Below are 72,089 nucleotides of genomic sequence, written 5' to 3' on the forward strand. Positions count from 1 at the left end.
TCTATTATTACTAGATCTGGTATGTCATAAATGTCTAGATGTACACTTTATGAACATTGTTACTGAGACTAAAGTTAAGTTTACTCTATTATTACTAGATCTGGTATGTCTAGATGTAACATTACTGTCTATGTACAAGTTTACTCTATTATTACATGTCATACATGTCTAGATGTAACATTACTGTCTATGTACCTATGTAAACGAGACGAAAGTGAAGGTTGAAAATGGGGGAAGGTAAGTTGAAAATGGGGGATCTATGTAAACGAGACGAAAGTGAAGTTGAAAATGGTGCGCAGTAGTGCAAATACTTGTCCAGACCACTAATACTTGTCCAGACCGCCTCCAACCCGCGTCTATACAAATAGTAGCTCTAGTTCTGCAGACGCCTCTCTGATTGGTTGAGCTCCATTTCTGCAGCCCCCTCTCTGATTGGTTGAGCTCCATTTCTGCAGCCCCCTCTCTGATTGGTTGAGCGAAGCCCCGCGCGCGTAAGGTTATCAAGGTGCTTTGAGGTGCTTATCGCGGGTGCTCTCGCCAAGAAAAGAATATAACATTTAGATTAACACACAATATAACATTTAGATTAATTAACCCAGGCTGGTGGTCAAGTCAAGTCAAGTCAAGAGTTTTATTAATATGGCAGCTAATCTCATAAGACGCGTCAGCAATGATGAGCGTTTTACCTGTACTCCGCCATGTGAATCTAATGTGGATGCGTACCCTGAACTTGTGGTAGGCCTCGACTTTCGTCTTGTTTACATCAGGGTCCCCCATTTTCAATTCATGATAACATTACATATATGACATAACATATATGACATACAGGTAGACAGATAGACAGTACTGCTACATCTAGACATTTATGACATACCAGATTTACAATTACAGTACTGTTTGTGATACGAAAAGAGCCCAACCAATCAGAGAGGCGTCTGCAGAACTAGAGCTACTATTTGTATAGACGCCTCCAACCCGTCCAGCCTGGCTCTGCGGCTCTGCAGATACCCCCTATTGCTACACTCTGCATCTTCTGGACTGGCCGCCTCACACCTACTCCTATCCGAGCTCCGGGAGGGTCATCAAAGAGAAGTCGCCTATCTCGGTCCTTACCCCACAATGGTGGAATGTTAACTATACCCACCCCAGTTAGGACAGCCGAAACCCGTCCAATCTTTCGACTAAAGACGCACTTCTTCAACCATTATCTGAAATTTAAATCGAAAGTACATCGGCAGTTTTGATAACGCGTTGTTGTTGCAACAGTTGACACACACAGCCTTTTCACCGCCTGGTTCAGTTGGTTGAGACATTGGTAAGAAACTTCCAACAGACTGCAGTTAATTTTTTATTTATATTTTTTTAAGTGTTTTACTCTCTCTACAGCCGAGCCCAATTCCATATATTTTTTTGGCTCAATTGACTTTTGGCTCAATCCAATATCCAATAAATCGAGATGGCGCACTCGATTGTCTTCTTCGATTTGGAGACCACTGGATTAGGTAAGGTCTGTTTCCTCTTTTCTAATCAATCATCTTATTGTAGAAAATAAACTAACGTGTGATATTATTTGTTTTTTTGACCGTTTTTTGTTTGTTTTGTTTTTTGTGTGTATGTGTGTGTGTGTGAGGGAGAGAGCGTTGAACTACATCTGTGTCTATCTGTATGTCATGTCATATATCTCCCGATTAATTGAAAATGGGGGACCCTGATGTAAACAAGACGAAATAAGTCACTCTCTGGTCAATTGTGTGTATTGAGCTGTAGGGCGTACTGTATTGTTATCCGTTAATAAAGTTTTCAATCAATCAATCAATCAATCAATCAATGGGAGAGAAAGGGAAAGCCCCTGCTGGCCTGAATGAATGAAAACTTTATTTAACAGATTGCAGAATGGGTACTGTTATGGGAGATTAATAATATAATAATGAGCAATAACTTGTTCTGAGTCCAAAGTTGAAATAAGGAAATAGAAAATAGATTTAATTCCTCACATAGATCAATTGATAAGGAATGCACAGTTGAAGATCAGACCATGTAAACAAATGTCCGATCACCAAGTGAGGACGATCTCTCGTTCGGCAAGACAGTTAATACAAAATTAATATATACATATGACGTGGAAGGAGCTGGAACATCACCCTGAGGATTGGCTGAAATGACTATTATGGCTGCCTTACAAGGAAAACAGAGCGGATCCCATAATAATGTCACTTATGGCCTTATAGCAAGGATCAACATAGATCATAACCATATTGTTTTGACTGGCTAATGTGTGCTTCTCTTAAAGAGAAACGCACACACTACGTTGATATCTGATGACAGCGCCCTCTCATACAATACCACAATGGTATGATAATATATTTCCACGACAGTACAATACAGTACGGCTCAATACATACAATTGTTAAGGGGATGCAGACCTGAAAAAGACGTTTGTCTTGTTTCCATCAGGGTCCCCCATTTTCAATTCATATAGACATTTATGACATACACAACATACATGACATTTATGGCATAGGGACATATAGGTATTTAGTACTGATACATTTGTAATTGTGACATAAACGGTATTCAAATATACAGTACTGTTACCCCTAGATCCTGACAGAGTATGATGGGGAGGGGACTGTACAATAGGAGGGGGTGGGTGGGTGGGAGAGAAATATCCATACGGCGGGGAGGAAATATGTACATGCGGTGGGGAGGAGACTGTCTATTAGGAGGTGGTGGGGGTTTTGGGCATCTACGGTGGCCAGTTTCGAATTGCAGCCTCCCGTAGGTGCTCTTTAAGAGCTGTTTTGAATGTGGGTAGGGATTCACATTCCTTTACAGCTTTGGGTAGGGCGTTCCACATTGATGTGGCATAATTGCGAAACGTGTTTAGTCCCTTGTTTGAGCCGAATCTGGGTTTAACATGATTTGTTGAGCTTCCTCTGGTGTAGTGGTTGTGGTATTCACTGACCTTTGGGAAGTATTTTGACATGTACATGGGTACCTTAGTCGTATAGTGTATCTTGTAGACCAGGCCCATTGCAAGTTGCTGTACTCTGTCGTCTACTCTAAGCCATCCTATGTTGTCAAAGTGGGCATGGGTGAGGTGGGTTCTGGGGGTAAGGTCAAGTAGTAGTCTGACCAGTTTGTTTTGTGATGTTTGTAATTTTGTTTTAAGCGCCTTTGAGGTGCTTTGGTACCATGAGGTGCACGCATAGTCGTAGTACCCTTGAATGAGTGCTCCTGCCAGAGTCTTCAGGGTATTCTTGTTTACCAGAGAGGAGATCCGGTACAAGAATCTAGTTCGTTGGTTGACTTTTTTTATTACATTGGATGCCATTTTGTCACAGGAAAGATTTGCCTCTAGGATGGAACCCAGGTAGGTAATTTCTGGGATCAGATTCCACCAGAACCTTCTATGACTCCCATACTCAGTTTATGAAGTAACATTTCATTCATATGGCCAATCAATTTAAGAGTAATAGCTAGATAAATAATATTGATTATGTGTATTTGAGATGTCCGGGGGGCTGAAGGCTATAGGGGCCCTTGGTTTTTGTGTAACCTGATTAACTAACATTTATTATAAAAAGTGAATGAGCAAAGCAGTTACAAAACGAAAATAGAACAGAGTTTTCCAACCGACCAGTTTCACAACCGCAAAACAGTCTTGCGACATGAAAAGTGAAAATCAAAATAGCAGCGCGAGTCAGAGTCCCCACGTCCGGAGTCAATGTACCTTAAGTTCTATGGCATTTTGTCACTTGTGTGTGTGAGTGAAATAAAGAGAGAGGGAGAGAAAGAGACAGAGTGGGGGGGGGGGGGGGGGGGGGGCTGTGTCGTTGATAACGATCTGGATCCTGTGATTGTGATGGTGTTACCGTTTGTGACGGGTCTTTGATCTACGGCCCGGCGACGCCAAGTGTCTCATTGTGTTTGTGTGTAGTGTAAATGTGTCTGCGTGCGCTGCGTGGAGGCACTGTAGTGAGGGTGTCAGAGAGGGGCTGAGAGGGGGGGGCGGTGTAAACGTGTGTGTGTAGGGTGTAGGTGAGTGTGTGTTGGTGAGTGAGAGATAAGAGTGAGTGTGTGTCGAGAATTTGCCAGCTGTGGGTCAAGTGGTCAATGTGTCGTGTAAGGGGGATGGGATGTGGGTGATTGTCGAGAGAGAGGATAAGGTCGCTATTGTCTGTGCTTATCTAAGAATGTCTTTCTGGCAGTTGTTTTATGAGCTGTGTATTTAGTATTGTAGTCATTATTATTTTGTCACAGATCCCATGGTGGTCCATAGGTTGGTAAAGCTATGCCTCCTAAAGTGTGAAAACGGAAGTACAGGAAGTACCGGCTACAGGCTTTCCGGTTTCGACAAAACAATTATAGAAACGTGTGAAGTGCACAATATTTCCTCGTTTAAGCCACTGCAACGGCTTTGCCTGAAGAATTTACTACATGACCGGGACGTTCTAGCTTGTTTGCCGACAGGATTCGGGAAAAGTTTGGTCCGTTCGGAGTACATACACCGGATATTCACACTTTCGGCCGTAGTGCTTTACCAGTCTTTATCTCACAGAGGAGATACAACTGGGAACGAGGTTAGGTGGTCGAGCAGAAGGGAAGGGACTTTGCTTTTCTATAAGGTGCTTTGTAAACATAACATTAGTAAAATGGCTCCCACATAAAAAAAAAAAAAAATGTCAACGCCCAAAACGGATTTGTACATCTATCAATCTTTCTTTTATGATTACAATACAAGTCACCATTTACGGTACATCTGCAAAAATACACAAGTTGCTCTGAACTCGGCAGAATCTGCACCTGGCTCGCTGATAACAAACTATCATTACACCTGCGGGCAAGACAGAGTCCATTCTCTTCGGATCAAATAACAAACTCAGCAAGACCAACGGCTTCTCAGTTACAGTGGGTGACAATCAGAGGTGCGTTGCTCATGGGACGGGGTTGCAACCAAGCTTTTGTGAGCAGAAGCGCGTGTAACGGTTGTCATATCGTCACCTCAAACTTCGCTGCCCCGAGGGAGTTTTGAACCCGGATCTCCCACGCCGCGGGCAACAGCACAGACCGCCATACCAAGAAGTTAATTCACTTCTTTGTACCGTGTCTATGCGTCTTTTGAGGATGTGAGAGTGAGTTTAACCCATAGCACCGCTACTCACCCCAGCCCTTCTTGACTGCGCTTCACGATACCATCCGTTACACACGCATGGACTCAACGACTCGTCGCGTGTACCTGGCTGCGTGAATATTATTTTCACTTAATTCTTCATTCAAAGTCAATGGATACAGTGAGTAAGCTACAGCCGTATTATAAAAATGTGTTAAAAAATTAAGTAGTCTAATAACTATGAATGAATGAATGACCTTTATTTATATAGCACCCTTCACAGCACGAATGCACAGGGTGATTTACACTACAGATAACATATATAAAAAAAATTAAATAAAAAAATTAATAATAGAATACAAATAATTTAAATAAAATCATCAGTCAATAACTAAAAACTGTCTATAGGAACAGTGAGGACAAAGGGTGCCTATATATGACCAAAAGCCTGTCTGAACATAATGTGTTTTTAGATGTTTTTTTAAAGAGTTTTCTGAGGGGGCATTCCAGAGCCTTGGTGCCGTCACCTCGAAGGCTCGATCACCCCTTGTTTTGAGCCTGGACCTGGGGGCCTATTGCTTAATAACAGCGCAGCAGTGCTGCTTTTGCTTCCGCGTTTTCCCTGATTGGCTGCGCCATGCCCCGCGGCAGGCGCGGCAACCGCAGAGCGGAGCGGCGGAGCGGCAGAGCGAGCGGAGCGGCAGAGCTTGCGGAATTATGTAACCGCCCTAGTTTAGAGAGAGAGATTTTCATTCGGCGCTTCAGCTCACCTGGCAGAGCAGCGGTCCTGCGGTCCGTTGTTGACGAGTTCGAATCCCATCAAATTTTTTTTTTAACGTGATTTTTTTTTTAACGTGTATTCTTTCGCCGGTTAAGGTTAGGCATGGTTAAGGTTAAGGTTAAGGTTAGGCATTGTTTCGGAGTTGGTTAAGGTTAGAACGGTTAAGTTTAGGCGCTGTTAAGGAGCTGGTTAAGGTTAGAGTTTGTCTTAGAGACAGCCTATTTCCGCACTGCCGCTCTCCCGCGTTGCCGCGGTCACATGGTCAAATTGTCACATTCTTGCACTGCTGCGCTGTTAAAAAGCAACACGCGACCTGGGGACCACCAGGAGGTGCTGATCGGCAGATCTGAGTGAGCGGGTGTTGGTGTAGTTGGATGAGTTCAGTGATGTAAATAGGGGCCTGACCATGGAGTGCTCTGAAAGTAAAAGTGAGGACTTTGAAGTGAATTCTATAGTGTACCGGGAGCCAGTGCAGGGATGCCAGAATGGGAGTGATGCGACATGATTTTTTTGACCTTGTGAGTAGCCTGGCTGCAGCATTTTGGACCATTTGCAGTTTGTCTGTGGATGATTTAGTGAGACCGGTGAAAAGTGAGTTGCAGTAGTCAAGCCTAAAGGAAATAAAAGCATGCACGGACAGTTCTAATTCAGAGTGAGATATGATGGAGCGGAGTTTTGCAATATTTCGAAGGTGAAAAAAGCAGGTGCGTGTGAGTGTTTTGGCATGTTTGTCTAGGTTCATGGCCTGGTCGAAAACAACACCCAGGTTTCTCAGATGGGGGCGTATGTTGTCTTTGAGGGACCCCAAGTGGGTGGCCACTCTAGCTGCAGTCTTCTCAGCTTCTCAACTAGGCTACTTAATCGTATAGGATAAGCCTAATGTAATGGTAGCTGATGAAATAACCTTTACTTTGAAAATTTAGAGTGCGGCAAAGCAAAAAAAAAAGATTCTTGCAAATCTATACACAATGTTAAGAAGTCATAACCAGTCATTTGTAAAATACAAACACTTGCAAAACTTAGGTGAAAATTCCATTTAAATGCAGGTTTTGAATTTGCATTTCATTGTTTACTTTGCTAGAAATATACATACTTCCATAATGTTTCTTGCACATCATCGTCTCTCTTTGACCCCACAACCTGTCCACCCCACCCCAGATACCTCGGCATGTGACATCATCCAGTTGGCTGCCTTCGATGGAGAGAAGGACTTTAACGTCTACATCCTCCCCCGCTGCCCCATCAGCATCGGGGCTGCCAGGATCACGGGCTTCACCGTTGCCAGCATTCACGGCGGCGACCGCCTGCTGCTCCACGGCCGGACCGTGGACACCGTGGCCCTCCGCCGCGCTCTCGACGACTTCATCTCCTTCCTGCACCTCTTCAACCGCCCCACGCTGGCGGCGCACAACGCCAAGTGCTTCGATGCCCCCGTGCTGGCCAGGGTGCTGCAGGAGTGCGGCCTCACGCGGGCCTTCCAAGAGGCAACGTCCGGATTCCTGGACACTTTCCTGCTCAGCAAGCAGCTCAACTTCCACCTGCCTCGCCACTCCCAGAAGTATCTGGTCGACCACTTCCTCGGCAGATCCTACGACGCCCACAATGCCCTGGAGGATGCCAAGGCCCTGGCGGAGCTGTACGGGACGTGGAGGCCCAGCAGCCCGCAGGTGCAGAAGTGCACATTCCCGTTGCCCATTGTCTTTCAGCCTCACACGCGCAGGCAGGGTTGGGGAGAGAGGTATGATTGTTGGGATTGTTGCAGGCAGGGTTGGGAAGGATAGACTGTGGTACCTCCGTTACACTTCATCTGAATGAATGACCTTTTAAGCATCATATTCTTCATGTCCCCCCACTATTTGGTTAAATTCGACACCTGTGACTTAAGTTATACTTAGTGTTAAAAGTTGTACTTAATTAACATGTACTTAAATATAAGTGCATTGAGAGTATACTCAGAAAAGTATGGATAGATATATACATCAGTGAGTGTAGTACTGACAAACAATATTTATGCGAGTTCAGAACTTCTATCAATGCTAAAATATAAACCTGATTTGTGTGTAAGAGGTCACACAAACTATGGCCTCATAAAGTCCCATTCATTTCCCCTTTAATCTAAACACTGGTTACACTAGCAAGGTCAAGATCATTTGGGCAAATCTTCTTTAGTATTCCACTCAAATGTCAAACTTTAGTGCCAATTTGTTAATATTTTGAATAATTTCACAAATATTTTTTAATATTTGTTTTTATTAATATAATTGTGTGTGCAGTGTGCTTTTAGGTGTTTGACTGGTTTACTATTATGCATGTATTTTTTATATTTTATTACTTGTGTGTGACTGTGTGGTTTTCAATCAATGAAATGAATCAATAGAATGTTGAGACTTGAGACCAAGATCATTTGGTCAAATTTTATTTCTGTATTCCATTCAAAGGTCAAGCTTTAATGCACATTTATTTGGGGTAATTTGCAAGCAGTGGGAGGTTGGTAGTCATTCCACTCGTCACAGGAAGTGGCCCAGCACCCATGATTGGTGGCGATTGGGGCGACAGTGGCTCAGGAGGTAGAGCGGTCATCTGGTAATCGGAAGGTTCCCGGTTCAATTCCCACTCCTGGGCAGTGTGTCGAAGTGTCCTTGAGCAAGACACTTAACCCCTAACTGCTCCCGATGAGCAGGTTGGCACCTTGTATGGTTGCCTCCGCCGTCTGTGTGTGAATGTGTGAGAGGAACAAAAATTGTAAAGTGCTTTGAATAAACCAATCAACCATTTACCATTTATTGGTTGATTAAAAAAGGAGGTGCTCACCAATCAGAACAAACCCAGCCTCTTCATTACGGCCAAAGAGAGTAAATGGAGGAGATGTCACTGCCACCATTTAGCATCATATCCTCCACCAGTGCGTTCTGAGCATGTGCTCTACTCTCATCTCCCATTGGGTGGCTTACTGGTGACTTGGCCTCTTCCAAACTGTTAGAGTCCTTGTTAGGACCACAGATTCATGAGCATTGTCTCTACAGTAACTATAATCTGTTGTAAATGATTGTTATTATACTTATTCGTTGTTTAATTTGGTAAGCAAACTAAATAATGAAGAATTATTCTATTGCACAATGTTTTGTAGTACATTGGGCTAAATCATGCTAAAGTACATCAAAATGAAATACATCATGATTGACGTGCTAATGGTTATGTCAATAATAATAATAATAATAATAATAATAATAATTGATTAACATTAAGTGTCATTAAAACACTTTTCAGTAAATGTGGACTAGTGTCAAACCTTCATTGAATTGTGTATGTGAATTGTATTCTGTGTAAACAAGGTTTATATTTCAACAATTGTGGTGGGAAGCCTGAGGCCATATCAGGCCTGTCTACTGTATAATATCAGATAGATGGTCGTCACAGACCAGAGGCCATATCAGACCTGTCTACTGTATAATATCAGATAGATGGTCGTCACAGACCAGAGGCCATATCAGGCCGGTCTACTGTATAATATCAGATAGATGGTCGTCACAGACCAGAGGCCATATCAGGCCTGTCTACTGTCTATACATCAGATGGAGGGTCACAGACCAGAGCTCCAGCTGCTAACACCACTAGGAGGTGTAAAGTACTGATAAACACTTTAACATGCTGAAGGGTCGCAACAGCACAAGAGTTTCTTCTTCTTTTGTACTGTAACTGAGCTGCAAGGAACCTTTTGAAGAAATAGCACACAGGGTGATTGATTCCAGAAGTATCCTCTTCCAGCAACACTGCCCCAGCACTGCCCCCCCCCCCCCCCCCCAGCACTGCCTCTGCCCCCCAGCACTGCCACCCCAGCACTGCCACTTCCCCCCCAGCACTGCCACCCCAGCACTGCCACTTCCCCCCCCAGCACTGCCCCAGCTCCCCCAGCACTGCCACAGCCCCCCCAGCACTGCCACCCCAGCACTGCCACTTCCCCCCCAGCACTGCCACTGCCCCCCCAGCACTGCCACAGCTCCCACAGCACCTGCGTCAACCAAGTTGTATCAATTTAAGTGGTAGAGCAAAGTTGGGTGCTGATAATACTGGTGCATTGCAAAGTATGTATTTGGCTGACTGAAATGCACGTTCACACGACAGTCTGAAGTCCATGTTCAACTTTTGGAGGGGCTAAGGTAGGTCAGTCAAAGGTGACACCACGGTAGCAATGTTGCGATAGAACCCACAATAGTAACCAAAGAAACAGTGTAACTCTCGCTTAGTAGTCGGGACAGGAACTTCAACAAATTCGACCTTCGCACTTGCAGGACTCACCCGACCTTGACCAACCTGCTTGCCCAGATATGTGACTGGTGCCTTTCCAAACTCACATTTTACAAGATTAACAGTCAGAGAGGTGTCACATAAACGACCTAACACAGTGGCCAGAGTCTAAAAGTACATACCCAAGTAAATGGAGGATTGCTCCACTTCTACAAGGTCCATTAGCATGTTCTTGGTATCTAAGGACATCTATGAACCTCAGGGAATGTATTCCCAGTGTCATAAATGTTGTGTCTGTTACTATGCTTGATGGTGAATAACACTATGCTAACATTAACCAGACGTGGAAAATCACTCATTCAGCACCTTGAGATTAGGTGTACTAAAAATCGAAGCAAATAAATAAAGGGCAGATGATTTACATGGGTTTTCTGTAGATACAGTACTGAATATTGCCATCCGGACACATGCCATTTTAAATATGAATATACAATATCATAAATGACCTTATTATGGCCAGGTCATAGATCTATGGATCGGGCCAAATCTCCTCTTCCCAATGACAGAGTTAAATCTGGATGTAGTACCACCAGGCGCCCCTTACAGGGCAGCAAAGACCATGAATGAAATCTACTGTAAGTACAGTTACTTTTTTGTAATGAAAAATGCTCCACCATTTTTCATCAGATTGAGACGTTCACAGAAAGGTAAAGAAACACTACATTCTAATTTATGGCAATAACGTTCAGGTTTGTTTGACCCCTGAGACATAATCATGAAAAATAACGTTGAAAAATAATTTCACACCAGAGAGCTCCAACTTTGACGGGCTGGCGTGATCTGGGTAGTGTAGTTTTATGAAATTCGAAAACCCTGGGTCTCTTCTTTTATAGGACTACACACGTATGACAGCTTCCTTTATTTCCATCTAATTCATCCGGTTTCTGCTGGGATGCACAGAGATATTTTTTTTTTATCCACTTTTTCTCCCATTTTTCTATATTTTCTCCCATCCCAATTTCGTATCATCCAATTCAACGCTCCCCTGTCACGGACGCTGTTTCTTGCCTCCCACAAGCTGGCTGCAATGTGGACTAAGTCATACATGGCACGAGTCCCCTCCGGTACTTGAGGTAACAGCAGTCGCATCTTTTCACCTGCGCAGCTCGATCTCTCAGTGGCGAGGAGTAACGCGTGGGAGGCTCACGCTGCCCCCGACACTTCCTGATTCTACTGCGCAGGCGCACCAACCGACCTGTAGGAGTCGCTGTCCACAACGCCCGATCCCCACCCATCAGTTTCCCACCCCCTAATACGGCCAATGTGTATTAGTACGGACGACCAGCTAAACTGAAAGCAATGTGGAGAGCTGGGCTCGAACAGGCGAACCCAGCGTCTCCGCATTCGTGGCGAGCGCCACGTAGCCGCCCTGGATGCACCGAGATATTTATGAACTCATATTTCGCTAATAACACTCAAAATCATTGGTAAACAAACGTAGTGCTGAAAATATACACTTTGACTGCTGTTTTGATAGGGTTAGGGTCTTTACTCTTGGCTACATTTGGGGGAAAAACACTACATTAATTAATACGGTCTGTATTAATCTATTTATGACGTGAAATAAATCTCGGCCCGGTACAGGGCCCGTCGAGCTTAAGTTAAGTGATAATGCTAGTCAGACGAATAGCCAACGATATCCAAATAGGTCTCACAATTTGACACACCGAACAAGACCTTCTGCATAAGGCATTGGAATGTGGCGGGTACATTCCACATCCCAAAAGCCATGATGGTATACTGCAAAAAACAGAACCCCACCGTCATAGATAACTATTGCCCTGTCTCCCTTTTCTCTCTAAATCACGTGTATGCACCAAATACAACCAGCTCACTGATCGGTATCTATTACAGAACAACCTCCTGGACTCAAATCAGGCTTCCACTGAGACACCCCTCATAGCTATTTAGCAAGAGTGAAAGGCTTCTCCTCTGTCCTGATTCTCCTGGACCAGCAGCCTTCGACACAGTCAACCACAGGAATGGGAGTTCTGTGCTGGCATGGCTGTCATCCTACCTTGATGACCACTCCTATCAAGTATCATGGAGAGGCACCCCATCGCCCCCCCCATCCTCTACAGACGGGTGTCCCCCAGGGCTCCATCCTTGGACCCCTCCTCTTCCCTCTCTACAGCAAACCTCTGGGTAACATTATCACTTCCCATACCACTGCTATGCTAATGCCACTCAACTCTTCCTCTCCTTTCCTCCTTCAGATACCAAAGTCTCTGAAGGGATCTGTTTGACATTTCCGCCTGGATGACAACCAACCACCTCAAAGTAACCTGAGCAAAATGGAGCTACTCACTTGCCAGCTGAATGCTCCCCACTGACCGACCTTTCAATCACAGTGGAGAACGTAGCCGTGGCTCTGTCCCCGACCACCAAGAATCTAGGTTAGGTCCTTAATAACTGACTGGACTTCTTCTTTGCCAGTTCTTGACCTGGCATTCCATGCAACAACCTCAAGATCCCCGCACTCTGCATCTTCAGGCTGTCAGAGACCCAATCCTCTTCAGAACCCACCTCACCCCTGCCCACTTTGACAACCTAGGATGGCTTAGAGTAGACGACAGAGTACAGCAACTTGCAATGGGCCTGGTCTACAAGATACACTACGCGACCAAGGTACCCATGTACATGTCAAAATACTTCCCAAAGGTCAGTGAATACCACAATCATAACACCAGAGGGAGCTCCACAAATCATGTTAAACCCAGATTCGGCTCAAACAAGGGACTAAACACGTTTTGCAATTATGCCCTACCCAAAGCTGTAAAGGAATGTGAATCACTACCCACTTTCAAAAACACTCTCAAAGAACACCTACGGGGAGACTGCAATTCGAAACTGGCCCCTACAAATGTCCTAACCCAGTTGTACAGTAAATGACCAAGTATGGCTTTGTCAGTATTCCAATGTACAGTGTACAGTGTCCCCCCCCCCCACACCTCCAATGTACAGCCCCCACCCACCCAACTCCACCCCACCCACCCAACTTCCTCCAATGTACAGTTTCTACGTCAAATGTATATACACTCTTTTTCTGGACACTTTTTGTATCACAAACTACTGTATTTGCAAATCTGATACGTCATAAATGTATAGATGTAGCAGTACTGTCTATCTGTATGTCATGTATGTCATATATGTTATGATGAATTGAAGATGGGGGACCCTGATGTAAACAAGACGAAAGTCTTTCTCTGGTCTGCATCCCCTTAACAATTGTATGTATTGAGCTGTACTGTACTGTACCCATTCTGCAATGTTAAAGGGGAACTATCTTATAAATGGCCTTTTTCAGTGTTTAGAATTGTTTCCTAGCTATGTGGACTTATATTAATATGATCTATGTCTCTAATTCTCATATTGGCACATTCTTCCAATTCTCCTCTCACAATATTCACCCTCACTGAACTGAGTCATCTGAAAATGTGATGATTTGTGATGTCAGAGAGACACAGCTGCATGATAATGTTCAGGCGGTGGTTCAGGTTTACCATTGTGGTTGGAGCCCAGGCTCAAAACGGCTTAAGATCTTCAGGTAGAAAAATGCTGTTTTTGAGGACTTGATTAGAAATACAAAACAATGAATTAAAAAAAATAAAAAATTGTTCCATAAACTCACAGGAATTGTGTAAAAGTGCCCAAATAGTGAAAGAAATAGTAAAATAGTTCCCCTTTAATACACTTTTCAATCAATCAATCAAACTCCTGGGTGGACATTGAAACAAAGCAGGCTATTCTGTGGTGGAATGAATTTCTCACCAGTCAGGACAGCTGAAACCGGCCATGTCAGCATCAGTCACCATGGAAAATGTCTATTATGTCTCGCTACCATGATGTGGTCGAATGGCATAAGACTAAAATTGGGTCAATAGCCTACAATAAGAGTAGCTACTACCTGGAAAGAATAGTGAAAAATACCAGTACAATGGCGTGCCATGAGTGGTCTGTTGGCAAAGTTGTAAACCAGGGTTCTCAGTGTTGATGACTGAGGGCCAATTTAGGGATCCAACATTAGATTGAGGGCCACCCACAACGAAAACTTTAACTAAGGTCAAACTTTCGATCATGCAAAAATGGCAATCACTGAAATCGCTTCAATGATGATCCGTCTCGTGAGTAGGCATCTTGTGAGTCATATACAACTCACAAGATTCCTAGTTGCCATGCAACCAATAGCCTAGCAAGCTTTCAACAAGCTGTCAAACTACTGTGTGATGTTGTCCGTTGGTTTAAAACCGGATCAAATATAGCGCATGCATTTACACCTTAACTACTCATCGCGGGCCACCAGAAACTTTTCAGAGGGCCTCACATTGACAATGCCTGTTGTAAACCAAGGATAGCTGTATATGTGGTCAAATACAGTATGTGTCAATAAGGCTGTACTAGTTCTGGCATTTCTCTTTTTTTTTTTTTTTTTTTTTTAAACTTTTGGCATCTGGTATATCAGTGCGATATCACCGGCAAATTTCATGTCTCATGTAACCTACTATGTAGTGGAAAACAACTGATGGCAGCTAAAATAAACCGCTACTGTTGAATTGCAAAATAGGTAGGCTACAGGTTTGAAGTTAATATTAGTAGCTGGGACTGTCGAGTTCTTTGTGCATTATTACGAGAGGCCTGTTTTAATTGGTAACATTACCTTCCTGTATTGGGGAGAGCTATTTAAGAGATGTAATAGATCGCAATCTAAATTAACACACATTAGATCAGTGGTTTTCAAACTTGGGTCCTCGGCACTTGGCAATGTGGGTCGAGGGATGAGAGCAAAAAAGTTAAATTTAGCTCAATCTTATATAGCAAAATAATATAGCATTATTTGTACAGTATATTGTTATCCCCTACTGGGTACCAGTCAACCAGCACCTGCTAACGGGTCTGACCCTTTAGCTCAGCTGGTTAGTGCAGTCACCTGTGGATCCTATGGTCCCAGGTTCATATCCACTCAGTTGGACTATGAACTTAACATAGAAATGTAACATAGAAACACGAGAATGAGCTTTTGAAGGAATTGTCCAAGTGTGAACAGTGCAAGTTTTATTAATTTCATTTCAGATGTCAAACAAACACCACAGTGAACATACCGACACTGCTTTGTACGTTGACGGGTGTCGATGGCAACACTACGCTCTTACAGCAGGCCACACTTAAAACCACTTTTCATCTAGCAATATTTTGGCCACAGCTCAGTTGAAAAAAAAAGAGGAAGAAGTGTTTATTTAATTTCAAAAATTGTAGAAAAACATGGTTTGTGCAAAACAAATAAAACAAAAAAAAACATCTGTACGTTTATAAATGCCTTTAACAACCACAAACGGTGCAGTGTCACATTTGGCTCCACTGGCTGAAATTTTAACAATGTGCAAAAAGATTAAAGCTGTAGAATTATTCAAAACCAATCAAAATGGCAGCCCTGTCACAGGAAATGGTGACATGAGGTTTTATACACGTTACATGTACTAAGACAGCTTTACAAGTTTTTTTCCGTTACAGATTAGGGAAGAGTGATTGATTGAATAAAAACGGCAGCGGATCAGTACTGAAATTAGCATCGTTGTCACTCTTGAGCGAGTCGGGTCCAAACATGGTTATCGGGTCAATGGAGCCACTGCACTGCCAGCACCACCCTGCTGTAAAACACCTCCGTTTACATTACAATGCAAAATACCATTCCCATTTAAAAAAAAAGGCACAGACTTGTATGTGTGGTTACATTTGCACAATGATAGAAATAATCGCCCCTAAACACATAACACCCACGAGCTTGACCTATGACGCAACGCCCCCCCCCACAAACGCACATGTATAGACGTCACCGCATAATGCCCCCCCCCACACCCATTCCCTCGGCATCTACAGTATTTTCAGTCTCAAAAAAAGAAAAGGATGGCTAAGTCATAAAGTAATATCTCAAATTGGATGACGTGCTAATGGTATTGCTTACTTCCACTCTTTATATAATATCCCTTTGTGACAACAAGAAGAGGCAACAGTATGAGATGCCGCTTCCTTTTTCTCACGCCTCGTTTCCACTAGCCAGGGTTCAGCCGTGGCACACAGAGAGCATCTCCATGGTCTTTAGAACCGGGCCAGACCTGGCTGGACCCCGGCGGAGACCGCCACCTTTCACAACTGTTGCATCATTATGGTTTAGTTTGTGTACTACAGTTGGTGGTGTGGATTTTGAAAGGTTGCCTAGCAACCGGAGAGTTTACAAGCATGGAGACACAAACCCAATCATACCATGCTAGACCATGGCTATAACCCCAGCCGGGCTGAACATAGCTAATGGAGGCATATAGGTCCCCAGACATATCCACAGATGCACCTGGCGTCGTGTCAAACCTCCCGTTGTAAACAATGAACAAGTTACGCTGATGTGAGAACATCCTGAGAACATGTAGTTTCTTCTTCTTAAATCTTCCCTTGTGAAAATGAATGGAATCATTCGCTCACTACACTTTTGACTTAAATCATGTTCATATGATTTTTTTTGTGTCCTTTTTTGTATATGTCATTTTTTATTTTCATCCATTAAGAAAATATTTGTGTAAGGTTAAATGAAAATATACAATTATTAATACAATAGAATACAGAGCTATAGGTTAAAGGTGATTAAAAACTGGGTTGATTGTATTTCTTCTCCCTTTAAGATGCACACGTTTTCCTTGGTTTAAAAGGCAAGAGGTAAAGTGTATAAGAAAAAGGCAGCCTCTCCCATCTTTCAAAAGGGCTGGTGCACAAGATTAGGCGATTGCTTTTGCCTCTGGTAAGAATGCCTCCCAGTACTTCGTCAGCTAGAAAAAAGAAAAAGAAAGAATGGACGGTCAGTGTCACAAAATCTAAGATGAACATGAATGATTTTCATCTGCTTCAAAAAGTACAATACACATACCATACCACTGATTCAGACATAAAATGTTCAAAGTACAATACACATACCACTGATTCAGACATTTAAAAAAGGTATGCAACAACTCGCTTTTGTTTATATTCACATTTTCTCCCAACACAGACTTTTATTGCTGTCCTATAATCTACAAACTGAATACATTTCCTTCCCAAGTAAATGTATGCCATTTCTCTGCTCTTGCAATATTTACATCCCATTCAGGTTCACTTTTTCTTTTTAACCCTTTCACTGCCACACGACAGAATGTTAACCCTTTACCATCACACAACCGACGGCGATGCTCCATCATTAGCATCATTAGCTCCGCATCCGTGTGATAGTAAAGGGCTAACCTTCTGTATTGTCACAGTGAAAGGGTTAACCGGCTGTCGTGTGGCAGTGAAAGGGTTAACCCAGGCCCAATTTACTGAGCACTGTGCTGCTTCCTCTCAACACGCTCACTATTCAATAAGTGTTTTCACTTTAAAAAGCAATGATCCATGCTCCACGTCATTTTCCAAAATAGGAATAACTTGTGTAATCAGATGTGTCTTCATATGTTCTGCTGAGGAAGTGGTTCCAAACCGTCCAACCGGCTGACTGTTCAGAACGGTAACCACTCCTGGACATGCCATGCGAGGGAAAGATACACAGCACACTCAAGCCTACAACAAATTGACTGGATCTTGCTTTTATTTCCCAAAAGGTCATGAATCTGTAAAGACACCAAAACAAACACGCAACTTTCACTCAGAATTGTCTGTTTTATTGAAATCTTCACAGCAGTTATTTTAGTTTATACTTCAAAAGTGTAATATTTAGACTAGGTCCCCAAAAATGAATGGAAGTTAATGAGGAGCCCGACCTCTGGGAGGAGCGGTGGTGTCGACAGCAAACACACAGAGACAGCAGTGGCCGCTAGCGCACTTGTGGGGCTGTCCCCGACTAAGGATTTGGATGGTCGACTATGATTGGCCAAAATTTGCCGTTAGTCGACTATTGGTCAAAAAAATAAATAAAATAAAAAAAGTATAATATTTTTTTTTTTTGTTTAAAAAAAAAAAATGTATCATTCCATTTGGGCTGTGGGGGGTGCTTAATGTCTGAAGGAGTCGACTGAAGGCTTCTTGTCCTCTGCAAAAGCATGCAATTGGTCCACTGATGGATACATCTTGATATTAATTTAGTCTAGTCTAGTGTGTTCATTAGATGGGTGAAATCCTCTTTCAGTGCCTCTGTGCCTGTTTCCGTAGGCAGTTAGCCTCTGGTATGTGTGCCATTAGTGTTAGCCACGCTTCTAGGCCTCTTTTCTTTTGGAAAGAATGATAAAAAAAATTATAATAATAATATTTATATATATATATTTTATATTCGACTAAGAGGTTGGCCAGTCGACTACGGCTCCTTTCGACCGATTAGTCGACTAATCGACTAATAGCGGTCAGCCCTACTTACTTGTGGATGGTAAAACTGCTGACTGCTAAGTTCCACTAAAGTGAAATATCCCTTTAAGTGTACGTGGATTTGTGAAATGTTCCAACATGTGCATCACCACCACAACAGAAAGACACTCACCTGCTGCTGAGACTGCAGCAGCGACTCCAAGTACTTGATAATCTGTCTTTTGAAATCCCTGGCCTTCTCTTTCTGTTAAGAGCAAAGACAATGATTACAGACTTGAACATTCCACCAACTTGCACACAGTAGTACACTCGTACTGTAATTGATGCTGCTCTTATTTGTTATTGATATGCTGGTATTGGAAATTGTTTACACTGTTCTTATTGCTTCTGTACTACATGTGTTGATGCTTCTGCAAGACTGAGGAGCCAAGAAACAACCATTTCAAGGATCATCACAGAGAACACTTAAAAACTGAAACAATGTTTTCCCAATCAGTGATCAGTCATTTTCAACCATCCATAAATGTATACAGGGTTTCTTTCTACACATTGTCTATTTCATTTTGTGTGAACTGCCCCTTTAACTAGGGTGTCACGATGAATTGACCCAATTGAATAATTAGAAAAAATTACAATATTCAATTAAGAATTACTGCAGCGATGCTCCAAACATTTCATTGGTGCCAGTTACATGTTCCAAAGCATCTAGTCTGATGGAAATACAAAAGAAAAATCATAGTTGTTGTCAAGTTGGTGAAGTTATTAGCTTCACCAAGATTGCTAATAAATGCCCTCAAAAAGAAAGTGCATGCTTTAGCTCCATTCCAGTGTGTGTTCATGGGAAAATGTTTATTCAATAAAACGTAAATGTAATGCATTTATTTTTTTTTAATGAAAATTTGTCGTTCAGGGCGGCTGAATACAGAAAAGAGAAAAAGTTGATAAAAAAAAAAAAAAAAAAATTGTCGTTCAGATGCACCACATAAACGGATTAAATAATCACTGGATGAATTGAGTAATGGGCAGAATAAGTTCTGGCAGGACACCGTTAACACACGCATGTGTTGCGACAGCTTTAAGCTAACGCTCCATCATCCCACCTATACTGATCTGGTGGTCTATTGATAGACTTATAGACCCGTCACACACACTCTGTATGCGGAGGATGTTTGACTGCTGCTGCCTACAAGTCAGACCCACCACCCCCTGCTCTGGTTCTACTCCACATGTACTGTATGCATCTACCTCAGAGCAATGGTTCTCATGCTTTTTCGTGTCACGGACCGCCAAATAGACCCCCATTTGATAAGATTTAGCTAAAGGGACCTCCATGGCCCCATCTGAGAAAATATGTGTTGTTAGATACGAATTATTCTAGAATTCCATAACTGTCTATACTGTCGTTGGGGAGCTAACTTAGGAAAGAGTGAAACCTATGATCAGAATAATCACTCATCAATAATCCTTCTTATGCATTCTCTCATTAGACTAACTTATTGTGAATAACATTTTAATTCAATTAAACTAATCCCCATTTTGAGAAGCACTGCCTTAGGGTATTAGATCTGTAAGTTATGTTCCCCGTGGGGGATTTGTTTGCATTGTCCCCTGCTATAAATCTTTTGCATGCTGTTGTGCTTTATATTTTATGTAAGCGGTTATGCTTTAGCCTCTTGCAGCAGGGAGCACCCTCAAGAGTAGCCATTGCCATTTATTCCGCTTTACACATGAGTGATTCCCGACAGTGACGAAACTTAAATAATCATGAGTAGTAGCAGCTCCAATGCATAGGAGGAACCCTGTTAATATGAGAAAGTAGCTAACAAAATATATGAATACCTCAAACCGTAACACTTCCTTGCGTACAGTAGCCGACACCCTGTCGAAGTCTCTCTCACTCTGGGTCATCTTCGCCTCCCACTGCGAAAGAGAGGAGAGGAATTTTGCTCAATGAACTGTGCACAATAGTGGCCTTGCACGGAATGTTCCTGTACTGTAGGTCTCTTTCTTCCAACATGGCTACCTGTAACCATTGGTAACCACTTAGAAAATAAAAATGCCTAATTTCTGTGCAGTCGTAGAGTAGGTAAAACACTGAATAGCCCGATAGTACGGTTCTACTGTGACTCAATAATAATAACACCAAATTACTACATTTCTGTTGATATATTCATCATATATGAACACATAGTAACCATTGTTTCTTCCAACATGGCAAACAGGCATTCTAAACATTCCTCGAAAGGCCTCTATTGACCACAGATTTGCCTCCTGTTGATTGTGGACAGTCCAGTACCTCAGAGATATCTACTGTTGACAGGACAGTCCAGTACCTCAGAGATATCTACTGTTGACAGGACAGTCCAGTACCTCAGAGATATCTACTGTAACTGAGGGGTTACAAAACCCTGACTGTATTAAAGATTGTGATAGATTAAACCACTGCTAGGTATGTACTTTAATTACTGGCCAGACAGTACATCGAATAGATATGGTGGACACTCATAATAACACGGCATTGACAAAGAAATAGTATTTGAGGGTATTTTATTATTATGCAACATTAGGTTACAGAATGAGAATTAGGGTCGCGCTTGTATGGCGAAGAATATGCATAAAGTCAGTCAGTAGCATGAGTCACTGGGAATAGCAGGATTCCTACTATGGGTACTAGTCTGACGCCACCTGGCGTACTATAATAGCAATTATAGAAGGCAACGCTGGTACTGCCTGGAGACACTGGGTTCCTCTCAGAGTTGTAAGGTCTAGAGGATAGAGGAATGTTCGGATACTCAGTCTGATTCAATGAAGAATAAGGGGGTTCACGTACAGAAGCCAGTCCTTGTAAATCCAACGATCAGCAACAAAAGCAATAACTGTAATCCAATGCTCGATAGCAAACGATGATAGCTAGCCAGCCTCTGTCCATGAGGCAAGCCCGAATGTAAATCCTCACGAGGTTAAATCCCAAACGACAGTGGGAGTCAACGATACTCTTCTCCGGGTAACACGTTCCACAATCAATATAATCCAACCAGTAATGGTTCTGCAATCGCCGCCGCTGGTTCTCCTGTGCACATGTCCAACAGGTTCTCCGACTAGGCCTCCTCGGGTACTGGCACCAATGTATTTAGTCCACGCACCCTGGCTAAGGTCCACTAGCTAACACGAACGAACCGCTGGGTAATGCTACACACGAACGAACTGTGGTTGGCACGATATACAATAAATGAACGACTATTTACTTCACATTAGATTAGGTCGAACTTGACGTTACTGCATTAAACTCTGACACTTTACTATTCAATTCGCACGTGGTTCTCAACGCTCCGTTAGACGCACTGCTGCTCACTTCACTGTTACCGAACACGAACAGCTACTTAGACGAACTGCTGCTGTGCGCACCTGCGCCGTATATATACTTAAGTGATTATCTAGTCCCAAACCTCAGTTCTTGTCTGGAATCAATACGCTGTCTCCGGGCATGTTACGACATGCCCAGACTTGTCCTTGAACCTGGCTGAGGACGAGACTGCCTGGCGCCACCGTCAGGGGGCATTATCCATAAGGAAAGTGAATATTACTATGATTCGAACGCAGGCTTAAAGGGATATACCGTGTATATATAAATAATATACAATGTATATAAAACAATAAATGTAGATTCTCAGCTTTAATCTGGCCCTTCACAACATCTACTGTTGACTGGACAGTACCTCAGAGATATCTACTGTTGACTGGACAGTACCTCAGAGATATCTACTGTTGACTGGACAGTACCTCAGAGATATCTACTGTTGACTGGACAGTACCTCAGAGATATCTACTGTTGACTGGACAGTACCTCAGAGATATCTACTGTTGACTGGACAGTACAGTACCTCAGAGATATCTACTGTTGACTGGACAGTACCTCAGAGATATCTACTGTTGACTGGACAGTACCTCAGAGATATCTACTGTTGACTGCGGACAGTACCTCAGAGATATCTACTGTTGACTGGACAGTACCTCAGAGATATCTACTGTTGATTGGACAGTACCTCGGAGATATCTACTGTTGACTGGACAGTACCTCAGAGATATCTACTGTTGATTGGACAGTACCTCAGAGATATCTACTGTTGACTGGACAGTACCTCAGAGATATCTACTGTTGACTGGACAGTACCTCGGAGATATCTACTGTTGACTGGACAGTACAGTACCTCAGAGATATCTACTGTTGACTGGACAGTACCTCAGATATATCTACTGTTGACTGGACAGTACCTCAAGAGATATCTACTGTTGACTGGACAGTACCTCAGAGATATCTACTGTTGACTGGACAGTACCTCGGAGATATCTACTGTTGACTGGACAGTACCTCAGAGATATCTACTGTTGATTGGACAGTACCTCGGAGATATCTACTGTTGACTGGACAGTACCTCGGAGATATCTACTGTTGACTGGACAGTACAGTACCTCAGAGATATCTACTGTTGACTGGACAGTACCTCAGATATATCTACTGTTGACTGGACAGTACAGTACCTCAGAGATATCTACTGTTGACTGGACAGTACCTCGGAGATATCTACTGTTGACTGGACAGTACCTCGGAGATATCTTCCTTGGCCTGCTGGAGCTTCTCAGGCTTGTTTGCCCAAAGGAGCTTGGCCTCCGTCTCCCGTTTCTTCTGCAGCATGTTCTGTGCGTCCTGCCAGCGCTGCCACGCCTTCATCCGGTGATCGAAGGACCCCTGAGGAAACCGACACACCAGGGATCATTTCATCACTGTGGATTTGGGATTCTGACCAAAGCAGCATCGTCTTTAGCTTTGGAACATATGGTGACTAGGAGAGGTGAGGGAGAGGTTCAGAAAGGCCGCACGAGTAGCAAAAGTATCGTAAATTTCATTGGCCATCTCTGAAACCATGAGAGCAAAGTTGCAAATTAGTACGTATTTCAATTCGCTACAAATTAGCACAGTGAGAAGATGTGAAAGAATTCTAAATCAATCAAAATCGCTGAGTGATTAATTAATGTTGATAGTACTTAGTAAGGAATATTAGAATGTAAAGTTAAAAGTGAAAAGCAAATTTGCCAATTAGCAGCAAGTCCTCACCTCAGAAGGCTTTGTGAATGGAACCTAGAGCCATATGAAATCCGCGTTCACAGAATCACGGACGGAATCGCGGAATTGAGCAATAAAAATGGAATCAACTGTAAAAAAATAAAAATTATAATTTTATTTTTATTTTTTTTATGTTGTGGGACTTGTACAGCACTTTGTTCAACTTTGTCAGTGCTGTAAAGTTTAAACCTTTTTAAATCTTAGACAAACACTTTGCTTTCATGAAATATTATAAGCCGTCATTTGAGGCTTTATAAAAGCAGCACAATGAACACAAATCTGTCAGTGCCGAGTCCGACCTCATCTTAAATAACAAACAGCATTGCTTGTTGTAATTAACAAAGAGAGGCAGAGTTGATTTGGCAACAACAACAAAAAATATATATATATATATATATCATTTTCTTTTTTTTTATCGAATTTTATTTTCGAATCCGCCCATCAAACGAAGCTTCGAAGTATTTAAGACAGCCCTATTAAATACTGTTATATCTTATTAAATTGTGGACATTTATTCATTCCCATTTATTAGACACTATTTCTGATGGTACAAAGCAAAATACAGAATTCTGAAATATTAAAACGGAATTTGGGAAAAAAAATTATGGAATTTGGAAAAAAATAAAACGGATTTCATATGGCTCTAATGAAACCCATGGTCGGTGTGCATCAGTTGGGTTGATTTTGTTACTAGTATTATTCTTCCCCTGCTACCAGCATGTTGCCGGTTCAGGAAAACCTCCCTCAACAACACCCACCGTTGAAGTGCCCTTGAGCAAGGCACTCAACCCGCCTCTGCCCCAGTGGAGCTGCCGATTTGGTTGTGGTTGTACTTGGCAGCTCCCAAGTGTGAATGTATGTAACTGTGTGAAGTGGGGTGTTGCTGAAAAAGAGCATCCTACCCTTTAAAAAAAAGTAAATAAAATACATTTCAACACCCTGACATTTCAGAGCAGTTGATATTGATTGGAGTGATTCGAGAGCAATGTATTGTAGGCCTGTCCCCGACTAAGGATTTGAATAGTCGACTTTGATTGGCCAACATTTGCTGATAGTCAACCCCCCCCCCCCCCCCCCCGAATGCAAAAATATAAAATTATTACTACAATACAGTACAGCTCAATACACACAATTGTTAAGGGGATGCAGACCAGAGAAAGACTTTAGTCTTGTTTACATCAGGGTCCCCCATTTTCAATTCATCATAACATATATGACATACATGACATACAGATAGACAGTACTGCTTACATCTATAAATTTTTTTTCAAAATAATTTTTTAGCATTTTTACAGCTTTATTGGTCACGCAGGACCGACAGAGGAGAGGGCGAACGGGAGGAGAGGTGGGGAGGACATGCGACAAATAACGACGGGAGCTGGGATCGAACCCAGGTCAGCCGCGTAGGTGCGCGAGGCACTATGGTATGCGCCACGAGGGTGCCCCTTACATCTATACATTTATGACATACCAGATTTATTTATCCGTTCATTAGACGGGTGAAATCCTCTTTCAGTGCCTCTGTGCCTGTTTTCTTAGGCAGTTAGCCTCTCTGGTATGCGAGCCATTAGCGTTAGCCACGCTTCTAGGCCTCTTTGCTTTTGGAAAGAATGATCCCAATTAAAAAAAATTTTAACACTTTGAGTGCCAGCCACGAGAAATCTCGTTAGTTCATGCCATGCGTTGAGTGCCAGGAACGAGAAATCTCGTTATTTGACCATTATTTTTTTTATTATCGATTTCCATACGTTTTTCATCAATCTAGCCTCACGTTACCATTGGGGATCTGTCTGAACTCGAACAGGGAAAATACCGCCCCCTATCGTCTCTCCGGATGGTATTGCACCCATTGGATTGGACTGAATGAAATGGATGGGGAAAAAAAGAGTCCGGATTCCACATTTTACTTGTCAGGCATGTAACCGGAGATGATCCCATTAATTGCAGAGCCGCAGAACAGCGTGGAATATGTGTTCCCAGTATCCAGCGTTGGATCAATAAACGCGATCGATATTTGGAATGGCGATCAGGAATTGGAATCATCTTTTTGGAGAACATCTGATGTGAGGTAAGGAATCTATTTTACCAGTCTTGGGATAATCAGAGCTCTTTTCACAGATATATCAACGTGTCCCGTATGTGTGTATGTGTGTGTGTGTGTGTGTGTGTGTGCTGATCAGGAAATTAGATTATCGATTTTTCAGTACATAAGTACACATATACTATCGATAATCTAGCGTTTATTTGAAAACTATTCATAAATAGGCCGAAAGATGACAACGTGTTTTGTGTATTCCACTAAAGAGCGATTCCTGCAGAATCAAATTTTTTTCAAAATGGTATAAAACGGAAATGTACCGATTAAAAAACAATCCGTTTCGACAATGTTGACTGCAAACAAGTCATTGATAAGCGACGGGCGTATTAGACACATAGCCATCATTTAAGATATAGTTTATGCGTTCGCAAATGTGCTCGCCCTCCCATTGACTACAGCGCCGGCACTCAATCGCTATTTCTGGCGCCCCCTGCTGGCACTCTGTTAATTAATACAAATATTATATATTTTCTTTTACATTCGACTAAGAGGTTGGCAGTAGACTACGGCTCCTTTCGATGGATTAGTCGACTATTCGACTAGTCTAGGTCAGCCCTAATGTATTGTATGCATCACGGTGGTGTACATTAGTGTTAATTATCTTCTCTCTACCCTAACGGAGCCCAGGAGGCGGATGTAGTCGGCGAGGAGCTCTGCGAAGTTGAAGGAGTCGTTGGAGGCCTGCTCCTGGTGTAACTGCTCCATCTTGTCCTCCACCTCGGCCAGCTGAGAGAGGGCCCGGGACAGGGCGGTGTTGTCCTCAGAGCTGCCCAGCATCGCTACGCTCTTGGCGAAGCTCGCCGTGTTCAACGACAGCTCTGGAGGAGAGAGGGGGGGGGGGTGACAAAAGACGTACAAAATGGTGAGCTTGGAATTATAAGGTTCCATCTACGTTCAGAGCAGTTTTGAGATATTATTGAGCTTATTATATTGACCGAGCAGGCTGTTCTTCCTGAGGAGACTCAACGTTGTGGCCACTTATGGGTATTGCAACATTAGTGTCTTTTCAGCTTTTCTCTTATTATTGTCGTTTTTCTTAAAGCAATATCAAATAGCGCCCAAGCCTAATATGACCTACCGTACTTTTCGGACTATAAGCCGCGGATTTTTCCCCCATTTTTTTTACCCTGCGGCTTATATAACGGTGCGGCTTATATGTGACTCGATGTGACCAAACCCGAAAATGTAAAAATCAAAATATTGCTTTTTTGACTGCATTGAAATGTTATTTATCTGTTCCCTTATTTGCTAAACTTAATACAACTTGTAAATGAGTTAATTCTTGTTATTTGTCCGACAGTATTGTGTCCCAATGCTAATTACATATGGTAATTAAACATTAAAACACCTGCGGCTTATAGTCCAGTGCGGCTTATATATGTACACATCATTCAATTTAGCTGCTGCGGCTTATAGTCAGGTGCGGCTTATAGTGCGAAAAGTACGGTAAATTTCATATCATGATAAATTTTGCATTTTTGGTAGTTGGCGATATATATCATGGTATATATATATGAATGAATGAATCTTTATTTCGAACATGATTTAAAAAAACAAAGAATAAAAAAGACAAACCGAAAAATATACACACCACTGTTTCGAAAAGGAGTAGGAAAGAAGCCTAAGCGTATCATGCCCTATACCCCTATCCGCCACTTCCAAGTGGGAACATTAATTAATACTTAAATTATATAATGGAGAATATCCACATTGCCAATAATTCTTCATTGAAAACAACATAAAATAAATAAATAATAATTTATATATTTAGGGTAGAGCTAACCTTTCCTATGAGTCACCAGGGAGTCCACCATGCCAAGGAGCTTCCTGAACTGTTGATCCTCAGACTCCACCTCCTGCAGCTTCTCCTCAAACCACTGCAACACACACACACACACACACACACACACACACACACACACACACACACACACACACACACACTTAGGATGAGTAGAACTTCCAACATGTACTTAAGACTGTGTCTGAGGAACTCTGCTAGGATATTTTCAGATCAAGTTACTAATCAATCACATACATACCACAATGTGTCAGCTCTGGCTACTGAAAGTGAAGCACCCCCAACCAAAACCCAGGAGGTTTTTTTTCGTTATTTTCAACAAAGAGCTTATTTTTCCATCATCCGGCATTATACCAATTCTAACAAAAATATTTGTCAACTTCAACTTGTCAAATCTTGATACTCAGAATTGCAATTCAACCCAACAGCGCTTCCGTGCACCAGTCCAAATATGTATTCAAAAGCAGCCAAATGTTTTGTCCAAATTATTTCTTTGTCTGCTGTGCGGCTGCCCTGTAGCATTATTGAATTACAGTCAGCTGAGCTGCAGCAGCCGACTAAAGCACCCGGAAAACAAGGTCATGGCTAGAAGGCATCCACGTTTTGTTGAGATGCATTAAAAAAACTTCAAAGATCGATGATCTCACAAATATTTTCTTTCATCTCTATTTTAGGTTATGGTGGGGAGTGATGTTTCCAGTGAGGTTAAAGGGATAGTTCTGATTTTTTAAATCCTAGCACTGTTTGCTACTTACCTCCCCCGAGTCCTTTCTCAGCACAATCCATGCCGTCTCTCATGCTAGCTGCGGCTAATTAGCAGCAAACCAATACAAGGTGACTGGGGTCAAGCTGAAATCTACTTTGTGAGCACCATGCATGGATGGTAGCTTGTACAGACAGGAGCTTTACCCAAATGACTTTGCTAGTATGAGGAACAGCATGGATTGTACTGAGAAAGGATTGTACCAATCAACACCATCATCATCATCATCATTGATAATTAGTAAATAGGGCTACGTGTCCAAAAACCGGAACTATCCCTTTAAGGTTAGTGTTAAGATAAGGGTTAGGTTTATAAACAAAACAAAAAAAAGTCAACAAAATGTGGATACCTTCTAGCCATGATCAGAAAGGTCAACACAACTTCTGTTTGATTGCACAAAGATAGGCTCATTGTTGATAATAATACTTACACTAAAAACAAAACAAAAAATAAAACGTCAGTTGAAAGACAAAAATAAAAGACTAATGTACATAACATTTTATAAATCGTAATTGAATAAAGTAATTGCTGTTTTGTTGTTGAACATCAAAACAATAAGATGTAGGTTTTTTTTCTTCTTTTTTTGCCTCACACAGCATAATGACTCCTCTATTGCTCTCAAAAGCTGACCAGTCTATTCTGCCACTGGCACTGAGCCACGTCAACAAGGACCAACACATGTGTTCTGGTTGAGAAGTTCAGTATTCAGAGTCTATGCTTGCTATGCACTCCACGTGAAGCACTTAAGAGTTTGGCACAGTTTGGAGCTTACTGTTGACCACCAGAAGAGTATCCCTCGTTGGCTGTGTTGTACACAATTCGTAAGTCGCTTTGGATAGTCGGCTAAATTACTAGAGTAAATGTAAATTAAACTTGTGCATCTGAAGCTCTACTGAAACTGTTTGTCTTGTTGAGTCGAATAGGGAAGTTTCCCTGTTACAGAACTTGCCCACTACTGCAAAACCTTTCAGTAATGATCGTCTTGCTACTCAAGTCAGGATAATGTAAGATTACAGAAGAAGTTGAAACTAAAGGAGTTGGCAACAGTCTGAATTTAAAGCACTTGAAAGCTCAATGGTGAATGAATCCATTAATAATAGTCTCCGGCCTTAGGTATTTATGTTGCTTTTAGGATTGTTTTTGCAGACCCATCTCCCTTCTCCATGTTGTACTGTAGGTTTCTCTTTTGTCATTAGTCTTGTATGTAACTTTGTATTGCTGCAGTCTTGACTAGGTCTCTGTGGTCTTGACCAGGTCTCTGTTGTCTTGACCAGGTCTCTGTTGTCTTGACCAGGTCTCTGTGGTCTTGACCAGGTCTCTGTGGTCTTGACCAGGTCTCTGTTGTCTTGACCAGGTCTCTGTTGTCTTGACCAGGTCTCTGTTGTCTTGACCAGGTCTCTGTTGTCTTGACCAGGTCTCTGTTGTCTTGACCAGGTCTCTGTTGTCTTGACCAGGTCTCTGTTGTCTTGACCAGGTCTCTGTTGTCTTGACCAGGTCTCTGTGGTCTTGACCAGGTCTCTGTTGTCTTGACCAGGTCTCTGTTGTCTTGACCAGGTCTCTGTGGTCTTGACCAGGTCTCTGTTGTCTTGACCAGGTCTCTGTTGTCTTGACCAGGTCTCTGTTGTCTTGACCAGGTCTCTGTTGTCTTGACCAGGTCTCTGTTGTCTTGACCAGGTCTCTGTTGTCTTGACCAGGTCTCTGTTGTCTTGACCAGGTCTCTGTTGTCTTGACCAGGTCTCTGTTGTCTTGACCAGGTCTCTGTTGTCTTGACCAGGTCTCTGTTGTCTTGACCAGGTCTCTGTTGTCTTGACCAGGTCTCTGTTGTCTTGACCAGGTCTCTGTTGTCTTGACCAGGTCTCTGTTGTCTTGACCAGGTCTCTGTTGTCTTGACCAGGTCTCTGTGGTCTTGACCAGGTCTCTGTTGCTGTTTATTATAATTTTTTTTTACTTTTACTTTTGTAAGTTATTTTCAGAAATTACTGATATTTTGAAACTATCTAAGGCCAAAACATGTAAAAAGATTTGTATTTTTTATCTGCCCTATCTTGATATCGGACCGATACCGATGTTGAAAAAATTGCCATATCGGCGGCCGATATATCGTGCATCACTACACTTAACCCCTAATTGCTCCCGATGAGCAGGTTGGCACCTTGCATGGTTGCCTCCGCCGTCGGTGTGTGAATGTGTGAGTGAATGGGTAAAATCAATGTGAGTAACAAATTGTAAAGCGCTTTGGATAAAAGCGCTATAACTACTCTAGCCAAGATAACATAACATTTGTATTTAATTATATACAACAGTGCGACAATTTGTATTTATATATTATAAATATATGATGGAGCCATAACTATATACGACAGGGCTGCAGTGGCTCAGGAGGTAGAGCAGTCGTCTGGTAATATGAAGGTCCCCGGTTCAATTCCGGCTCCTCCCAGCAGCGTGTCAAAGTGTCCTTGAGCAAAACCCTTAACCCCTAACTGCTCCCGATGAGCAGGTTGGCACCTTGCATGTTGGCCGTTGGTATGCAAATGTATGAGTGAATGTGTGAATGTGAGGCATAAGTTGTGAAGCGCTTTGGATACATCTGTATATGATGTAAACAGGGGAATACTGATGTAATGTAGAAGGAGTACTCACAACATCTGACTCATTCATCTTGATGGTCATTTTGCTGACGGCGTCTGTAGCTTTGGTAATCATCTTCAGGAAGCCGGCCCCACTCAGAGCCTGGGTGTTCACTGCTCTGGGCAGCTAGACACATGTACACACAGATTACTATTGTCAGTGTATGTCAGCACTAAATGCAGCAGAATACCAGACATCCAAAGTGACCAGTATTGAACATATGGTGCTAAAATATATTCCCATTAGGACCGCAAAAAAAAGTGTGTCTGTCTGCATATTTAAAGTTTATATTATATATATATTAAATAATAATTCAGAGTTAATGAGTAAATGAGATTGAAGAGTCATTCAATCAATTCCAAATCTGTGTAGACATGGCTGCCTGTAACCATTGGTAACCACGCCTGAATACACCTAATTTATATGCAGTGGTAAAGGTAAAACAAAGCATGATATTACTGTTCCACTGTGACAGGTTTACAAGATGCAGTAATCTTATATCAAATCACACAGGTCAAAGTAGATGGAGCAGAAATAGTACATCTGCTATATATATATTTACTTTTTATATATTTACTGGAATTATATAAAACGTCATTCCAATAAAAAGGTCTACATGTAAAGGATATACCCTCTACACATAACACTCAACTGGGGCTCACCTCTTCTCTCTCCAGGAACTCCCTAACATCTGGGTCTTGCAGGAGCGATGGGTGACACACCACCCTCTGGAGGTACCTGTTGGGTGAGAAACCAACCATAAGAGCAATCAGAGCATGCTTTAGAATCTGAAATTATGAGTTTATCCAGGCTTTTAGCTAAATGATGCATGGTGTTTCATTGTGTCAGCTTAAAAGGGGCAGTTCACTTAAAAAAAAATATATATATATATATATATATATATATATATATATATTGTCTGGAATTCCTTGAAAACAGCAAAATAATTAACAAGGTGCTTCAAAAGACCTTGAAATTCAAATCAACCATTCGCATTGAATGTTTTGTTCATCCATGATCAAATTGTTCTGAATGTAGAAATCGTTTTTTTATTTAAATCTTTTATTTTTATTTTTTTTATTGATCTTTTTCCCCCTCCATTTTCCTCCGATTTTCTCCCATCCCAATGTTAGTCGTATGCCAATTCCCAATCCCTTCCTGGTCGCTGCGCACTTACCCCCCACAGTCGGTCTGGGAGAGTGGAGGCTATCACGTGCTTCCTCCGACACACGTCCAGCCAATCAACCGCTTCTTTTCACCTGGCAGCGCGGATCCTCCCTGAGAGGGCGTAGCGTGTGGAAGGATCACACTATCCCACTCAGGTCCTATCCGCGCTTAGCAGGCGCCCCGACCGAACTGTAGGAGTCGCTGTTTACAACAACCCGGACCCACCCCGCCAGCTTCTCCCACCCTCTAATACTGCCAATTGTATTAGTGTGAACGGCCAGCCAAGCTGTTTATTTAAATCTTTTAATCAAATTTGACGAGTCGCTTGCTCCAACTGCTTTTCCTCATTTCTTCGCATGTGATGCTCTAGCTGGCAAGCAGGCCAAGAAGATGCTTAAAAGAACAGCATTTAAAAGTTAATTGTATCCTTCGACGAGCATATCATTGAAAATGAAAAATAGTGCTTGGAAAAGTACTTAAAAGTCCTTGAATAACATGTTGCAATGTCTGTGGGAACCCTGAGGAATACATTTGGAAAAACTCAAAAGTAATGTCTCTTTCCAGAAATCATGACCCGGTTACTCAAGATAATCCACAGACCTTGTTGTGAGCAGTTTCATGTAGTGATGTATGTAGTAACATAATGCAACGTTAGTCGAGATAGAAATGGTAATCAGTTGCATCACTGGTTGCACCCTGTGCACTTTCTATTCTCCATGTATGCATTAATGCACGCCAAAGAACAAGGCGGCCAATGTGATCGCAGCCCAAGCGCGTACCTCTCCAGCGCTGCTCTCCTCCGCTCCACAAACTCTGCAGACGAGGGGTCCTCTTTCCCCACCTTCACCTTCGTCATCCCTGTCCAAAGAAACAGTGGTGGGACAAGTACACGGTTCCTTTACTCATGTAAAAGTAGAAATATGTAGGTAAAATAGTACTCTGGTAAAAGTAAAAGCCTTCCATTAGGTAAAATATTGAACGTAGTTGAGGATCAAGAGTAAAATGGTATATCCTATGTGACATTCTTGTATTTCATTGGCTGGGAGTGTTCGATCCGCGACCCATTGACTCCTAAAAGGTTATGTTAACGTGGTATGTGGTCCAGTCATGTTGACTCCGATTACATCCCGTTGAAGTTGGCTCGGCTTAAAACTTTTTAAGTACATAATCTTCATAAACTTGTTTGCCATGTGCCTTTTTCTTCCATGAGTACAAATACTTTCCACCACTGCCAAAAATAATACAAATGTTCATAGTTGATCCACATCAGATTGTAATCATACCAGAGTGAGACTAATCAAACGTAACACTACTACGCCTACCCAGAATGCTCTTCTCTGGTGGCGGAGGCACGATGAAGCCGCCCTGCGCGTGTTTCTCAGAGAGCTTCTCGTAGAGGCCCAGGAAGTCGCTGAAGCGCCTCCTCACTGTGAAGGTCTTGTTGTGGAACATGGGCATTGTGGTCTGAAAGAGACAGAGTGACCTAGATGACTCATTTCTCTTCCTTCTCAATGTGATCATGAATGAGACGGTTATGTGCTTATATAGAATGCCGTCAGGAAGACATATATAGTTAGATACTTCATGAACCCAGAATGAAATTCCAGAATATTTAGGGTTACAACAAATAGAAAATATGATGAATATATAATTGTATAATACATACGATTCCATAATAATAAGGGTATGATTCTTTCATAACTTATGAGTCCCATCAGTGGGCATTTCCAATTCCAAATCACAGCATATATTTTGTAAGCGTTTCAAGGGCAGAGTGCAAGAGTGTGTCAACATTTCCTGTGACGCATCAGTACCCTGCCTTGGATGTGTAATAGTGTTCTCTAATGCAACTAATGTCCCCCGGGTGAAAGATAAACTAGTGCCGTCTTGCACCGACCTGCGAGGTCCTCCTGACCTTGTACTATGGGTGTCAATATGAGCAGCACTGAATCTTTACACCAATGTTACGAAGGGGACATATTTTAATCCTTTTCAACAAGTTAATATAAGTCTTTGAGGTTCCCTGAACATGCTGGGAAAACACTCAGATTATGCATTCTAGCAGCCTCTATACCTCTGTTTCAGTCCTATTATCAATGGGCTGTTTCTGTGCCTGTAACAATCAAGCTGCTTTTATCGTACAAATATGATAATTATCGTACATCTAGTAGTGTAATTCAGATCCAACTTTCAGACTAGATGTTGCAGATTAAATATGATTCAAGATCCAGCAATAGCATAGCAATCTCGTTGTTAAAAATGTTGTCAGAAACATATTTTAGGTTCAACTTTAGGTAGAAAAGAGAAGATTTAAGCGTGCATCTTGTACACACACATTTTATCAAATTATCTTCACACGCATGTTAGTAACTACAGCGATTATGGCTGTAATTCTGAGGGAGGGTTCTTGTCACAGCTGATGATTGAACCGCAGAAAAGGCACATTGCACATATTGAACATGTTCTGAACTAAAAACAATACATTTACTGAATTAACACTTTCTATGCCGGGAAACGTCTTTAGACGTCATTCCCGGCCATGCTCAAGTTGCCGGAGGACGCTTTACGTCGTCCTTATATCAATATTTCAAAAATCTGCGATCGGATTCATATGTCCCCTCCGCTGGCCTGAGATCCACCAGCAGGACCCACTGAGCTCTCTGGCGGTTCAGGAGCGCCATCTGGTGGCCGATCGGCGCAATCGCTTAACAGGATGTGCCATAGAGGTTGTGCTAGACGTCCGTAGTACTTCCGGGCACTCGCTATAGGTCCCGGGACTCTAGCTCGTCACACTACATAGCGATCGATTGCCAATAACTCGATAAACAACATGATTTGGACGTATATACCATTATACAAGCTGGAGATGGACCGGGTAAATTTACATCCCATAATGATAAGATTTCAACTCTACGATGATCGCCCAACGGCGCGCGGAGACTGGGGTGAGTTTCAGCGTGTAACGTTACCGTCTTCGATACTAACTGCTATTATCAACATTTGACCCACATTAGATGATTGGTATAACGCTGCCCACGGAATTATAAACGCCCCCTAGCCCATCCGGTCAACATCAGATGACGTGTAGTAACTTCTAGAAGTACGTCTAGTTGGAATTTTTTATATCGCGCTGATTGCCATAAAACTGTATTGCATCATCAATATAATGCATTTGGGGCTATATATCACGTTCTGGAGAAAGCTGCAGAAAGAGATGAAAACATACTTATACATTAGACCATACTTTACTATGAATATGTGAATGAAAAAGTTTAACGTTGCTACACAATGAACAATACATATAGGACTTTGAATGGGCCCTAATAATGGCAATGTAGCAATAGAATTTAAAAAGTTATAGCCATGCAAAGAAGGGGACTTTCTCCATAGACAAATAGAGCCGGCAACCTATGGTATATCATGAATTTAACCCAAGGCAACCAAAGTGTTAATGAACTACAAGGATGTTTTTTTATTTTACCCAGGCCTTATTTAAACATCGTCTGGCATGATGTTGACTAGGACATGCCATAATTTCACTAATTGCACTGTGCTGCATCCTCTGAGTAAATGCAAATATTGTATCAAACATTATGAGTTTCATAGGCCTTGTGCTATCCAACCTCTTCAATTAGATGAGTAAACAAACTATAACTGTTGATACGATGTACGGTTTGCAACCATTTCCTCAATAGAACATGTGAGGACATATCTGATTATACTGTGCGCTTCCTGTATTGGAAAGGTACATGTATGTATCATGTTTTTCTTTTTGGTTTAAAAACACTAAAGCCCCATTGGATTGGATTGGAGTCTGATGAGAGGATGCAACACAGTGATACATTTCTCAATACGTGACTTAAGTTATGGCCTGTCAAGTCAGAAAAAAAATGTAAAAGCAAACCTGTCCTATAAGTGCTTCTGATTCTGTGCATAAAGTAAAAGGCCAGTTACCTGTGTTGATACTTTGTAGGCCATATATGCATTCATGCCGTCCCCTGAAAAATGGCAAACAATTATTGGGTAGTTGAAGAGCAAAGTACATGAAAAACATAAAACAGGCGAAAATGCATACAAACACTGAAAGCAAAACATGGGCCTCGCCTAAGGCAGCTGTGAAATACGGATATTTTCACAGATGCTTCAGAAGTAACAATTAATTTTATTTTAATAATTTTAGATTTAGACTTATAGATGTATTATAGGAATTTTGATGGGGGGGGGGGGCTAAGTGGCGCAGTGGGCAAGGTGCTCGCCACTAATGCAGGAGATGCTGGGTTCGAGCCCAGCTCTCGGCATTGCCACCTTGGCTGGTCGACTTCAATGGGCAGTATTAGGGGGTGGGAAGCTGGCGGGTGGGAAGCTGGCGGGTGGGGATCGGACGTTGTGGACAGCGACTCGCACAGGTCGGTTGGTGCGCCTGCGCAGTAGAATCAGGAAGCAACGAGGGCGGCGTGTCCCTCCCACGCAGACCCTCGCCACTGAGAGATTGCGCTGTACAGGTGAAAAGATGCGACGGCTGCCTCCTCGAGTACCGGAGGGGACACGTGATGCAAGGCTTGGTCCACATTGCAGCCGACCTGTGGGAGGCATGGTCTAACAGCGTTCGAGACAGGGGAGGGTAGAATTGGACAATACGAAAATCGTGATTTTTGCTTTTTAACAGCGGAGGAGTGCAAGAATGTGACAATGTGACCATGTGACCGCGGCAGCGCGAGAGAGCGGCAGTGCGGAAATAGGCTGTCTATTGCCATTCTCTAAGACAAACGCTAACCTTAACCAGCTCCTTAACAGCGCCTAAACTTAACCTTTCTAACCTTAACCAACTCCGAAACAATGCCTAACCTTAACCATGCCTAACCTTAACCTTAACCATAGAAAGAATATTGCCATTCTCTAAGACAAACTCTAACCTTAACCAGCTCCTTAACAGCGCCTAAACTTAACCTTTCTAACCTTAACCAACTCCGAAACAATGCCTAACCTTATCCTTAACCTTAACCATGCCTAACCTTAACCGGCGAAAGAATACATGTTAAAAAAAATAAAATAAAAAAAATTGATGGGATTCGCACTTGAAACCAATGGACCGCAGGACCGCCGCGCTGCCAGGTGAGCTAAGCTTCGAATGAGAATCATGGCGGTTTACGGCTAAATAATGCCGCAAGCTCTGCCGCTCCGCTCTGCGGTTGCCGCGCCTGCCGCGGGGCGTGTCGCAGCCAATCAGGGAAAACGCGGAAGCATTCGGCGCACTCCTTCGCTGTTAATAAGCAATAGGCGGGGGGGAGTGGGCTGGATCTAGGCTAGGTGCTCATACCTCTGGCTCCTTAGAGGTGTCCCTGCTAAGGGAGGCGTGGGTGTGTTTTAGGGGACGGGTGGGGTTTAATAATGACAAAGACATAATAATGATTTGTGTCTAAAGTATTCATAATTACTTTTAAAGTTTTGACTTCAGACTGTACAAAAAACCCAACAGGCAGACTAAGGGCGGGTCAAAATACAAGCACTTGTATTATCAGCACATTGACGTAACAAAAAGGTCAAGATGGAACATTTGGCCTCACCGATTTTTTCTGGGTTGGTAATCGAGATGTTGAGCTCAAATTTGTCTTCCTGCTCCTCCTCTTCCAGCTGCAAGAGAAACAAGTACTATTTTCAACAGCACACTAACGGAAACAAACATTTTCAACATTCGAGTTGACATGTCCTCTGCGGTAGCCAGAGTTTAAAACAGTTTAAAAACCAAGTATACTATTCAAGGTTCCTGCCGGTTTCAACAAGTTCAAGAATTTTTAAGACCACTTTGAATATAATTTAATACCTATTTCACAGCCATACTGGCAAAAAAAGTATGAGGAAGATTACTATGAAAAAAGTAATTCCATATGGGGGGGGGGGATGGATAGGCTATTACCGTACTGCTTAGTGCTTACTTTTCAGCCCGGACATTTCCCCCAAACACATTTAAATGAGATACAGAAAGGTTATCGCAACATAGTAACTTCCTAATCCAGTAGATTTTCCAAATCTATTTAGATTTTATGATCAAAAATGATATTTTTAAGACTTTTTAAGGCCTAAAATTCGAATGATTAAATGTAAGACTTTTTAAGATCCCGCGGGGGGAACCCCGACTATTGGATGTGTGATGTGTTTGCAATCATTTGACGTCAAGGGATGAATAAACAATTCTGGGAAAGACTGCACTTGGAACAGTAGTCATTACTGTGTTCCAATCAAACTGATCATTTCCTTCCGAGACGCGTACCTCCTCCAGGGTGGCGGCAGCGGGCTGCGGTTTGGACACACTGGCAGCTGCCGACAGGGAGGGAGCGGCAGACACGGCAGGTTTGGCAGCTGCCGGCTTTTTCCGGTCACTCCGCGGGCTATCCAGAGACAGCTCCACTGTGGCTTCTGTGCAGGTGAACGAGAATCAAAGGAATCGGACAGACTTCATTAACACACATTAGTGCCTGTGAGTGACACATGTTAAAAGTCTTTGATACAACCGCAAAATATTGACTTTGCATAGGAGGGATATGTCATGTCGTGACATGCACAGACATGGACATAAGACAGTGTGGTTGTAATGGTGTGAAAGGGAGTGATGCATCGTGGTTTGAGTGGAAATGCAACTGCATTTGACCTGTACATTTGATAATTGATGTTAAAAAAGGTGCTATAGATAACGTTCAGCGACTAGATGACGCACTAGAGCACCAGCATGCCATTTATCTAATCAGGTGCATTCCACGTGGGGGAATGGGGACACATGCACGCAACATGTAAACAACAACATTCATTTTGGACCCACACATGATGAATTCTTTAATCAATAACTTTTTTGAGGGGGGGGGGAAGCAATACTTGTATTTTGCACCTTTCTAAAAGCTCTGTGGATGAAATATTAAAAATATATATATTTGACTACATCCATTAAATTATTGCTCACTGAATCTAAATTAAATCACATCGACCTTGGTCAAAATGTAAGATGGTATGATGCATCAAATCTTTGCCTAGACTCAACAAATCATTAGATGCAATCATCACACCCACATGTTTGTGTATTTCCATTTCTTGCTCCATAATACCCATTCAGTTCGTACTTAACACTTTCAATGCCAACGACGCTATGTCGTTTGTTCATGCCGACCGCTCATTGCCAACGACGCGATATGTAGTTTGTTTTTTTATTAGCGATTTGAATTCATATTTCATCAATCTAGTATCACGTTAGTGCTGCAAACTCTCTCTGAGCTCGATTGGGAAAATACCGCCCCCTATCGTCTCCCGGATGGTAATGCACGCATTGGAATGGACTCAATGAAAATGGATGAGAAAAGAAAAATCCGGAATCTACATTTTACTTCTCAGGCAAGTAATCCGAGCCCATCGGACTCATTGTGGACCATCAGAACAGCGTGGAATACATATTTCCAGTACGCAGTGTTGGATCAATAAACGCGATCGATATTTGGAATGGCGATCAGGAATTGGAATAATCTTTTTGGAGAACATCTGATCTGAGGTAAGGAATCTATTTTACCAGTCTTAGGATAATCGGAGCTATTTTCACAGCGATATCAGCGTTTGCCCTATGTGTGTGTGTGTGTGTGTGCGCGCTGATCAGGCCTAACAAAATTAATAGTTGGTTTCCGGTTGCCGACCGACCCTGCCGATTTAGGTGCGACCCAATATATTTTATGAGTTAAAAAAAAAAAAAAAAAGTTTCATAGAAATCTTAGTCAAACATTTAGTATTATGGATATTAAACATGCTGGCAGAGTACATGCATCCATGTTGTTGTGAACATTTTAATTAAATAAAGAAATTTCCTATCCATAGTCGCCGTGGGAAAGAATAAAATAAAAAAATAAAATACCTACCCATGGCCAAACTGACAACCAACAGGAAACCAACAATATATTTTACTTTGCCTCAGGAAATGAGATTCGATTTTTCAGCTCGCTTCTCTAGCGTGCATAAGTACACATATACTATCGATAATCTAGCATTTATTTGAAAACGATTCATAAATAGGCCGGAAAATGACTGTTTTTTGTGTATTCCAGAATATTCCAGTAAAGGGCGATTATCACGGAATCTTTATATTTTCCTGAAACTTAAAAAAAAACGAGCGATTTTCAAAATGGTATAAAACGGAAATGAACCGATTAAAAAACAATCCGTTTCGACAATGTTGACTGCAAACAAGTCATTGATAAGCGACGGCCAGATTAGACACATAGCCATAATTTAAGACATAGATTATGCGTTCACAAATGCGAGTGCTATATCATTGAAGTGGGTGGCGGCATTCAAGGGGGTAAAAAGGAAAACACGGCCGGCACGGAAAGTGTTAAAGGATAACGCCAACATTTTGGGAAATTAGCTTATTTAACATCTTCCCTGGAGTTAGACAAGAAGATACATACCTTTTTTGTCTCTGTGCGTGCATTTAGCTTTGGGAACAGACGGTAACTTTAGGTTAGTTGTAACGTTAGTTTAGGTTCGTGTTAACGTTAGATAATGTACAAAATAAACGTTTTCCGCTGCTATAAACGTTGCACTTTTATTTTGAAAACCCCAGAAAGGAAGTCATTATATTTGCTTTACACACCCTGTTCTGCGTTAGCTCCGGTTAGCTCCGAGCGTCCAGTAGGTAGTAGTATATTATCAATACCAGCCATTGGATTACTGTTTTCTAAATTGGGGAGGCTTTTAATCGTCAAGGTAAGAGGATTTTAAGTCATGGTATCCATAAACTTCAATCGGTTCAGATCCTTTGAAGGAATGAGAATATCAACAAACCTGTGGGAACGTCAGGGTACTGTCCCGCCTCACTTCCAGTGATGAAGCTAAGCTATGCTAACGGAGCGTCTGTTCCCAAAGCTAAATGCACGCACAGAGACAAAAAATGTATGCATCTTCTTGTCTAACTCCAGGGAAGATGTTAAATAAGCTAATTTCCCAAAATGTTGGCGTTATCCTTTAAGGGATTCTATACGGTCAAAATCTCAAAATAACAAAATGAGAAAGACATTGAACCCACCAGCAAAAATATCCGGTTCTTCTTCTTCAGAATGGACTCCGTTCATCTTAGTGTTGACGCTGCTGGCACTCGCAGCATTCGGCGCCATAACAACAGCTTCCTCCGTAAAGATGTCGGTGGGGTCCTCGCGGAAGTCATCGCTCAGAGGCCCGTTTACAACCTCACTTTTGGCCGCGACTAATTTGTCCTTCGGCTCGCTGTTGACGACATCTGCCGATCTCGTTACGGTGGCCCCCAGCGGCTCACTGAAGAGGTCCTCGTCAGGCTCATCAAATATACTGGTCTGTGGCTGCTTGGTGGACTTGGCCTGCCGTGGCTCCATGAACAAGTTACTCGGTTCGTCTTCGAAGAGATCCATCGGCGGCTCACTGGGTTTCTGCACATGAGCAGGGAGCGGGGAAGTGATGACATTGACCAATGGGTCGGTGAGGAGCTCATGGATTGGTGGTGGCTGCGTTATGTCGGCCAAATCGCTGGAGATTGGTGGCTGGTTTGTGTCTGCCAAATCATTGAAGAACGTTATGTCTGTGAGATCACTGGAGACTGGTGGCTGTATTACGTCTGCCAAATCACTGGAGAGCGCCACGTCTGCCAAATCACTGGAGAGCGCCACATCTGCCAAATCACCGGAGAGCGCCACGTCTGCCAAATCACCGGAGAGCGCCACGTCTGCCAAATCACCGGAGAGCGCCACGTCTGCCAAATCACCGGGGAGCGCCACGTCTGCCAAATCACCGGAGAGCGCCACGTCTGCCAAATCACCGGAGAGCGCCACGTCTGCCAAATCACCGGAGAGCGCCACGTCTGCCAAATCACCGGAGAGCGCTACGTCTGCCAAATCACCGGAGAGCGCCACGTCTGCCAAATCACCGGACAGCGCTACGTCTGCCAAATCACCGGAGAGCGCCACGTCTGCCAAATCACCGGAGAGCGCTACACCTGCCAAATCACCGGAGAGCGATACGCCTGCCAAATCACCGGAGAGCGCTACGCCTGCCAAATCACCGGAGACTGGTGGCTGCATTACGTCTGCCCAATCACTGAAGATGTCCAGAAACGGAGCACTAGGAGCCTCTTCCATTTCCTGTTCCTCTTCATTACTTCCTGATAAGTCACCGCTGTCTGGCGCTTCAGCTCCATCTGGTGCTGCCTCAGCGGTGACGTCCTCTGCTGGCGTTGCCTCACCCGGAGCCTCCGTTTCACTTCCCAACAGGTCAACGAAATCATCCGAGGACTCGCTGAGGATTTTGGCGGCCGGTTCGCTTTCCGTTTGGCCGACAGGCTCACTCAATAAGACGTCTTCTGGCGTTTCACTCGTGTCTTTTACCGCTTCTGCTATGGCACCTTCCGCTGCGACGGCATCACCAGGAGCGCCTGCGTCATTGTCCGTTAGGTCGACAAAATCCTCCAAAGGCTCACTGGTGATGTCAGCGATAAGTTCACTTACTGCTTGGCTTTCCGACTGGCTGACGACAGGCTCACTCAGTGGATCACTCAGGAGATCAGCGGATAGCACTGGTGACATTTTGGGTTCACTGGTGGCGATGACATCCGTTGGTGGCACAGTGTCCATCTTGGTCAGTGGAGGGCCACTCTAGGGTAAAAGGCAAAACAAATCTTTCAGCTTTGCTTTCAAACATTTTAATACTAATGTTACCTAAGAAACATCTCTGTTGCTATATTTTCTATGGAACTGTAGATAGAAACGTCATATTCCCATCTAAATTCAAACTAAGAAGCCACTGGTCTTTGAATAGGAAGAGGGATTTCCAATCACCTATACCACCATCTACTGTAGAAATGGTGAAATGCACTCTCAGGCTTTACTTTAAAACTAGGCTGACTGAATGGAATCATCAGCACAAACATGATTATTCAACACCAGGTTTAACCCCTTAACGTCATAAATAGATCAATACAGTCCGTATTAACTTAAGTAATTATTTTTCAAATGTAGCCAAGAGTAAACATTTTGTGTGGGGTGGGGTTAGGGGAGGGAGAACGGGGTGAAAATGTTTGCTGAATACTGCTCTGCTGATATACATGTTGTAATTTGCAAACTAAAACCCAATAAATATATTGTTAAAAAAAAAAAAAAAAGGTAACCGGGTCTCAAATACAAGCCGGGTCTCCATTAATGGCCGGGTGCGCTCTTGAGCTAAGCAATTATAAGCCGGCCTCCTAATACAAGCCGGGTTACTAATATACTGAGCTGCATACTGAGCTAGTTACTTGATTTCACTTTGAAAACGTTGAAATGACCAGTGACCACCTGTAATTGCACTGTTTACTATTTCATACAGTACTTGGTTTCAATAAATGAACCCAGTACATTTGACTGGGTTCAAACTGAAAAAAAAAAAAAAAAAAAAAAAAAAAAAAAAGAGTAAACACCTAACCAAACACTATCAAAACAGCAGTCAACGTGTATATTTTCAGCACTACATTTGTTTACCAATGATTTTTAAGTGTTATTAACTAAATATGAGCCTGTAAAAATCTCCACGCATCGCATCGGAAACCGGATGATTTAGACACAAGGAAATGACGCCGTCATGAAATCGTTGTAGTCCTAAGAAAGAGGGGACACCCAGGGCTTTCGATGGACGTCAAAATGTCATAAAACTACACTATCCAGCTCACACCAGCCGCTTTAAAAGCTGCAGCCGGCTGACGTGAAAAATAAATATTGATGGTTATTTTTGTGATTATCTCACGGATAGAACTAACCTGACTTACCATAAAATACTACATATATTATTTATTTACCTTTCTGTGAACGTCTAGGAAAAAACGTGTCGCAATCTGGTAAAAAATGGCGGAGCTATGGACATTATACAAAAGTAACTGTACATACAGTAGATTTCATTCACGGTCTTTGCTGCCCTGTTACGGGCGCCTGGTGGTACTAAATCCAGATTTAACTCTGTCATTGGAAAGAGGAGATGTGGCCCGATCCATAGATGTATGACCTGGCCATAATAAGGTCATTTATAGGCCCGATATTCTATAGTCATATTTAAAATGGCAAATGGCAAAAAGCTGTACTGTATCTACAAAACCCTGTAAATCATCTTCCCTTTATTCATTTGCTTAGATTTTTAGTACACTTGGTCTCAAGAAGGTGCTGGATTTAACACGCCTGGTCAATGTTAGCATGGTGTTATTCACTGTCAAAGATGGAAAAATATATAATAACAATAGTCATTTGTATTCTCCTTTGGTTCATTACAATTTACTCAAGCATAGTACCAGACACAATTGAACATAATGTACAGTATGTGTGTGTGTAGAAGACCACACAATGAAGCAATCACTGGTTGCATCATTTTCAATAAGTTAACAAATCACACAGGCACACTCTACTAGACTGCAGTCTAACTCCAGTCAATCCCTGCTGAGCAATGCACTTCCCCATGAAATAATAAGAAAAAGACAGCAACTTTCCCATCTGGCCCCTGAACTCTCATTGTTAAGCCTGCAGAGAAAAACATCCTGGTTCCAGCCACGTGACCACAGCTGACACCACGTGACCCCAGCTGACACTCACATGACACAGGAGGCCTGCAGAACAGTTAGTCCCAAATAAATCACTAACGTTCAAGCAGAATTGGACCCATTGTGGCAAACAAACACGAATGGCAACAACACGAGCCATTTCGTTTGATAATATTGACCCAGTTTGCAGCTTAATAAAACGTTACATAAACAACGCACAATACGTTTGAAGATATATATCCGAGATTGTAACTGTCTGGTCTTGATTCCTGAAAAGTCAAGTGTTGATCCAACAACATAGCTTCTTTAGAATGGGGGGCGAGGTCCCATCATCAAGTATCTGGATTATTATTGAAACTTGTCAACTTTAGGAAATAAATTAATAACTTAACGTTATTATGTCTGGTGTGTGCAGATCAACATGCACCAGACTATACCTGTTCACCTGTTCGTTAGGGCTGCTAGTTATGATGATGACACTAAACAGTAAACAGTCAAAACTATAATTTACGACAAATCAGCTCGTTACCGATAGATATATCCTTATTGGCGTTAGCTAGCTAACTCATTTGGGCAGTGTTTTGAAAAGCAACAGCGACGAGTTTATTAATCTGCATCAAAGCAACAGAGAAAGACACATAGTGACACTTAGCTTGATAACGTTATAGCTCGATTAGACATCGTTTAGTCTAGACACACTGTGTGCATTTGTAGATACTATAATAACACGATGCACATTTTGCACGGCATTATGATTAATAACCTGATTGCGTGGTGGTGTTGTTCACTTGGTGCCAACAAAGTCAGTCGCTCCTGGATTCTCGCTTGCTACCGTTAGCTTGTTGTGCTAGCTAGTGTGTTAGCCACAGCCCATATCTAGTAGCATTAACAATAACTGCAATGAGCTTCAGAATTCAGACTTAAGACACATACTGCGTGGAGAAAAAGGTCCTCTGCTGCATCATCATCGTCGCTGTCATTGACTGGAACTAGTTCAGACTCCAGTTCTTGCTCCTCCAAGTCGGGAAAGGGTGGAGGACTGCGCTCGGAGCTGGTCGCCATCTTCTTCTTCGATCTCTTTTTTCCAAACACAGCCAATAGGGGATACTCAAACACAGACAGAGGAGGAGGAGGAGGAGGAGGCAGGGAGGAGGAGGAGGAGGAGGCGAGGAGGCAGGGAGGAGGAGGAGGAAGAGGAGGAGGAAGAGGAGGCAGGGAGGAGGAGGAAGAGGAGGAGGAGGAGGAGGAAGAGGAGGAGGAGGAGGAAGAGGAGGAGGAGGCAGGGAGGAGGAGGAGGCAGGGAGGAGGAAGAGGAGGAGGAGGAGGAGGAAGAGGAGGAGGAGGCAGGGAGGAGGAGGAGGCAGGGAGGAGGAAGAGGAGGAGGAGGCAGGGAGGAAGAGGAGGATGAGGAGGCAGGGAGGAGGAGGAAGAGGAGGAGGAAGAGGAAGAGGAGGAGGAGGCAGGGAGGAGGAGGAAGAGGAGGAGGAAGAGGAGGAGGAGGCAGGGAGGAGGAGGAGGAAGAGGAGGCAGGGAGGAGGAGGAGGCAGGGAGGAGGAGGAGGAAGAGGCAGGGAGGAAGAGGAGGAGGAGGCAGGGAGGAGGAGGAGGAGGAGGAAGAGAAGGAGGAGGCAGGGAGAAGGAGGAGGAGACAGGGAGGAGGAGGAGGAGGAAGAGGAGGAGGCAGGGAGGAGGAGGAGGCAGGGAGGAGGAAGAGGATGAGGAGGAGGAGGAGGCAGGGAGGAGGAGGGGCAGGAAGAGGAGGAGGAGGCAAGGAGGAGGAGGAGGAGGTGACTGAACTGTGAGATCCAACAGATGTGTGCTGCTGCTACTGTAGCTCTGCTTCTCTTCCTACCAGTCACGCCGAGGAGAAGACACTACCTCCTCAGCTCAGGTAAACCTATCCACATAGAGCATGCAAATTACATGTCGTCAGCTTGTGACTGCAACTTGTTCTTGTTCGCAGATGACTCAGCCCTGCTGGTCTCTGACAAGAACAAGTTACAGGTTGAAAAAACCCTCAGCTCAGAACTCGGCAGAATCTGCACCTGGCTCGCTGATAACAAACTATCATTACACCTGGGTAAAACAGAGTCCATTCTCTTCGGATCAAATAGCAAACTCAGCAAGACCGACGGCTTCTCAGTTACAGTGGGTGACAATATTGTCACAAGGAAAGATGAAATTACATACCTAGGTTCCATCCTAGAGGCTAATCTTTCCTGTGACAAAATGGCATCCAAGGTAATAAAAAAAGTCAACCAACGAACTCGATTCTTGTACCGGATCTCCTCACTGGTAAACAAGAATACCCTGAAGACTCTGGCAGGAGCACTCATCCAAGGGTACTACGACTATGCTTGCACCTCATGGTACCAAAGCACCTCAAAGGCGCTAAAAACAAAATTACAAACATCTCAAAACAAACTGGTCAGACTACTGCACTGAATGAATGAATGAATGAAAACTTTATTTAACAGATTGCAGAATGGGTACAATACAGTACGGCTCAATACATACAATTGTTAAGGGGATGCAGACCTGAGAAAGACGTTTGTCTTGTTTCCATCAGGGTCCCCCATTTTCAATTCATATAGACATATATGACATACATGACATACAGATAGTCAGTACTGCTACATCTATACATTTATGACATACCAGATTTGCAAATACAGTACTGTTTGTGATACAGAAGGAGTCAAGAAAAGGGAGTATATACATTTGACGTAGAAACTGTACATTGGAGGAGGTTGGGTGGGGGGGGTTGGGTACATTGGGATATTGACAACCATACTGGGTAATTTACATTGGAGGTGGTTGGGGGGGGGGGGGGGGGGGGGGCGGGGGGCACACTGTATAAACAAGTAACACTGTACATTGAGGGGGGGGGGGAGGAGACACTGTACAAACAAACACAATTGTACATTGAACTATTGACAAAACCATACTAGGTAAATGACTGTACATTGGAGGGGGTTGGGTTAGGATATTTACAGGGGCCAGTGTTGAATTGCAGTCTCCCGTAGGTGTCCCTTGAGAGAGGTTTTGAAAGTGGGTAGTGATCCACATTCCTTTACAGCTTTGGGTAGGGCGTTCCACATTGATGTGGCATAATTGCGAAACGTGTTTAGTCCCTTATTTGAGCCGAATCTGGGTTTAACATGATTTGTGGAGCTCCCTCTGGTGTTGTGACTGCTTGACCTTACCCCTACAGTAGAACCCACCTCACCCTTGCCCACTTTGACAACCTAGGATGGCTTAGAGTAGACGACAGAGTACAGCAACTTGCAATGGGCCTGGTCTACAAGATACACTACACGACCAAGGTACACATGTACGTCAAAATACTTCCCAAAGGTCAGTGAATACCACGATCACAACACCAGAGGGAGCTCCACAAATCATGTTAAACCCAGATTCGGCTCAAACAAGGGACTAAACACCTTTCGCAATTATGCCACATCAATGTGGAACGCCCTACCCAAAGCTGTAAAGGAATGTGAATCACTACCCACTTTCAAAAACACTCTCAAAGAACACCTATGGGAGACGGCAATTCGAAACTGGCCCCTGTAAATGTCCTAACCCAACCCCCTCCAATGTACAGTAAATGACCAAGTATGGTGTTGTCAATATTCAAATGTACAGTTTTGCTTGTACAGTTGTACAGTGTTCCCCACCCACCCCTCCTACCCAACCCCCCCACCCCACCCACCCAACCACCTCCAATGTACAGCCCCCACCCCACCCCACCTACCCAACCTCCTCCAATGTACAGTTTTTACGTCAAATGTATATACTCTCTTTTCTGGACTCTTTTTGTATCACAAACAGTACTGTATTTGCAAATCTGGTATGTCATAAATGTATAGATGTAGCAGTACTGTCTTCTATCTGTATGTCATGTATGTCATATATGTCCTGATGAATTGAAAATGGGGGACCCTGATGTAAACAAGACGAAAGTCTTTCTCTGGTCTGCATCCCCTTAACAATTGTGTGTATTGAGCCGTACTGTACTGTACCCATTCTGCAATCTGTTAATAAAGTTTTCAATCAATCAATCAATCAATCATTTCCTTCACTCGTTCTCCATTTCCCTTTTTGCCTGTTGTTATTTTCTGATCGTTTGCCTCGGAAGTCCAGCAGTCAGACTACTGCTTGACCTGACTCCTAGAACCCACCTCACCCCTGCCCACTTTGACAACCTAGGATGGCTTAGAGTAGACGACAGAGTACAGCAACTTGCAATGGGCCTGGTCTACAAGATACACTACACCACTAAGGTACCCATGTACATGTCGAAATACTTCCCAAAGGTCAGTGAATTCCACGACCACAACACCAGAGGGAGCTCCACAAATCATGTTCAACACATATTTGTCTCAAACAAGGGACTAAACACGTTTCGCAATTATGCCACAACAATGTGGAACGCCCTACCCACAGCCGTAAAATAATGTGAATCCCTACCCACCTTTAAAACCGCTCTAAAAAAAGCCGCAATTTAAAACTGGCCCGGTAACAATTGTATGTATTGAGCCTTACTGTATTGTACCCATTCTGCAATCTGTTAATACAATTTTCAATCAATCAATCAAAACCATCCAATGCAGTGATGTCAAGGGGAACAGGTAGGGAAAATAAAGGTATGTGAAGATTACGGGCCAGGGTCAAGTCAATGAAACAACCAGCCGCTCCCGAGTCCACGAAAGCAGGGAGGCTGTATTTATTTCTACCTAAGGACAGTTAGACTGATACGAATGTGTGGTTATCGCTTGCTGTGGGGATATGATTCTCTCTCGGCAGAACCTCCCCAAGTTCTGATCAGTTCACTTGTTTCCCTGGACGGGTCTTCCCTGCATTGTGGGGCACCTGTGAAGGTAGTGACCTCTCTCTCCACAATACAAACAATGAAATTGGGGGACCCTGATGTAAACAAGACGAAAGTCTTTCTCTGGTCTGCATCCCCTTAACAATTGTATGTATTGAGCTGTACTGTATTGTACCCATTCTGCAATCTGTTAATAAAATGTTCAATCAATCAAGCCCCACTGCTCATCCGCTTCTCTCTCTGCATGGGCTCGTCACTCCCAGGAGAGTCGCGGAGCAATTCGGTGACTTCCTGAGAGCCGGTAAACTCCACTCCCGACATGGAGCGAGTGAGAATGCTCTTTCTCTCTCGGTTGCGTTTGCGGATTTGGCTATAGCCAACTAAATTAACCCCTCAAGCGTGTCGGGAACGTCCCGAGAGGATAGTTTATCTTTGACTCTCTCTGACAAGGCATGGGTAAAAGTTGCCATCAGGTGATTCAGTGGCTAGGGTACGGAATCGAATAGAGAACTCTGCCACACTGACTGAGCCTGCCCCTGACGTAAACCCATCAGACACTTAGCCGCATCGTGGCCGCTTACATCATGCTCAAAAACTGTCTTCATCTCCGCTATGAAAAGATTTGCATCGGCACAGGCCGGAGTCCCACATGGCTGTAGCCCACGAGAGGGCTTCATTAGAGAGAAGAGCAGTGGCGGACTCAGGCTGTTTGAAGGGCAGGGGCGAAAAGAAAAAAGGGCACCTACTGCACAACATGGGACCCCATCAGTGAGAAAAAAAGCTATGATGCGTCATCATGTATTGTGAAATAGTCTTCATCCTTGATTAAGATTAACATTAGAATAACATAGACAACCCAGATGAATAGTATAACCACACCTCCTCTATGATAAAAACACACAGGGAACAATATACACCTTTAAAATGTGTATTTCACCTCATTGTCATGGTGTTTGAAAAGTAGATTTATCATGGTGTTTGAAAAGTAAATTATCATGGTGTTTGGAAAGTAAATGATCTGCAGTGGTACATTTCTCAATGCTAAAGATATCAGTGAGGAATATAAATATTTGGGAAACAGCATTTTAATATGGTCTGGGTTGAAAAATAGTGAACCTATTCTTTAAAAGCTATTTACAACATATATTTTACAGGATATAAAACAGTTTAACAGTTAAAGTTAATTCGAGTGCCGTTGAGCTTCTTCCTTTCTCTCTCCTAACTCTCCTCTCCTCATGTCCTCTCCTTCTCTCCTCCTGCCCTCTCCTTTCGTGATCACAGTCACAAAAGGGGCTACCTGCTCTTCTGACATTGCGACACTGAATGATGTTCCCTGCAGTGATCTAATATAATACTAGACTATCGTTTCGTTTTCTTGAGATCTCGAGAAAATTATCCCGTTATCACGAGAAAACGAATTAAATTAACTCGTTATCACAGGAAAACGGAGTAAATAAAATGTATGAATGTACGGCCTCTTAGGGCTTCCGTAGGACGTGCAGATCGAGAAACATCCAAATGTTAGCTAGATATTAGCCCATCGGTTCCTTGCAACAAAATAAAATCACATTTTATCCACTAACAGAGCAGTCATTCAGACACGTTATTTCATTTTCTTGCTATGTTTTCACCACTCAATAGGGCACTTTAGCATGACGTTTTTAAACTGTGGGGCACATGGTCAAGTTTAGACCATTGGAGGGGCACCAATAGAGTGTTTTCACAGCGCGTCATCAAACCGGAATTTTGATTGATTGATTGAAAATTGTATTAACAGATTGCAGAATGGGTACAATACAGTACAGCTCAATACACACAATTGTTAAGGGGATGCAGACCAGAGAAAGACTTTCGTCTTGTTTACATCAGGGTCCCCCATTTTCAATTCATAACATATTATGACATACATGACATACAGATAGACAGTACTGCTACATCTATACATTTATGACATACCAGATTTACAAATACAGTACTGTTTGTGATACAAAAAGAGTATAAAAAAGAGAGTATATACATTTGACTTTACTTACTTGGTCCCAAGAAGAGGGTCTCGTGTATTATTGGGTTAGGACATTTACTGTACATTGGAGGGGGTTGGGTGGGTTAGGACATTTACAGGGGCCAGTTTCGAATTGCAGTCTCTTGTAGGTGCTCTTTGAGAGTGGTTTTGAAAGTGGGTAGTGATTCACATTCCTTTACAGCTGTGGGTAGGGCGTTCCACATTGATGTGGCATAATTGCTAAACGTGTTTAGTCCCTTGTTTGAGCCGAATCTGGGTTTAACATGATTTGTGGAGCTCCTTCTGGTGTTGTGGTCGTGGTATTCACTGACCTTTGGGAAGTATTTGGACATGTACATGGGTACCTTAGTTGTGTAGTGTATCTTTTTTTTTTATCCACTTTTTCTCCCATTTTCTATATTTTTCTCCCATCCCAATTTCGTATCATCCAATTCAACCCTCCCCTGTCACGAACGCTGTTTCTTGCCTCCCACAAGCCGGCTGCAATGTGGACTAAGTCATACATAGCACAAGTCCCCTCCGGTACTTGAGGTAACAGCAGTCGCATCTTTTCACCTGCGTAGCTCGATCTCTCAGTGGCGAGGAGTAACGCGTGGGAGGCTCACGCTGCCCCCGACACTTCCTGATTCTACTGCGCAGGCGCACCAACCGACCTGTAGGAGTCGCTGTCCACAACGCCCGATCCCCACCCATCAGTTTCCCACCCCCTAATACGGCCAATGTGTATTAGTATGAACGACCAGCTAAACTGAAAGCAATGTGGAGCGCTGGGCTCGAACAGGCAAGCCCAGCGTCTCCGTCATTCGTGGCGAGCGCCTTGCCCACTACGCCACGTAGCCGCCCAGTTGTGTAGTGTATCTTGTAGACCAGGCCCATTGCAAGTTGCTGTACTCTGTCGTCTACTCTAAGCCATCCTAGGTTGTCAAAGTGGGCAGGGGTGAGGTGGGTTCTAGGAATAAGGTCAAGCAGTAGTCTGACCAGTTTGTTTTGTGATGTTTGTAATTTATTTTTTAGCGCCTTTGAGGTGCTTTGGTACCATGAGGTGCAAGCATAGTCGTAGTACCCTTGGATGAGTGCTCCTGCCAGAGTCTTCAGGGTATTCTTGTTTACCAGAGATGAGATCCGGTACAAGAATCTAGTTTGTTGGTTGACTTTTTTTATTACATTGGATGCCATTTTGTCACAGGAAAGATATGCCTCTAGGATGGAACCTAGGTATGTAATTTCATCTTTCCTTGTGACAATATTGTCACCCACTGTAACTGAGAAGCCGTCGGTCTTGCTGAGTTTGTTATTTGAACCGAAGAGAATGTACTCAGGGCATTATGGGGTAGAACACATAGTAGCTTACTACAAAAACCTAGGGGTCAGCAAAGACGACTTCAAACTGGAAATGGTAACAACAGATGAGGTACTCAAAAAACTGAGCGCCCTCCAACCTAACAAGGCCACTGGCCATGACAACATCCCCTCCAAATTCCTCAGACTCAGCAGCCGCCATCACCCCAGTCATCACACACATAATAAACCTCTCCATAAAACAGGGACACGTCCCCAAGGACTTCAAAATTGCGAGAGTGACCCCTCTGCACAAAAAGGGCAGTAAATTAGACCCAGGCAACTACCGCCCTGTTTCTATTCTTACCTCCATCTCGAAAGTCATGGAAAAAATAGTCTACGAACAGGTTGAAAAGTACCTAGCGGAAAAAAATCTAATCTACGAATTCCAATCTGGCTTCAGAACATCCCACTCCACTGACACATGCCTTCTCTATTTGAACGACCACATCAAACAAGAGGTGGATGCGGGCAAATACTGCGGCATGGTCATGCTGGACCTACAAAAAGCCTTCGACACTGTCAATCACTCCATTCTGATTGACAAGCTAAAAGCAATGGGTTTTGATAGTCTATCAGTGAGCTGGATGCAATCCTACCTGGAGGGGAGAGAACAGATGGTGGAGGTAAACGGTACCCTATCCCCCCCCCTCACAGTGAGCTGTGGTGTTCTACAAGGAAGCATACTAGGACCGCTACTGTTCCTAATTTATGCAAATGACATGTCGTCAGCTTGTGACTGCAACTTGTTCTTGTTCGCAGACGACTCAGCCCTGCTGGTCTCTGACAAGAACAAGTTACAGGTTGAAAAAACCCTCAGCTCGGAACTAGGCAAAATCTGCATATGGCTCACTGATAACAAACTATCATTACACATGGGCAAAACAGAGTCCATTCTCTTCGGTTCAAATAACAAACTCAGCAAGACGGACGGCTTCTCAGTTACAGTGGGTGACAATATTGTCACAAGGAAAGATGAAATTACCTACCTGGGCTCCATCCTAGAGGCTAATATTTCCTGTGACAAAATGGCATCCAATGTAATAAAAAAAGTCAACCAACGAACTCGATTCTTGTACCGGATCTCCTCTCTGGTAAACAAGAATACCCTGAAGACTCTGGCAGGAGCACTCATACAAGGGTACTACGACTATGCTTGCACCTCATGGTAACAAAGCACCTCAAAGGCGCTAAAAACAAAATTACAAACATCTCAAAACAAACTGGTCAGACTACTGCTTGACCTTACTCTTAGAACCCACCTCACCCCTGCCCACTTTAACAACCTAGGATGGCTTAGAGTAGACGACAGAGTACAGCAACTTGCAATGGGCCTGGTCTACAAGATACACTACACGACCAAGGTACCCATGTACATGTCAAAATACTTCCCAAAGGTCAGTGAATACCACAATCACAACACCAGAGGGAGCTCCACAAATCATGTTAAACCCAGATTCGGCTCAAACAAGGGACTAAACACCTTTCGCAATTATGCCACATCAATGTGGAACGCCCTACCCAAAGCTGTAAAGGAATGTGAATCACTACCCACTTTAAAAAACACTCTCAAAGAACACCTACGGGAGACTGCAATTCGAAACTGGCCCATGTAAATGTCCTAACCCAACCCCCTCCAATGTACAGTAAATGACCAAGTATGGTTTTGTCAATATTCCAATGTACAGTTTTGCTTGTACAGTTGTACAGTGTTCCCCCCCACCCCTCCTACCCCTCCTTCAGATTGCACATCCTCTCATTTTCGCCACTCAAAGGGGCACTTTAGTGCAATGTTTTCAACTGTGGGGCACATGGTCAAGTTTAGACCATTGGAGGGGCACCAATGGGCACATCCTCTCGTTTTGGACACTGTACACTGTACATTGGAATACTGACAAAGCCATACTTGGTAATTTACTGTACAACTGGGTTAAGACATTTGTAGGGGCCAGTTTCGAATTGCAGTCTCCCGTAGGTGTTCTTTGAGAGTGTTTTTGAAAGTGGGTAGTGATTCACATTCCTTTACAGCTTTGGGTAGGGCGTTCCACATTGATGTGGCATAATTGCGAAACGTGTTTAGTCCCTTGTTTGAGCCGAATCTGGGTTTAACATGATTTGTGGAGCTCCCTCTGGTGTTGTGATCGTGGTATTCACTGACCTTTGGGAAGTATTTTGACATGTACATGGGTACCTTGGTTGGTCGCGTAGTGTATCTTGTAGACCAGGCCCATTGCAAGTTGCTGTACTCTGTCGTCTACTCTAAGCCATCCTAGGTTGTCAAAGTGGGCCGGGGTGAGGTGGGTTCTAGGAGTCAGGTCAAGCAGTAGACTGTTGTTCCTCCTCTCCATCTAACCTCATAGTCAAATTTGTAGACGACACAACAGTGCTTGGCCTCATCAGAGGAAATGATGAGACCTCATACAGGAGGGAGGTTGAGCAACTAGTGGAGTGGTGCGATGGTCATAACCTTGCTCTCAACCCCACGAAGACCAAGGAGATGATCATCGATTTCCGCAGGACTGGTGACCTCAGCCACTCTCCACTCCTCATTGGGAATGAGGAGGTGGAGAGGGTTTCAAAATGTTAGTTTCTGGGCGTGACAATGTCTGATGACCTGTCCTGGGGGATCAGCATTGCCTCTGCTGTGGGCAAAGCACAGCAGCGCCTTTTCTATCTGAGGAAGCTTAAATGGGCTAAACTCCCACAGGGACTGATGGCCAACATCTACCACTGCGCAGTAGAGAGTGTACTCACGTACGGACTACTGGTGTGGTTTTCTAGCTGCACCAGGGCAGAGAAGGAGGCTCTCCACAGAGTGGTCAAGGCTGCAAGGAGGATCACTGGAGCTAGCCTCCCAGATATCTCCACAGTCTTTACCCCGCTGCCTACGTCGTGTAAATAACATCTTACAAGACCAGTACCACCCAGCACACCATCTTTTTCAACTGCTGCCCTCTGGTCGAAGGTATAGATCCATCCAGTCCGGAACCAGCTGACCAACAGCCTCTATCCACGGGCTGCTCAACGATCAATGGCAATTCCAGCGTTATGGATGTTACATTCAGAGAGAACATTGGAAACTTAACTTAAAATTGACAAGGCATCGATTTGAATTGGAAGTATAATTTACACATTTTAGTTACACTTATTGAGATAAAGATGAGCCTGCAGTAAGAAATGTTTTGACCTTTTGGATTTTGAGATAGGTGACAAAATACACAGCGTTATGGATGTTACGGAAATGGACAAGCTTTTCGAACTCACTGAACACATGATGAAAACTCTGTGAATATCTTTTTCAAAGAATAACATGTTTACTATCACTTTGTAGGGAAGGCTTTGAGGTACCCAAAAAGCACATTCAGGAAAACCTGGCATTTTCTCTCAAGGAATGAATCACAAAAAAGTGCCGTTATGGATGTTACATTTTTGCGTTATGGATGTTACACATCTGAAATAGACAAAAACCACTATCAAAAATAGAGCTTTACCCACATGTGTTTGACTTCAGTGGACCATTTTGAGGGTCAAACCAGTCTGGATTGATGTTGTAGTCTGAAAAAATGCCAGGAAATGCTGAGAGATTTTTTTAATATATATAGAACACAAATGTTCTAGAATGTTGGATTATGACATCATACTGTGACATCACAAATGTTCTAGAATGTTCTATTATGACATCATACTGTGACATCACAAATGTTCTAGAATGTTCTATTATGACATCATACTGTGACATCACAAAAATTGGTCTTACGGTAAATAGTTTCAAAATATCAGTCACTTCTGAAAATAAATTACAAAACGTTTTTGGAAAATAGCTCTATTTGATTAACATAAAAAAGTGTTTTCTATACAGAGAACAGCAATATTAATATCGGTTAAATCAGAAAATGAGTTTTGGAGCAATTCCATGAAAATGTCAACCTCACCATGAAAAAGAAAGTTATAAAAAATCAAGTCCAATTCACTCTGCCTGGACTGGTTCAGAGAAATGGTATCTCCCTCTGTTATCCATGTGAGGAATGAGGTGTTCACGAATCTGATCAAAACTGACCGAGGACTTGTCTCTTTGGTTGGAAGTGCAGCGGTAAGCCTCCATAAGGGACATGGACATGTGGGCGGACCTAGCCCATTTGGCGCCCTAGGCGAGATTCACCACTGCGCCGCTTTGGCTTTGGCTTTCTTCTTCATAGTTCTCTAACGTTAGTCTTTCTTTCCTCAACGTTCAATTCTATAAACACTTGACCGATACCCATCAATGCACAGCGCTCTAGCATGTTCTGACTTATGTGAACACCTAAAGCTGAGGCTCAGACCGACCGACCGTTTTAGATTTTTGGCTCATTTTCCCTTATGTTAGAATTTTTTTAATGTAAAAATAATGGTTGCAGATATAGAGGGGGGCGCCTATATCGCCTGTAGGAAGGTCCGCCCATTGTGGCGTTTCTGATCCCTCTGCTTGACTCCTTCTCTTATGGTCACTGCATCCTTCATTCCTGGGGCCTGTCTTGAAATGTCGTCCCTGGAATAATACTCATTTACTTTCTGTTTGATTTCATTTGGGGTTTCTGTGTTTTTTGGGGTGGGTTTCTTGTCACGATACTCAGCAAAACAATAACAAATACACATGTAGGCTGAGCAGACGCGAGGGGGAGATGGCCGACAGCAGCCGATTAGCAGTATAGGCTAACGTGGACACATGCTCTGCCTAGAGACCAACAATGTGTGAAAAAGTTGTGTCTGGAAATATGTTGGATTTTAATCAAACAAGGAGTCATACAATACTTCTGATTTAAATCAAACAAAGGGGTCATAATCGGACTTAACAACACACATTTTTGATAGTGTTTTTGTCTATTTCAGACGTGTAACATCCATAACGCAAAAATGTAACATCCATAACGGCACTTTTGTGTGATTCATTCCTTGAGAGGAAATGCCAGGTTTTCCTGAATGTGCTTTTTGGGTACCTCAAACCCTTCCCTACAAAGTGATAGTAAACATGTTATTCTTTGAAAAAAGATATTCACAGAGTTTTCATGTGTTCAGTGAGTCCGAAAAGCTTGTCAATTTCCGTAACATCCATAACGCTGTGTATTTTGTCACCTATCTCAAAATCCAAAAGGTCAAAACATTTCTTACTGCATGTTAAGGTTTGACACCGACCCCAAACGCAAACGGCACAGAGAGAGTAGTTTCAGAGTTAGCCAAAAACTAGGGCTTGTTTATTTTAGAATAGAAACTTGGAAACTTTACAGAATAGCAGAAAGAACTTGGTTGAAAACAGAAACAGACTGGGATACAAGCATTTGAGGAATGTTGCTGCTCTGCAGCTTCTCCCGGGGAGGTTACGTCTGAGGAATCTGTCAGTGACGTCAGAGCCGCTCTGCAGAATCCTCCCGGCAGTACTCCGAGGTGGTAGCGGAACAGGGAGAGAGAGAGAGCGGGTTAGCTCAGTGAACAGTTGGGAACAGACAGGTGACAGGTGAAGTGACTTGTCCCAAACAGATAATCCAAGTGACAGAATCTTCGGTGTGAATACACACAGTGAGCAATGTCCCAACAATAATCCAAGTGATAGAATCTTCGGTGTGAATACACACAGTGAGCAATGTCCCAACAATAATCCAGGTGATAGAATCTTCGGTGTAAATACACACAGTGAGCAATGTTCAAACAATACTGAATCCCAATGAACAATCCAAAAACAGGCAAAGGGTGAGAGACAGACTGAACAAAAAGCAGGATCTCTTCAGTGTTTACACACACGAAAAATGATAGAGTCAAAAGACTGTCTTGCAAAAACTCACCAAAGCGCTGTGCGTAAAGCGAGCAGATCAAACAGGGCGAGCGCTTCGTAACGGGAAACGGGTTGTCCAAACGGAATACTCCTTGAGAGTCCTGGGAGGCAAAGCACAGGGAAAAGCAGGCAACGGAAGGAACGGCAAATGCAGAGAATATATCAGAACGATCCAACAACACTTAATGGGGAATCAGGGTATATATAAGCAAAAGGAATGCTTAATGACAAGCTGTGACAGCTGCGGGATGAGATTGACAAGCGTGTGGTTGGGGGAGCACCAATCAAACGGCGTCTACAGGAAGAAGCGTGTGAAGAGGAGAATGCAATTAATTAACCGAAAACTTAAAGGAACAGAGCAGCGGACAAAAACCTCACAGTACCCCCCCCCCTCCACGGGAGCCACCCGGCGACCAGGCCGACCCGGCTCGCCAGGATGGGCACGATGGAAGTCCGTGATCAGGCCGGGATCCACGATGAGCTGTCGGGAGACCCAGCTCCGTTCCTCCGGGCCGTAACCCTCCCAGTCCACCAGGTACTGGAACCCCCGACCCCGCCGTCGAACGCCCATCAACCGGCGGACCTGCCACTGGGGGTGACCGTCCACCATCTCGGGAGGTGGAGGATCAGGAGCTGGAGGCATCAGGGGACTGAGGGAGACAGGCTTAACCCGGGAGACATGGAAAACGGGGTGAATGTGCATGGACGCAGGAAGTTTTAGACGCAGAGCCGCCGGACTGAGTACCTTCAGAACCTCGAAAGGTCCGACGAACCGGGGGTTAAGTTTCTTGGCCGAGGACCGAAGCGGGAGGTCCCTCGCGGAAGGCCACACCCTCTGCCCAGGGTGGTACGTCGGCGCAAGAACCCGGCGCCGGTCGGCCCCACGACAGGCGCGCTCAGATGTCCGGAGCAGCGCGGTCCTGGTGATCTCCCAGACCCGTCGGCAGCGGTCGAGGTGGACCTGCACGGAGGGAACTGCCACTTCCGTCTCCTGTGCGGGGAAAAGAGGGGGTTGGTAGCCCAGGGAAACCTCAAAAGGTGAGAGGCCGGTGGCGGAACTGACCATGGAGTTGATGGAGTACTCGACCCAGGGAAGGAAACGGCTCCAGGAAGCTGGTCTCTCGGCTGCCACACACCGAAGAGCAGACTCCACGCTCTGGTTCATCCTCTCCGTTTGTCCGTTAGTCTGGGGATGATAACCAGAGGAAAGACTGACCGTCGCCCCCAATCCCTTGCAAAAAGCCCGCCATACCTGGGAGGTGAACTGGGGCCCCCGGTCAGAGACGATGTCCTGGGGAAAACCATAAAGGCGGAACACGTGGTGAGTCAGGAGGTCCGCTGTCTCGGCCGCCGAGGGAAGCTTGGAAAGGGCCACGAGGTGAACCCCCTTGCTGAACCGATCCACCACGGTCAGAAGGCAAGTGTTCCCCTGGGAGGAGGGAAGACCTGTGACGAAGTCCAGCGCCACATGTGACCAAGGACGGCTCGGAACGGGAAGTGGCTGTAACAGCCCGGAGGGTGCCTGGTGGGAGGCCTTGCTGCGGGCACAGACCGCGCAGGCCAATACGAACTCCTTGACGTCGTTCCTCATGGTGGGCCACCAGAATCGACGAGCCAGGAAGGAGAACGTGCGATGAACGCCCGGGTGGCAGGCGAACCGGCTGGTATGGCCCCACTGCAGCACCCGGGACCGGACAGAGTCGGGGACGAAGAGACGATGAATCGGTACGTTGCCTGGAGCGCGATGGAAGCGGAGGGCACGCCTAACCACCCCCTCGATGCCCAAGGTGACGGCTCCTACCACCCTGGCCTCCGGGAGGATGGGAGTCGGGTCCTCAGTGGGTGGAGCCCCCTTGGAGTGTAACCGGGACAGGGAGTCGGCCTTCGTGTTGCGGGAACCAGGACGAAAAGTCAGCGAGAAGTCGAACCGACTGAGGAAGCTGGCCCATCTCGCCTGCCGACCGTTGAGGCGCTTGGAAGCGCGGATGTACGTCAGGTTCTTGTGGTCCGTCCAGATGGTAAATGGCTCCTCGGCCCCCTCAAGCCAATGACGCCACTCCTCCAAAGCAGCCACGACCGCCAGCAGCTCCCGATTGCCGATGTCGTAGTTCCTCTCGGCAGGGAGGAACCGACGCGAGTAGAAGGCGCACGGATGTACCTTCTGGTCCGTTGCCGAACGCTGGGATAAGACAGCCCCCAGTCCAGTATCCGAGGCGTCCACCTCAACGATGAACTGTCTCTTGGGGTCAGGGTGGAGCAAGATCGGGGCGGAAGTGAACCTCTTCTTGAGGGAGCGGAACGCAGCACACGCCGCTGGGGACCAGTCAAACGGCAGGGCGGGAGAGGTCAGTCTGGTAAGTGGTTCCGCCACTTGACTGTAGTTCCGGATGAACCTTCGGTAGAAGTTGGCGAACCCGAGGAAACTCTGTAACTCCTTCCGAGAGGTGGGTTCAGGCCATTCCTCCACTGCTTGGATCTTGCGAGGATCCGCTCGGGTCAAGCCCTTCTCCACGATGAAGCCCAGGTAGTCGACGGAGTCGGAGTGGAAACGGCACTTCTCCGCCTTGACGAAGAGCCGATTGTGGAGGAGGCGCTCCAGCACACGGCGGACATGCTGGATGTGCTCCTCGAGGGTCTTGGAGAAGATGAGGATGTCGTCCAGGTACACCACCACAAACTCCTCCAGCATGTCACGAAGGACGTCGTTCATGAGCGCCTGGAATACCGCCGGGGCGTTGGTGAGGCCGAACGGCATCACCAGGTACTCGTAGTGGCCCCTGGGGGTCTTGAAGGCGGTCTTCCATTCATCGCCCTCACGGATACGGACTAGATGGTAGGCACTCCGGAGGTCCAGCTTGGTAAAGACGGTAGCCTGGGTGAGAGGCTCGAAGGTGGAGTTCATGAGAGGAAGAGGGTACTTGTTCTTGATGGTGATCTCGTTGAGCTGGCGATAGTCGATGCAGGGTCGAAGGTCCCCGTCCTTCTTCCCAACAAAGAAGAAACCGGCCGCCACCGGGGAGGAGGAAGGCCGAATGAGTCCTGCTTCCAAGGACTCAGAGATGTATTGATCCATCGCCTTCTTCTCCGGAACGGTCAGACTGTAGAGGCGGCTGCCGGGAAGGGGAGCCCCTTGGCGGAGGTCGATGGCACAGTCGTAAGGACGGTGGGGTGGAAGGGCCTGAGCCCTGGACTTACTGAAGACCTCCATGAGGTCGTGGTACTCGGGGGGTATGGCCGAAGAGTCTGGAGGCGGCTCACCAACGGACCTCCGGGGCGGGGGACAGGACGCCGCCTGTAGACACTGGGCGTGACAGGAGGAGCTCCAGCCCTTGATGGTACCGGAGGACCAGGCGATGTGGGGCTCGTGCAGCGCGAGCCAGGGCCGACCCAGGACCACCGGGACAAGAGGGGATCTGGTGATAAGGAACTGGATTCTCTCAACGTGGTTACCAGCGATGGTCAGCATGACAGGGCAGGTGCGTTGAGAGATGTCGGCCAGGCGGTGTTGGTCCAATGCGAAGATCTCCAAAGGCCTCACTAGGTCCTCAAGTGGAATGTTGGCCCGGGTAGCAAACTCGAAGTCGAGGAAACTCTCGTCTGCCCCCGAGTCAATGAGTGCCTCCACCGTGGCCCGTTGGTCCGCCCAGGCCAGGGTGACACTCATCAGATGGCCAGGTGGTGCACGGCTCTGGGAATGAGAAAAACGGCTCACCAGGATCTCCCGGGGTCTCGGCGAGCCTGATCTTTTGGCCGGGTGGGGCAGTTGGCGATTCGGTGTCCCTCCCGACCGCAGTAGAGGCAGAGACCGGACCTGAACCTCGCCTCACGTTCAGCCTGGCTCAGATGAGAGCGTCCCAGCTGCATGGGTTCCTCCTCGCGAACCGAACGGGAGGGTAAGCTACCACCAGTCGTGTTGGGGGCAGGGCGACCAGCAGTAACGTCAAGAGTACGGGGGGTCCGGAGTCCCTCAGGAGGTCCCTGTCGGGTTCTCTCACGCCTTCTCTCCTGGAGGCGTCCGTCGATGCGAATGGCGAGGCTGAACAGGTCCTCGAGGGAGTCAGGCTCCTCCCGGGTCGCGAGCTGGTCCCTGACTGCGTCACTGAGCCCCCTCATGAAGGTTAGACGAAGTGCTGGGTCGTTCCAACCGCTCTCCACCGCCGCCAGTCTGAACTCCAGCACGTAGTCTGTTACCCCGCCGCTGCCCTGCCGGAAGGTACCCAACCGGGCTCCAGGGTCCAGACCACGGGCTGGATGGTGGAACACCCTGCGGAGCTCAGCCACGAAGTCTGGATAGGAGAAACAAAAGTCTGCCTCCATTGCCCAGGAGGAAGTGACCCACTGGGCTGCCCGGCCTGAGAGCAGGTTAGTCATATAGGCCACTTGGGCTCCTCTTGAAGTGAAACGACTGGGTTGATGACGAAAAACCAACTCACATTGCATGATGAATGTGGCACAATCCTCGGGGTTGCCGTCGAACAGCCGTGGGACGGAGAGTCAAGGTTCCCGAGGTGCGGGATCGGGAAGCGCAGGGCCTGCTAGGGCTGCGGGGGATGCTCCTGCCAATGTTCCTGAAGGAAGTGGGGGTACAAGCAAGGCGTTAACGGTGTCGTTCAGCGTGTGAAGATGAAGGAGTATACTTGACTGTTGTCCTGCCAGAGAGGCCAAGGACCCTTGAATAGGCTGGACCTGCTCCCTGAGTTCCTGTACCGCAGCCGCAGCCCTCTCTAGTTGGTGACTGTGATCCTTGGTTAACTCGATCTGGCCAGCTAGTGCTGTTCTGACTCTCTCTGTGTCGGCTGGGGTCGTCATATTGGTTGGATCGTAATGTTAAGGTTTGACACCGACCCCAAACGCAAACGGAGAGAGTAGTTTCAGAGTTAGCCAAAAACTAGGGCTTGTTTATTTTACAGAATAGCAGAAAGAACTTGGTTGAAAACAGAAACAGACTGGGATACAAGCATTTGAGGAATGTTGCTGCTCTGCAGCTTCTCCCGGGGAGGTTACGTCTGAGGAATCTGTCAGTGACGTCAGAGCCGCTCTGCAGAATCCTCCCGGCAGTACTCCGAGGTGGTAGCGGAACAGGGAGAGAGAGAGAGCGGGTTAGCTCAGTGAACAGTTGGGAACAGACAGGTGACAGGTGAAGTGACTTGTCCCAAACAGATAATCCAAGTGACAGAATCTTCGGTGTGAATACACACAGTGAGCAATGTCCCAACAATAATCCAAGTGATAGAATCTTCGGTGTGAATACACACAGTGAGCAATGTCCCAACAATAATCCAAGTGATAGAATCTTCGGTGTAAATACACACAGTGAGCAATGTTCAAACAATACTGAATCCCAATGAACAATCCAAAAACAGGCAAAGGGTGAGAGACAGACTGAACAAAAAGCAGGATCTCTTCAGTGTTTACACACACGAAAAATGATAGAGTCAAAAGACTGTCTTGCAAAAACTCACCAAAGCGCTGTGCGTAAAGCGAGCAGATCAAACAGGGCGAGCGCTTCGTAACGGGAAACGGGTTGTCCAAACGGAATACTCCTTGAGAGTCCTGGGAGGCAAAGCACAGGGAAAAGCAGGCAACGGAAGGAACGGCAAATGCAGAGAATATATCAGAACGATCCAACAACAGGCGGTTAGGTGGCCGAGCGGAGATTGCGTTCGTCACCAACCCCGGAGCTGTTCGAATCCAGCTCACAGCTCCGGGGTTGTCACCAGCTTGGCTGGCCGTCTGCACCAATACAATTGGCTGTATTGGAGGGTGGGAGAAGCTGGCGGGGTGGGTCCGGGTCGTTGTAAACAGCGACTCCTACAGTTCGGTCGGGGCGCCTGCTAAGCGCGGATAGGACTCGAGGGGGATAGTGTGGTCCTCCCACACGCTACGCCCTCTCGATGAGAATCCGCGCTGCCAGGTGAAAAGAAGCGGTGATTGGCTGGACGTGTGTCAGAGGAAGCACGTGGTAGCCTCCACTCTCCCAGATGATCTGACTGTGGGGGGTAAGTGCGCAGCGACCAGGAAGGGACTGGGAATTGGCATACGACTAACATTGGGATGGGAGAAAAATCGGAGGAAAAATGGAGGGGGAAAAAGACCAAAAAAAAAAAAAAAAAAAACGATCCAACAACACTTAATGGGGAATCAGGGTATATATAAGCAAAAGGAATGCTTAATGACAAGCTGTGACAGCTGCGGGATGAGATTGACAAGCGTGTGATTGGGGGAGCACCAATCAAACGGCGTCTACAGGAAGAAGCGTGTGAAGAGGAGAATGCAATTAATTAACCGAAAACTTAAAGGAACAGAGCGAGTAGGTGAGCAGCGGACAAAAACCTCACACTGCAGGCTCATCTTTATCTCAATAAGTGTAACTAAAATGTGTAAATTATACTTCAAACAAAGGGGTTATAATCGGACTTAACAACACACATTCGCAATGTAACATCCATCACTTGCAATTGTAACGGATGTTCTGTCCGTGTTCTCCTGCGTTGTGTTCTGGTTGTGATGCGAAGTGAGAAGTCAGCACACATGGACACTGTTCAGTCTTTTATTTGGTGATCTGCAATGGAGTCACCAACCTGCATGGAAACGAATGGTGGAATTGCCACAATAGGAAAACAGCGTCAACATGTGTGCTCTCAATACGTCTCCATGTTGAGTTCGTGTCGTAAACTGCATAAACAATATATTGCACAATAAACACATATTAAGGCACAATAAACACATATCGAAACACATACCTGCATGGAAACGAATGGTGGAATTGCCACAATAGGAAAACAGCGTCAACATGTGTGCTCTCAATACGTCTGTGGACAGAGAACACTAGTTAACTATATTGCCTCGATGAAGTACACCGACCAAGACCTTCAATTGTGCACACCATACAACCACACCGTTCGTCACAACTAGCAAGTAATTATTATCGACATTCAATTCTTATACAAAATATATACAACAGTATGAAACACAATAGTGCGGCGCGCCACAGTAATACACATACCTCCATGTTGAGTTTGTGTCGTAAACTGAACCCAAACCGGAAGGCTGCTCCTAACACGCGCGAATACCTGACCCGGAAGTGCTACACTCTTGAACGTGAACTTTCCAAGTTACGTTCAAATAAAAGTGCCTTTGGTATAAAGAAATAATAAATAATAATAACCACTTGTAAACATTTGTAAACAGGATTTGATAACATCTCAATCCTTAATAAAATAATAAACAATAGTAACCCTTGGAGACATTTATAAACAGAATTTGGTGACATTTCAAACCCCAATAATAATAATAAACAATGTCCAATTGACCTGGTTACATTCACCCCTCCTGAAATTTCACCAACATCCTGTGTCAGCAGAGCAAGGGGGACATACAAAGAGAAAAAAAATATAGGTAGTCTACCACTAACCTAGACCTGGCACCAGAGAAAAAGGACCTAGTCCCCCATTCGACTCAAAAGTCACCCCCAAAAGAGGTTCAGAGAATAAAAAAATTGATCAGATCTCAAAATTCCCTTAGATCAATATGACGCCTGATACGCCATACAACTCATGGCCATCAAAGCTGTCTGATAGACACCTACTCAACCCAGCAATACAAAAGAAAAAAAAATGGCTTTGGTGAACCCTAACCTCCACCTCAACTCAACCAGTCACCCCTCTCAGAAATGGCATCTGAACCATAGATTCTATCAACCTGTTCACTGATCTCACTACTCTCCCTGTACGTGTCCTAACCCGACCATCATTCCCTACGTGAGGGTGTAAATCAGTGGGAACCGCAACACCCATGTCAGGTGAGTGCGAAACCCCTGCACCTGAATCAGTGTGAGCTGTGACAACTATGTCAGGTGAGTGAGAAGCATCTGCCTCTGAATCGGTGTGAGCTATGACAACTATGTCAGGTGAGTGAGAAACCTCTGTGTGCTGTGCCTGTGTGTCAGGTGTACATTGAGCAATGGCCCCTGCAGGACTGGCCACTGGGCTAACCTGATCTATCCCATCTGTCACAGCCAACACAGAATCAAAAGAGTCTGTAAGTGACGAGACCACAGGCCCCTCTACCTCCACAGAGTCGGTCAGGTCATGTGCAACACCGCCCTCAGACCAAACTCCAGATACAGGATCCATACCATCACTACTATCACAGTCCCCCTCATCGGACTCTCCGTCATCAAACGCCTGACCAATCTCACTGGCGTCCTCCCCCTGCTCTAGCTCAGGAAATGGCAAGAAGTTGACCTCCAGCAAACGGTTCCTGTGCACTACCCTTGTGCGCCCCCCTACATCCTGAATCCTATAGACATGGATACTGGGATTGACACCAACAACTGTATACACTCCATCCTCCCATTTGTCAGCCAACTTCCGTTTTCCCCGCTCTCCCTGATTTGCTACCAGAACCCGATCCCCCACAGACAGGTGTGTACCCTTGACACGCTTGTTGTACTGTCGGGTTTGGTGCTGTTGCTCAACAGTGGAGTGCTTCTGAGCGATCTCCATGGCACTCTTCAGACACGAAAGCAGGGAGCCAGCATAGGAATCGTAATCTACAACTCCAGGGTCATTCAGGACCTGCCTGAACATGACATCCACTGGTAGTCTAGGGACGCGGCCAAACATCAAAAAGAAAGGCGCGTAACCCGTAGTCTCATGAACAGTGGCATTGTACGCAAACGTGAGTGTCTGGACCTGCTGCGGCCACTGGTGCTTCTTCCGAAGCGGGAGAGAGCGGAGCATGTTACCCAGAGTGCGGTTAAAGCGCTCTGTCCCACCGTTACCCATGGGGTGATAGGCCGTTGTGTGGGATTTGGCCACTCCCGCCAACCTGAGGAGCTCAGCAATCAATTCGCTCTCAAAATTGGCACCTTGATCTGCGTGTATTCTCTCAGGGAACCCGTACACACAAAACACGTTGTCCCAGAGCTTCCTGGCAACTTGTTTCGCCGTCTGATTAGCGCATGGGAACGCGTGCGCCAACTTGGTGAAATGGTCAGTCACCACCAACACGTCCACTGACCGCTGATTGCTGTCCTCAGCGGACCAGAAATCCATACACACTAACTGCATCGGCGCGGAGCTCTTGATACTTTCAAGGGGCGCACGAGCAGCAGGCTCCGGGGACTTCCCATACACACATCTTTGACAACACTTGACATATGCTCTGACATCCCTCTCCATATCTGGCCAATAAAAACGTTGCCTGGCAAGAGAAAGAGTGCGATCCTGGCCCTGATGACCCGCCAGATCATGGATGCCAGACAATGCCTTGTCCTTCAGACTCAGCGGCAACACATACTGAGTTCTCCTCTGCTTGGACACTTGGTCCCTCGTCACACGGTATAGGACACCATCACGGACCTCCAGCTTGTCTCACTGTTTCAACAGTCTGAGAACCTTCTGGTCAGCGCCGTGCCTCTCCCGTCTAGATGGTCGCTTTCGAACAGCGACAAAGGGCAGCACCCTAGAGATGCATGTGTCCCGTTCCTGACTCAACCGGAGCTCCTCAACTGAAAACATCGGTAAAACATCCTGACCCTCGGACAGATGTTGGATGTTCTGAACCAACCCCAGCGCTCTGGACTCAGCAGCACCAATCCAATCACATTTAGACTGACAGAGGGCTCTGATCTCCTCTGTCCCACAATCCAACCCGAGTAGTGAGCTACTCACCGTCTGGGACAGACAACTGGTCCTAAAAACATCTTGCACAGAGTCCCCCTCAACTGCCCCCGCTTCCTGCACAAGAGCCGGGTACGACTCCCTCAATAACCTCTGACTAACATGCTTAGCGAACGGGTCATGACTCAAAGCGTCCGCCACCACATTCTTCTTCCCTGGCAGGTGTCTGAGATCAAAGTCAAAAGCCGCAAGTTTAGACACCCAGCGAATCTCACATGCGTCGAGCTTTGGCTTCGTAAGCAGATAAGTCAACGGGTTATTGTCCGTCCAAACTGTGAATCTCTGACCCTTCAGCCAATGGCTGAATTTCTCGCATATGCTCCATTTCAAGGCCATGAACTCCAGTCTATACGCTGGATACTTACGCTGTGAAGCACTGAGGGTCTTGCTTGCAAAAGCGACAGGCCTGGCCTTAGACTCACCTCGAGGTACCTGCGACAGCACAGCGCCAAGTCCGTCCAATCAACTGAGAGGACAAAAGGCTCCTCAAAATCTGGATGGGCGAGCACGACACACTCCAGTAACATTGTTTTCAGCCTGTCGAAAGCTTCCCCACAGACCGATGTCCAGTCGGCCGGGGTGAGCCTACGAAAGCTGCCAGGTGGTTTCTTGTCCTTAGGGGACCTCCCCTTCCTCTTTTGTCCAGCCGTAAGGGCGAACAATGGCTTCGCAACAGCAGAGCAGTTTGGGAGGAAATGCTGGAAATAGAATACCATCCCAAGAAACGACCTGATCCTACGGACAGAGGGTGTGCACCCATCAACTTCCATGAGATCTTGTACTGTCATGTTGGAGATAACCTCCACCTTGGAGGGATCAACAGACACGCCCCCACCACCGACCACATGGCCCAAGAACCTAACCTCCTGCTGCAGAAGGTGACACTTCTTGGGAGCCAGTTTCAAGTTGTTCTCCCTCAACCTCTGAAACACGGTGTGGAGCCTAGACAGGGCCTCATCTTCTGACGGCGCGAAGACCAGGAGATCATCAAGGTAACACAACAGTTTTGTGAAGTTCATGTCCCCAAAGATTCCAGTCATCATTCTCATAAAGGCTGCAGGGCTATTACATAGACCCTGTGGCATGCGATTGTACTCATGCAACCCGAGGGGGGTTGTGAAAGCCGTGTACTTCTTGTCATCCTCATGCATTGGGATGTTAAAGAAGCCAGAGGTGAGATCCATCGTACTAAAGAGGCAATTGCCCCCAAGCGCGGCAAGACAATCAGACTGGTGTGGCAGGGGGTGAGCGTCCTTCAAGGTGCGCGCATTCAGCCATCTGAAATCAGTGCAGATACGAACCCCCCCGTCCTTTTTCCAGACCATTACAAGAGGTGAAGCGTACTCACTCGAGGACTTCCTGATAATCCCCTTTTCCTCCATATCAGTAAGAACCTGTCTCAGCTTCTGATAGTGAGCCGGGGGGACCCTCCTGTAGGGCAATCGAAAGGGGCGCTCATCCACAAGACGGATGCGATGAGTGTATCCCTTGACCTCACCACAGTCTAACGAGTCCTTGGAAAAGATGTCGCTATATTCAATTATCAACTGCTCAAGCTGAGACTTGCAGGCTTCACTGACCTGGCAAGAACTGATGTCAATGTCACCGAGCCCGAGCTCTGACAAACTCCTAGCCGGCGAGGCCGAAGGACCGGCACAACCAGGGGCGTCAGGCTCTCGCCTTTCCGAAACTGCCTGCAGTCCCTGAAAAGCATCTAAGTCCTCAATCGCCAAACACACTGAAACATCAGCCAACTTGCAATTCCTTTTTAGTGTGATAGGTTTGTCAGACGGATTGACAACAGTCATGGGCACCCACCTATCTCCCCAGAGTGGTGTAACGAGCCGACCCACAAGAACACCCCGTGGCATAGCCTTGGAGTCTGTTGGCTCCACGATTACAGTGCTCCCAGGTGACATAGGCACCTTAGCGGGGAGTCTGCCCCAGACTAAGTGCTCGTGTCTCGGTAGGAGCGTCACGGCCTGGGTGAGCTTCACAGTACCAATTTTCTCGGGAACCGTACCGCCCCTCCAGCGCTCCACGTTAGTAAACATGGACAGAAACTGCTCCACTTCCGGACTTGACTGAGGCTCTGGTCTCGATGCGAGATCCCAGTACTCACTACCACCCTTCAGGACGTGGGTAACATGTTTAAGGACATTCGTGCCAACTATCAGGTCATCATGTTGACCGGGCACGACCAAAGTGGGTACAGTAAAGGAGACCCCATAAAGCTGCATGTCTAAATCATAAAACCCATCAGGCCTCGTCTCCAGACCACCACAGCCAATCAAAACAATATTTTCTTCAGGCTGCTGCTTCCCAGGTAAAACGCCCCCAGAGCGGAGCTTCTCCACTGCATATTCACTGATACTGCATGACATAGAGCCAGTATCCAACATGCCTCTAAGCTGAACACTCTGGTTGACAAGGACTGAAGCATAAAACAGGTCACTGAAAGCTTGAATCTTTTGAGTTGCTTGAATGATCGTACGAGAACCCTTAGGTGCTTTGGCACACTTGTCTTCATACAAGTGAGCAAGATCAGAGACATCAGTGAGGGATTCATCCATACCACCCACACCACCCCTCTCTAGGTGTGAGTTTAGTCGTTTAAAGGACGAGACTGACCACCAGTGCTGTCACCGGGCGGAGTCTGCCGCTGGTTGTGCTGCTGAGGACAATCCCTCTTCCAATGACCGGGAGACAAACAAGCTAGACACCTGTTCTCCCCTCTGCAGTGGGAAAGAGTGGAATGGTCAGGAGAGTTACAAACTCTGCACAACCGGCGCTGTGTGTCAGGCACCCGAGCTGTGGCGCTGGCTGGCACCTGAGTCTGCACTGTAACTAGGCGGTCTAACAAACCCACTAGACTCCTCATGTAGTCATGGCCACCTCCGGAACCATCTGTGGGTGCTGGGGACGGTGCCGGAAACACAGAGGCTGTTGCACTCAATACTGGTGCGTCACTGACTATAGGCACATGACACTGGGAACGAACCCTGCGCTCTACCGTACCTAATTCAAACTGTCCACCTGCAGCAGTTCGAGACTTCCTGTCCTGCATGTGCTCATCGAGTCTCTCCTGGATCTCGCAAGCAGACCATTGCCCAGCAGACTTGAACTTAAAAACATTAGCCAATGACTGATCAGGGCAGTGTTTGATAAACATCATGCTGACCTCGTGACTCGGGTCCTCGATACTACGGCCTTGCCTTCTCAAACACTCATCAGCTACTTCTACTGTCCTATTTAACCTGATCCAAAACTCCATAGCATCTTCACCAGGCTTTGGTAGTGTACTATAAAAGTCCGCCAGGGGCATGCTCGAGTATGAGAGTTCACTAAAATGTTGTTTTAGTATGTCAAAAATCATGTGAGGGTTCCTTGTGTGGTCAATAGACTTGTTGTTACGCAACTTTATCCTTACCACATCCCCTGCTTTACCCATGAGCTTAGACAGAATCTCCTGTGATTGCTCACCAACTGGAGTGGCTCGTTTCCTCATGTATGAGGTAACCAAATTCTCCCACTCATAAACAGTGAATTTGTCTGAATTATCACCCCTGAATATGGGGGGCTCTCTGGCGTCTGAGTGCACGACTATTCTGTGCGGCACTGTCACCTCTGAGGGACGCTCAATAGACCTAATGGTGTCTGTGCTCCTGCTAAACTGCAACTTAGCTGTGATGGACTCGCCAATCTTTTCTGCCAGCTGTGTGATGAGCGCACTTAACTCTGGCTGTTCACCCGTTAGTCGCTCAC

The 72,089-nt window shown here is 45.0% G+C and overlaps 1 protein-coding gene across 1 annotated transcript; it reads right to left on the reverse strand.

Moving 5' to 3' along the window:
* Positions 1-15,236: 15,236 nt before the first annotated feature.
* Positions 15,237-45,739, reverse strand: LOC311230452 (uncharacterized protein). Its single transcript, XM_084316737.1, has 15 exons — positions 45,575-45,739; positions 41,144-42,737; positions 38,357-38,502; positions 37,653-37,719; positions 36,043-36,086; positions 33,411-33,552; positions 32,868-32,946; positions 31,584-31,659; positions 30,934-31,047; positions 27,513-27,606; positions 26,342-26,547; positions 23,113-23,256; positions 20,349-20,429; positions 18,682-18,753; positions 15,237-17,011 (listed from the first exon to the last, which is right to left on the reverse strand). Exons 1-15 carry the CDS (start codon positions 45,701-45,703, stop codon positions 16,961-16,963), a joined length of 3,039 nt encoding a protein of 1,012 aa, XP_084172863.1. The 5' UTR covers positions 45,704-45,739; the 3' UTR covers positions 15,237-16,960.
* Between the last annotated feature and the right edge of the window lie 26,350 nt (positions 45,740-72,089).

Source organism: Notolepis coatsorum, assembly GCF_963971535.1.
Source record: "Notolepis coatsorum genome assembly, chromosome: 6".
Taxonomy (NCBI): domain Eukaryota; kingdom Metazoa; phylum Chordata; class Actinopteri; order Aulopiformes; family Paralepididae; genus Notolepis; species Notolepis coatsorum.

What these genes read in the sequence shown, in the direction of transcription:
- LOC311230452 (XM_084316737.1), bottom strand. Translation starts at nt 45,703, where the DNA reads ATGGCGACCAGCTCCGAGCGCAGTCCTCCACCCTTTCCCGACTTGGAG. An exon ending in CCTACAAAGTATCAACACAG is followed by an intron (nt 33,553 to 36,042) that starts GTAACTGGCCTT and finishes TGTCTCTTTCAG; the next exon opens with ACCACAATGCCCATGTTCCA. An exon ending in AGATGAATGAGTCAGATGTT is followed by an intron (nt 27,607 to 30,933) that starts GTGAGTACTCCT and finishes TGTGTGTTGCAG; the next exon opens with TGGTTTGAGGAGAAGCTGCA.